The sequence below is a fragment of the Plodia interpunctella genome, chromosome 3 (genome assembly GCF_027563975.2).
Source record: "Plodia interpunctella isolate USDA-ARS_2022_Savannah chromosome 3, ilPloInte3.2, whole genome shotgun sequence".
Classification (NCBI taxonomy): Eukaryota; Metazoa; Arthropoda; class Insecta; order Lepidoptera; family Pyralidae; genus Plodia; species Plodia interpunctella.
The window spans coordinates 5,101,114-5,164,985 of NC_071296.1; the positions used below are offsets into that span (position 1 = coordinate 5,101,114).

The following is a 63,872-nucleotide window of genomic DNA, read 5'->3' on the forward strand; positions in this document are numbered from 1 at the left end:
GTTGAGGAGAAACAGTAGGAAACAGGACCCTGGGCTACAAAGCTCTATGACCAACCGGAATTGCGCTCACATGAGAGAGGGTAGTTATTCAGATCAAAAAAGTTTATGTATGTATTAGTATTAGTTTTTATAAACGTTCTCAATCGGTATTTATTTCATTTTTACAACAGGTTTCTTGTTATTAGCTCTTTTACTACTACGCTACAAATAGAGAAATAGGTATTCAAAAAATTGATAATAGTTCAATGACCCTCTACGCGTGCGTAGACTTCTCAAATATAAAAACTACCTTGTGAGAAAATATATTGGAACCCCCGTCTATGAATAATAATAGAATAAGTAGGTATCTACTATCATATACAAACTTAGTGTAGGTACTTACTTGGATTGGTTGTGTAATTAATTATTAATTATATTTAAATAAGTGCCTAGTAATTAGTACTACGTAATATTAATTAAAACGCGAATATTCAAGTCTAAGGATAGGTATCGATATCCATACAAGGGCATTTGATGTTGGAAATTCTAATATGTGGTAGTGCGGAATTAAACTAATAGCGCAATTTGGCCAGTTGCGGCTTTTATAGCGTGCTCACTTGCTCCAACTGTAATTAGTTAAGACTGTAATTAGCAATAACGGCGGCGGAATAGTGTCGTCACTTTTTTTAAAATATATATTTAGTTTCACTAAAAGTTATTTTACAACAATATTTTGAGAAGTTCTTTTTTAGATTAGAGATTATTGCTATAAAGGTCGGGATACTTAATTCCGATGGTTAGGAATAGTTATGAGCGAAGGCTACGCTTATGAGTCCTGTGCGAGTTGCGAAGGGGCTAACTTTTTTAGACGACCTTTATGGAAAAACAACTTCAATATCACCGAAAAAGCTTAATTTTACAGATTAAAAATAAAAAATGTCTGTTTTTGGGCAAATCTGTAAACTCTGACATGGAAAAATAACAAAAGGGCGTAAATTAGAAAATGTAATTTGACATTGAGTGCGATAATTAACACCATTTGTTTGATATCTTTTATTTCGTGAAAGATTTTTACATTGTACAACACGACCATGAATGATGACTGAACAATAATACTACATTGATTTTAAAAAGATCATAAGTTGTAAAAAAAGACAAGAAAAACTATTTACAAGATAACGACTTGAGAAAGTACAACACGTCAATGTACCTACATACAATTGACATACTTATATAAATGCAATATCTACATGATTTGGGTACATAAATTCGTTTACTTATTCAAACTAATTAAATCACTCTTTGGACCCTAGAAGTAAATATGTATAAATGATAGGAAATTTAACGTATGTTTTACATTTTGCCTACAATATAAACTTCGAATAAATCTAGGTTTTGGGTCATGGCTCAAATGACGCAAAACCTAGGAAACATGTATATTTAGGTACATTAATAAGTACTTATATTAAACACAATTTAATACTATAGGACTTTATAAAAACAAATACTTACAATACAATAATGACTTAAAGTTTTTAGAGTCTATTACATTTATTACTTATTAAAGTCTATTTAATAATTTATAGAGAGCACGAGTACCTGAAAAAGAAAAAAATCTGTTACTAGATTTGTTGATAACTATAGTTTGTATTTTGGATGGTGTTATGTGGTTTATACGATCTCGTTACCAAGGTGATACACGTTACCTACGATATACCAGCAATGAGAATACAATTAGTCCTTTTCTGCCCACTGCTGAGCATAGGCCTATGCTCGGATAATATACTTTATATCAATTTTTAAGGAACAAATAAATAAATTGAACGCGTTTTATTATAATACATATTATACTAGATGAATAAAAATGAGTGTAGAACCCAGATTCAACGACATTCGATTCAAAGGGTAGCATTTGGAAAATATAAAGACATTCCGACCTTATTTCAACTGTAAAAGTTCATTTGTTTTTCTCCATACGCAAGGGATCTGAAGTTTAAAGAAGCATCATTTTTTGTGAAGAATGTATCGAATCTACTTTTTATTCTATACTTGTTATGAAAATTATTTTTACATCTGTTTTTAAATCTTTTGTTAAATAATAGAATAATTTTTGGCGTTCAATAGTAAGGTAATAAATGAGATACGTGTGTATGTATCGTCATAACAGATAGGTTATATGATGCTGCAAATTATGATGGCGGACGTTATCATGACAAACGGCAAGGCACGAACTTTGTGACAACTAACTTCTTAATATTATTTTAGGTACTTCTCTCCTAATTTAGTTAGTTAAGTGTAACTAAGAAAGCGAAGTCAAGAAATACTCCACTTACTAAAGAATTATTAAGTAGTACAAAAATAAGTTTTATTTAGGGCAAAACAACTAGGGCAGGTCAAATTGAAACTTCAGGGCGCAACAAGTACTTAGATAAGTATATTTTAATTAGCTAATTTTGTATATGCCTAGCATATTATTATTGTTTCTTCTTTTAAAATTTCACGGCACTAAGTCGTCCGGTCCTTTGAGAGGCTTGCGTGGGGAAATGTTATTATTATTATTTTAAATACACTTTAGATATTGCCAGGTATGGGTTTAGTTTGGGTGTATACTGGGCATTACAAATTTTCAGATGACAAAACACAAATGAATATCTAGAAAAATACTGTGGCATGCTTATGTTACAATTTCATTTTATATTATAATTAAGTGCTTCGGATATAAAAGCTGCGGGCGCTTTCTTTTATGTAATGAAACGAAATGTGGATAACATTTTATACGGAATTATACCGCATTGTTTCCACGGCTTAATTTATTTTACATTGAAGTTAATTTATTTAACACTGTTAAAAATAAATTACAATAAAAACTTAACTATTACTAAGCTTAAAATTTATTAAACTAAACTAAGCTGAAATATGACCTTTATTTTTTAATATTTTAGAGCAAACAATACGATCGAAGAGGTGGTAATGAAGCTAAAAATAACTGTAAAGCACACGCATATATGGGTACGCATGTAAATTTGCATACCTATACGTATGCAAATTGAAAAGGAATCCGCTGAAACATGTAGGATTGAGTTTTCTTTTAACATCACATTGTAAATAATCTAAACTTATGTTTTCGCTAAAATCTTTGTCTTTGTGTACATAGAATAATTATAATCTTTGTTGGAGTCATTACCCATAATAGCAGTTAATGAGTCAGCTAAGCATTTTTTATATAAATTGGATACCTTTTGAAAAGGAACACTGTGCATAAACTAAAACTCAAGGATTTATTTCATCTTATGAGGATTTCAAGGTACATTTAGCTCTGGCAAGAACTATGTAAGGGCGACAAGAAAAAATAAACTATGTTATTTTTTTTGTCTTACCTTCGCTTCATATAATACTCTCTTCGACCACCCTTATAAGGGCGGGTAACTGTCGCTATAGCGGCCCGGTGACCTGCAACAGAGGATCACTATTAATCATCAGTTTCAAGCTAGATTAAGTATTGATGTGGTGTTTCAGAAATATTTGTCTCCAATGTACACGTTGGTGCTCGTTTGTTAATAACAATGATATGTCAGACCATTTATAATTAATTTGTAACTTTGAACAGACATGTTAAAGTAATTTATTTCGAAAATGTCAATTTTCAAGCTTTTATGGAGAATGTTAATTGAAAATAAACTGAAACATTTGGTTTTACCGTTGTGAATACCATTTTAGGAGTAGAATACAGGAGTAAACTGAGTAGGAATAATAAATATTTATGATTGATGGATCTATCAATTTTTTGTGTATTTATGTTGTTTCAATGTTACGAACAAAAGTGGAATACCTAAGTCTGAATAAGTAAATTTAATTTTCATGATTTATAATATATTTTTTATAACTACATTATTTTACTTATGATGGTATGATATTATACTTATTTGCATAAGGAATCGTCAATACGTGAAGTATAGTTGTATACGTCACGTATTGACGATTCCTTATGCAAATAATCATTCAATGCACGGGGACATCAATCACTTACTTTTTAAAAGGAGTTAAAATTTTTCCGGACTTTGTTAATGTTTTCAAATAGGTATTTATTGAGAGAGTAAAGCTAAATATTGATATCTTTGAAAAAATCTCTAACAGCCATACAAGTTGAATAGCTCACGCTTTGTATAGACCGAGTACATAGTGTCTGGATTGAGTGATTTATCGGTATGATTTATCGCAACGAAAATGGTGGCCTTGCTCGCACAGTACCACCTAAAACGACACATGTTGTCTTGACCGAAAATAACTGGGGTGGAAAAATATACAGCCGGAAAAATAATTCTATAAGTTTTTGGGTTTCAAATCCACATAGCTCAAATGGAACCTTAAGTATTTTAAACTTCTGCTGTCTATATTGCCATATTGGTATAAGTATTATAAGTATAATATGGAAGCATAGTACTTATTTTCCATTTTATATTTTAGTCAAAAAAAAAAAATGAACTTCACAACTTTTGTAATTAATTAATTTCCTTATCGATGTAGCGTCGCTGATGTTTAGATCAAATGTCGTAATTTACGTTTACTGCAGTTTGTCTGCGCAGGTTAAAATTAACATCAAAGTTAGTTGGCTGGTAACTTATTTTTCTACTTGCTTAACAGTCAACTTTGGGAACTTGGTAAACAGCCATAATTCAAAAACAAACAAGTTGTAAGTGACAAGTTTGGTGGTGAACATTGTCGTGTACACGGATGACGGAGACAATTAGGAAATAGTTCTTAATGCGGGGCCGCGCTGGCCTACTGCTGAATAAAGATAGATAAAGGCAAACGTTTGTAAGTATGTTTGTTTATTACTTTTTCATGCTCAACAAATAACATTTTATATTTTAAAATCGTGTGGAAATCTCTGAAAGCTCACTGTGCTTGGTTTGCTGCACGTTCTACTATTTTCATAGACGTATTCTTTTATCTATGGGCATATTGCTACCGATCTTCCATTGCAATCAGAGGGGCTATCAAGGTCCGTCTCTATAAATTTCATTGCGGTGCGTGGTTCCCGCCTATAAAATGGTAGTATTCAATATCCTCCCGTGGATGTCCATGTAAATCTTACCATTATTTTTGGAATTTTCATTTGAAATTGGCAATTGGCAACGAACAACCATTAACACCGCCGTAAAATTTCAAGTGTGTAGAACTATTTATTAGGTAAAGCGACTACATTCATTTCAGTACATTCGACAACAATAGTTAAGTGTGTGTATTCAAATTCATTGTAAATTAGCCTTTATTACCGCGGCATATAGGTCCATTCGCGCTAACTTGACATAAAGTCAACCATGTCAACTATACTTCTGCGGCTCACGGCATTTCGAGGAAACTGTTAGTGCAGAGCAACATTATAATGAAGAAATACACAATAATACTACCAGCATAGTCTTTCTGTGTTCAAAAGTTGTTTCAAACTGTAAATTATGTTAAACTCAAACTTAATCATTTATTGTATGTCATATGTACATACATAGGTTGTACATATGGTTTTAAAGGTACATTTAGCTTAGACCCTTGTAAGGGCGCAGCAAAAGAAAATACTGAGTATAAACTTAGATATAATTATTTTTGCTATAATTAAATCAAATTATGAAATTAGCATACATGTGTCATACGATTTAACTTTCTGAACTACATAAAAATACCTATATCATTCAGAAGCCGACATATTTGGTACTGAGAACTAGGACTGTACCGTACATTAAAAATATTTCGTAGCTGCTAACTGCGTAGCTCTATTAGCCCTTCCGTCTGGCATCGTATTCCATTAAATTTTAATTCCCTTATTATACAATGTTACACTACAGGTAATTTCAACTGTGTTTTAATGATATCAATTGATATTAAACAACTGATCATCACTACATAGTATAAAACATAGTCGCTTTCCTTTGTCTGTCCCTATGTATACTTAGATATTTAAAACTTCGCAACGGATTTTGAGGCGGGTTTTTTAATAGATATCGTTTTATCGATTTCTGAGGAAGGTTTAAGTGTATAATTTATTATGGTTTTTGAAATATTTCGTAGCGTATTCGTAGCTTCAACTTTTTCATAGCTGACATCATATTCCATTAAATTTTCATTCCCTCATTGTACGATGTCATTAGCACATGTCATTTCAATTGTGTTTCAATGATTTCAATTAAAATTAAACAATATAATCCCAAATGAAATCTAAAACTTTCAAACTCATTCTAAATTCAAAGAGGGTTGCATGTAGATTTATTTTATTCCTTTGAAGGAGGCCCTTGTCATAAAAATATTTATTTAAGCTACAGACAGCTAATACATAAACCATGAGCAATTTTGTATTTACTGAGATAATTTCGCTTAATATAAATTTGATCAATCCGAGAAAGTGTGTCCATAATAAATTACATTTTCGGCCTATTATCAGTGGTAAATGATTGAGAATTGCGTCTCGCATTAGATTAATCACATCCCGCCATATATCGGCTTTATCATATACAGTTTCACGTAATGAATACATACACATGTTACATAGTGATAAACTAGTTGGGTAAATAGTGCCGTTGTATAAACTGTTTATGTATCCGGATGAATTTTATTGAGATGTTTAAATATACATTTCACAGATGCGCCTATTTTTATTTCATTGAGCAATTTGATAAATAAATATATATGTTATATATAGAAATTTCCTGTTATTCTGTATTTAGAATTTGGAACTAATTAAGCTTGAAGTCAAGTTTTGGTCTATAGATAATAAATCAGTCAATCTGTTGTGTATGTGTTAAACTTAAAAAAAATTGAGAAAATCTGATAACACTAATAAACATTTTATAGATTAAAATATTTATTTCTTTAAGATATAAGTAATTTCTGTGAGATTAGCAATGCTAAAAACCTCATATTTTTCATAACGACTATTTTATGAAACAGAAAATAGCCTGTAACCGAACGCCAGTTCGGTTACAAAGAACTTGAAAGAGAGACATTAGTAGGTGTACGGTTACGGTTAATATTTTTAAACTGCCACGTGCATTGTGGGGAGACAATAGCGATCCGCAGCAGAGTGCCAGCATGCGACTTGCATTGTTGAGGAAAATGATATTCAGAAAGAGTTCACATTTTAAAGAATTTAATTTTGTTCACATTTATATTTATATTTTTAACTATATTATTTAGGTACGTTTTATCACAGATTGTTATGACATTTACGTAGTAGGTTCGTATTTGTATATAAACAATATCACTACTACTTCTATTTTTGTGTACTACTAGCGGCCTAAAAACTAAAACATAATAAATTATACACCTGAACCACATTATCTATTGACGAAAACCGCATGTAAATACGTGCAGTCGTTTTTGAGTTTATCTCGAACAGACAGACAGACGCGCCAGAGGACTTTGTTTTATAACATGTAAAGATTTAACAAACCAACAAAAATCATTGCGTCATTCAGATAAATTATTAAATTACCTATGTTGATACTCAAATAACGACATAAAATATTAGTGAGCGACATATCTTTACAGCCATCCTATGTGATCAAATGTAATAATAACTGTAGTTTTGTATTATTTTCTATATTTATACCTAGTTATTAAGGTAAGAAAATAAGTTCTATATAAAATTGTAAACATAATTATCATGAAATTAAATTTCAATTAAAATTTCTTTAAGTATGCAGTATAATTAATTAATTCCTAAAGTAAATTAATTGTTATCGCTTTATTTTATATATTCGCCAAAACTTTATCGCCTTCATTTTCCCTTTGAGTAATTTAAATTGGGGCAGCTCTGGAATTAAAGTATTGCCTTAATTCCAACAAATAAATGCTCAATACTTAATTGCTTAATACTTAAAGTCGCTTTATTCGACTCTAAGCGAAGATTAACAAAATAATTACATTTATCCAACGTTTCACATCAAAGGAAGATTATCTCCGAATTCAATTTTGTACCTGCCGACTGTATCAGTAACAATATTCTAGATTTTTAAAGGATCGACAAAATTTGTTCTGAATTATTTCTATTTATGATTCAGATGAAAATAGTTTAGTATCAATTGCAAGTTTAGTGCTGAGTTGCAGTTTACACAGACTATACAGGTGGACCCCAATATTGCGTATCACAGTTTTGCAGAAGTTTTTATATTATTTTATGATTTATGTTTTCCTAAAAAACGGATTATAGTCAATGTCTATAGAAAACAATCTTGGATTTCCAAAGGATTAAGAAATTGTAGTAAAAAGAAAAGAAGTCTTTTGTGGAAGTTTAGAACAAAGCCTACTCTTAATAATAAAATAAATTACAAAAGATACACGAAACAGTTTAAAAAAATTATTAAATTGACAAAATTAAGTCAAAATAATTATAAGATAATGACGTCTGAGAACAAATCAAAAACCACATGGCAAATTATAAATCAAGCTAGACTAAACATACCAAAAGAAACAATAAGTCGAATTAAAGTTGATAATCACTATATTACAAATCCAGAGGAAATAGCTAATTCATTTAATAATTATTTCATTGACAAAATCAAACCAGAAAAAAGAAGTCGAGCCAATACCATATCTGCTATTACCCATAGACAACATTCAATGTTTATGGCACCATGCTCACCAGAGGAAGTTTATAAAATTATAAAAGAACTTAAAAATACGGATAGTGTTGGGTATGATGGTGTTTCAACCAAAATACTCAAAGCTGTAAATGAACATATATGTCATCATGTTAGTCACTTAATAAACCTTAGTATAGAAGCTGGTGTTTTCCCTCAAGACTTAAAAACTACCATAATTAAACCTTTATTAAAAAAAAATAACAAAGAACTAATGCAATATTATCGACCTATAGCTTTAAATTCTATATTTTCAAAGGTTTATGAAAAACATTTTTCCAACCAATTAAACGTCTATTTTGAAGATAAAAAAATTTTGTGTAATGAACAAAAGGGGTTTCGTCGTAATAAAAATATAAATATGGCCATCTATGATTTTTTGAAAATTGTATTAACTGAAGTTAACATCAGAAAACCCATATGCTCTATATATTGTGATATGACACAAGCTTTTGACTATGTTCAACATGACATACTATTACACAAGTTAGAAGCGTACGGAATTAGGGGTAATGTGTTAAATTTAATAAAATCATATTTATCTAATCGTAAACAGTTAACAGAAATTTCAAAATTCAATCCTAAAACACAATCGGAACAACATTACTTATCAACTGAACGTTCTGTATTATATGGTGTTCCACAAGGTAGTGTGCTTGGGCCCCTTCTTTTCATAATATATATTAACGATCTTCCAAACACTACCAAACATAATATGACTTTATTTGCGGACGATAGCACGGTAACAATAAAATGTAATGATGTAAATATTTATCAATTAGATATTAATGCAACTTTAACATCCATAATTGAATGGCTTGATAATAATAATTTAAAGATAAATCTTGACAAAACCAATATAATGCATTTTAGTCAAAGACCGCTTGATACGGAAAATTATAAAATAGAATATCAAGGCCATGTGTTGAAAGAAGTTGATTCAACAAAATTTCTAGGGCTAACTATAGATTCTAAATTAAACTGGAAACCCCATATAGATGGTCTTAGTAAAAGACTTAGTAGTTCGGCGTTTGTACTATTTAAACTCTCAAATGAATTAAACATAAAAGCGCTTCTTACAGCTTATCATGGTTTAGTGGAATCAATACTTAGATATGGAATAATTTTTTGGGGCAATTCGACGGATAAGGATATAGCTTTTAAAATGCAAAAACGCTGTATTCGCGCAATGTTTAGACTCCAAAGCACTGATAGTTGTCAGCCGTTTTTTAAAGAACACAAAATTCTTACACTTCCGTCACTTTACATACTTGAGGTAGCAACATTTGTGAAAACCAATGCTCATTTATTCCCTCGTCTAGCTGATGTTGTATTGAGGAATCATCGAGATATCTATCGATTATGCATGCACCCATCAAAAACTGCTTTACTCGGTAATAGCATAGTATGTATGGCACCGAAAATTTACAACAAAATTCCAAATCAATATAAAAGCTTAAATTTAAATCTATTTAAAAAGCACCTCAAGTCTTTATTAACTGATAAATGTTATTATACTTTAAATGATTTCTTTAATGATAGACTCGGATAGAATTTAGGGCTAGTATAGTACATTATAGTTCATTATAGTTTGTTTTGGATTTGTAGTGGATAGCATGCTCCTCTTTATTTAATTATATTTGCATACCTGTATTCGGTAAAACGTGTAGGTCTAATTCATTTTGACCATTTGTACTCATGTTTTTGGCAAATAAATGTTTTCTTTCTTTCTTTCTTTCTTTCTTTCTTATAAAATACCTACTGAACTCGTTTCTAAATAGTTACAAAATATTACTACACATTTCATTTTATGACGGCCATCAAACATATTTGTGTTTATCAGGCAATAATCAGAATGTATTCCATTTCCATGTTTTATGTAACACGTGCGGGTGCGGGTCTATCGAATTGTCCAAGAAATTGTCAGAAATCTAGCCACGATTTAGCAAATATGTTCAGTTTTGTTCTGAGAAGAAAGATAGCTATTGCGTGCCCATTTTATTCTCTAGAAATGTTTTCTTTTCTTAACTCATAAAACATAGCTATATTTTATTATCAAAATAATTCCATCTCATACGTTGCGGTTTCAGACGAGGTTGTTTTGTAAAGTTCGCTTATTTAATGTGAACTTGCTTAATTTTTAAAGTTTTTTACAAATTAGAAATTTAACTGTACATGAATGAAATAAAATTTAAAGATCTTTACTTATCTGCCTATCTAAAGTTTTTTAGTCGATTCAGTGTTTTAAAACCCTGTCTAGTTTTCCCAAAACACTGGAATAAATCAGACAACTCTGTTCGAGAAACTATTGTGAAAATGTCAGGCAAGACACATGTCACACCGGTACTTGAATACACCACTTAGCTACCTATCTGTATTGTATTCCACAAACCACAACATGTTGTTCAGATGTATACATAAAAGATATGTAGGTATACATTATCTAGGTAAAAGCAACAAACATGCATTTCCATTATGTACGAGTACATAAATGTAACTTATTAAAAATAATCGAAATTTTTTTGAGGAAATGATTCAGTATAATCAGACTTGGAGAAGTTATGAGAGGAATTTTTATATAAAGGTATAAAATTGTTTATACTGTCGAATTTGCATGGACATGGGTTCGATTCCATACGAGTCCAGATTTGTTTTATCTCCCGCTGCATTTTGAACAATATGACAACAGTGAATAGAATGCATAACATACACATACTTTATAAAGAAGTCCGTCAGATTTACCATCAGTAAGATTTTGGGTTGGCATTGTTGTACCTGCGTGGTGGGCTCGAGCTTAGTGGCGAACTTGGCGGGTTCCTCAGCCGCGGAGAGCATTCGCCGCGCCAGCCGCGCGAACGTGCAGCGGAACTGGCGGCTCATGCTGCAGTACAGCACGAAGTTCACTGACGACGTGAACAGTGCCAGCACGTCCATTAGGTCGCCTGAGGGAAAGAACCTTATATTTTCTTTGGCTTATTGGATAAGGACGCTCTTGATAGAAAAACAAAAGTATCTGTCATCTGATGGTTAAAACCCTGTTTTTTGTGAACTTAAGGGATAAGAATGCTTTTGATAGAAAAACCAGAGTATCTGTCACTCACCTAAGGGAATAAATAATCTGATGTTTGGAGTCAAAAAATCAAAGGTTAAATCAAACTACTTAACGTTCGCCGCGTACGTAGACCTCGCGAATACAATTTTTTTTTACATATAAGGTATAATGTCAAATATCTCAAGACACCTTTAACAAAGTTACAGTCTTTTGGTTTCACACGGCAGCGCGCGCCGTGTTCAATAATAATATATAAGTACCTACGTACATAAAATAATTTGGCGTGCGTATTTTTAATTCCACGATATTTCAGAATTTATTCATCAAATGTATGTGTTGTAAGGGATAAAATTTACCTTCATGAAATTATCTTGGTGATGAAAAAAGGCTTAATATGCTTGTGTAGTAATAATTGTCAAATTTCACCTTTTAATTTACATTATCTTTGTACATATAAAATGCCTTATAGTTAATTATAAAAGATAGATGTATAGTGTAGTTTATGGATCTACTAAAAACCTATATTTTTGTAGTACATTATATGCATGTATAATCAACAGTAGGGCCAGCGCACGCACGTAAAGATTTTCGGTAGCGCTGTTTGTTTCGGATTATTTTATGTGTTCATTGATATTGCTGAAAACTAAATTATTTCGAAACAAATATATGCCTAGAGCAATCTCGGATAATGTTATATTACGTGAATATTTTAAAAATGCCTTAACCGATTTTGTTGCCCCACGAACTTAAAAATTCCATTGGCAGATCCTACATACCTTTTAAATTTCATCAAAATCGGACCAACGGTTCACAAGTAATCGCGTTACAAACCTACATACATACTAAAAATTTATTTTTGCCCCAAATATAATGCTAGACCTCGCTCGCTTCGCTCGCTTGGTCAATTAAATTACAACAGTGATGTGTTTGTTGTTGTTGGTTTTTAAATGCCAGCCTTTCAAAAAACAGTCATTACCCCGACTACAGTCAGACCCGCGCGCGGGTCCCTTTCTAAATCTATGATCATTACATGGAATAAAAATAAAATAACTCCTAACAAACATCTATTGTGAAAAAGTGTCATACGTCAAAAAAATCATTATTCCTTACATATGTACGTACGTACTTACGTAGAATATATGTATGGCTGGATTTAGCATCTTTTGTTTACTCATGGTGAAACGAAGAATTTTCTTGATAAGACGTCTCTGTCTGAAACTAATACAAGTTGTAACGACCGCTAATGGGTTCTTCAAGTAATCAATCAATTTATTTATACCCTTCGATAACCTACGTTATACGTACAAATGTGTCAGCATTAATTGTTAATTACATCTCTCACGAACTTTGCAAGTTTTCGTCAAGAGCGTCTGTTATTTATATAGCTAATGAAAAATTTAAAAGAAACTAAATAAATAAATTGTGTACCAGACTCTATTTAATATGTATTTACTATAGTTTAGTTTGTTAATTGCTGACAACACTGGTGTCAGATTTTATTCAAATCGACTAAAAACATGACTTTTACGACTGCCTCTAGTGGCAAGTAAAGCATACTAATTTCAAACAGATTTTTTTAATATTTTTTTAAATTTTGTATTGTGATGAACGTTGAACGTTATTCCTACGAAGAAAAATTTCAATTTTTTTAAATGAGAGAAAATTGGATGAAGAGGATGCCGTTAGAGTCGATCTCCATTTTGGCCATCAAGTTTGTATTTTTATTTCGTCATTCGTCTTCAACTAGGTATCTTCTTTTATGAAATATTGAATCAGGCTCACCTTGTTCCTTGACTCTTATTTTCTTTGTGCAAAGATTCCTCCAAGGTTTTGTGGAATTACAGGGCTCTTTTTATACTGCCATAAAACTAACACATACTGAGGATTTATTCTATAGATAATACGTGAGAAGTTACGACGCATGAGACTCCTGCCCGAGTGTAGCCTACACTCGGGCAGTTCAATTTTATTATACTTAGTCCTAGTATTTAGCACTAGCTAATCTGGAAATAAATATAGAACTGCGTTATTATATAGGACTATTTTACATATAGGACATGAGATTTTCGATTAGATCCATCGCGCACTTTTATTTTACAAATAAAAATAATGACAAAAGTGGATACTGTTGTTGGCTGGACGGGATAAATCTCAATTAACTTAATCACAAAAAAATGGACACAAAATAATTTCATTCCTACTTATCAAAGTACCTATTAAAAAGTTAACAGTCATGTTACTACTGATCTCAATTTTGTTATCCGTAATTCAAGGAAAAGTTTTTTATGAACTAGCTTCAATGTCACAAAAATCCAAACTAGTATTTTTTAAATAAACACAAAATATTAATTAAATTTTCATAGAAAGAAACCGATAATTCCAGTCATAGGTATCTAATTGGGACAGTGTGGTACTAGTTGTATCACGGTCATTAACTAGTGGTTTGGCTCAAGAGCTACCAACTAGTGGTCTAGTTTTCCGCACAGTTCAAGTAGCTGTGACGTCCTCTTTGTGCCGGTGTCCTCGAGCAATACAGTGTATGCTAGGTACAAGGTTATATCTTCGTTGCCCGAAATTGAATAAACAACTGTATTATATTATATTATTATTTCATTCATTCTTCATTCTATATATATATTTACATATTTACTGAGTGACTAACTGATTGACTGACAGACAGACAACGTACTGAGCGTAGGAAGCTGAAATTTTGCATGTTGGTTTACTGGGAAGTGTAGGTGAGCACTAAGAGAGGATTTTTGTAAATTCTACCCCGTAGTAGTGGAAATCGGGGCGGGACACATTGCGAAAAACGTAATGGGAAAACATGAAGGAAACGGTACGGGATCCGTACATGAAGAAAAGCGGGATTGGACAGGTTGCGGGACGAGACACCTAGCGGAAAACAGGAAATTGAACTAAAGATGAGAGAGAGAGAGATGAGTTACGAATTTTAATCATATATGTTTACCAGTCTTACAGAATACGCGATAAAATAATCATAAAGCCGCGGGCAAAAGCTAGTGCTTCTATAAGCATAAATGTATATGTATAAATTTCCATTTTCAATTACCCATAATACGTCGCAAGTGGTAGACACTTAGGTATACATGCATCATTCATGTATTCTGAATTAGTTTCGTAATTCACTCATAGGTAAAATAGTCAATTTGCTAAAGAGCTTTATGTTAAATTAACATTAGAAATTTATCTGCAATGGATCCTGCTGATTGGGCACGCCGTATGTATACAACTATTAAATAGATTTTCGATAGTTCTGAAATCTTCTAGTGCCTTTACCCTGTGTTTAAATCAACGTACGCTCTAAATGTCAGGGTATATTGTCAAGGGCACTTTATGTTCTAATTGCAAATACGGAGTGATATACACACTACTACAGAAGTCGGTTAATGGGTAAGTTCCTCACTAAATTAGTTCTCTGACTACAAAATGCCAGATAATTAGTAAAGCATTGTTAACAGGTTTGACAAGCAATGTGGAAGTGACTACTGAGGTAGATGAAGTATCATATTACTTACTGTTCCTACTAATAAATAACGTTTGAAGCGGTATTCAAGTGGTTAAGAAACCCTACTACGATCGATAGGTCGTTCAAATCCTATTCTTGCCACATGAGTTTACATATCAATCTGATTCATATTTATAATAGTTTTTAAAGACTATTTGCTTCCGGTAAAGAAAATGCCATCAAAAATATGCTGTAAAAACACCAAGTCGCGCAGCTCAGTTTTCCTACAGTAAAAAGTTTTTGTAAGATTTATGTAATACCAAGTCGGTTTACAAGTTAAGGGAACTTCTGTCTTGAGTTATTACGTAAGTTATTATCATATCAATATTAAAAATATTTTACGTTTAAAATAAACAGATCGACTTGGCCATCGAAAACACAATGTATCTTACAAGTAATACATATCATATTAGATTATTTAATCTATGGCGTCCCACGAGATTTAAACTCTTCTCCAAAACGAATGTGTGATTTTTTCAAGCGGCTCAACGGATGTTATAATGAATTCCGACATGAATGAATGTTGTTCAGTTTCATGGGTTGAACACATCCTTTCTCAGCCTTTCCATGATACAGGTAAAATGAATCTTATACTGTAAATGTAACTTTGTAATTTCCTATATTTATATGGGATTACAAAGTTATTCATACAGTTGGTGTATCTGGAAAACTGGACTGAAATTGCAAAATATTTAGACACTAAACATGAAGGTTCTATTCTAAATTTGAAGGTTCTATGTCTGCTAGAAGTGCCTTAGACTTTTGATGATCGGTCAGTGAGTGAGTGACAAAATCAAGAAACTTTAACAAGTTTCAATTCTTAAACTACGAATTGCTACTTTTTGTATTAAACCTTTTAGGTACTTTACTTGAAAAATTCTTTTTGCGTTTGACAGCTTAATTATTGAAAATGTTGAAAGGCAACGAGACATATCCTGGTTGAGGTTAATCCTCTACCTAAATAAGTAATATACCTCTGCCAGTACCTAACGACACAGCTATCACGCCAGGTGAGGGCGTCGCTCCTGCTGAATACGATTACAAGAAAAATACTTTTGAATATGTTATGAAAATATAAATTCTTAATTGTCAAGAGAGGTTGCACCAGTCAATCTTGACGTTAACATTAACCTGCATAGAGAACTTGGACGTCGAAGTTGACTGGTGCATTGATATGCTGATGTCCACGCACACCGCTGACGTTTAGACAAAATGGTGTACTTTGGGTTTATCTGCACATGTTAAAATTAACGTCAAAGTTGACGGTGCAACCCTGTAACTTGTTTATAGAGTGACAAAAACACTCAACCTGATAACAAAAAAACATCATTATTAGCAAAGCCGTGCATTTACATAACTAGGTACCTACTCAAATTATGAAAAGTGGTATAAGCAATTAGAGTGATATATTAAATCATATTTGCCTTTTTTTAAAAAAAAGTGAAACAAAAACACCACCGTCCAAAAGACTATAAGGCAGGGATTCTTTTGTCAGAAAAAAAAAAATATTTCGTGCGTTATTATATTGAAATCCAATTTGGACGAACTCTCCTCCAATATCGTAACGATGTAGAGTCACGTTTTACAAGAATGATACGTTCGTTACTTTTCATAACATATACTCTTATCTTTGTCTATACTATTATAATAAAGAGGTTAGTGTTTGTGAGTTTGTATGTTTGAGGCGGGTAATCTTCGAAAATACCCAAAAATACCCAACCGATTTCAAAAATTCTTTCACTATTATAAAAGTACATTATCCAAGATTGCTATATTTTATTTAAAAATTCCTTGCCTTCTACGCAGATAGGTATAATTAATTATTAACAGATAAATTAACAAAAATAAATGTTTTCATATAGAATTACAAAATGTGTATGTAAAAATGGAAATATAGCTGTGTTGGATTTCATTTTAATTAAATGATGGTCAAAATTCCTTTGAGCACGGGCACGGTGTAAAGTCACGAGTCGCGATCGCGATCCGTTCTAGTCGCACGCGTTGACTAAACACTTACCGAACATGTTGTAGCAGCTCTTGAAGAAGTCTGGAGCGAGGGCGCTGGCCAAGCCCAGCAGCCCCTGCGGCACCTCCGTAGACAGGAAGAGCCCCAACACGGCCAGCAGCATGCGAGTTGTGCGGTCCGTTCTACTCGCACGCCGCGCACACGACTCCTCCGCCAAACATTGCTTTTCTGGCTGTAAAAATATTCTATAATCAACAGAATGGCATTTTGTAATAACAATATATTGTGAATGAGATCAAAGTGTAAACAATACATAGTTAAATTGAATTGTTTGTGTTTTTACAATATTTGACCTGGTCAAGTTCATTGATATAATCCGATTATCGGGGCACAACAATTTAAAAAGGTATTTAATACCTACGTGGATGTAAGTTTGTACAAGTTAATTGATTCGCGAATTGTTCAAATTACTTAATTACGATGTTTATTTTACTTCTGCTAACAGTTAATACGTTCAAAATTTTAACAACCAACTAGGGGATGATACTTTTGAACCTAATTAATTAACATTTTAATTGATACTCTGTAAAAGTACGAGTATTGACAATTACTAACAATTACGAGTATTACACTCGTAATTGTTTCATCTGCTGATACGAGTATAACACTTTTTATGCATTGGATATTTCCACCTGAAAACAATTATCCTTGCGAAAGAAGTGCAAATCACATTTTCCTGAAATTTTGAATACCCTTTCAAAGACGCACCTTTATTTATATCAAAGATTTAGACATTACCTGTCCCAAAGAGACGATACATAATTTATGTAGCGCTGAAAGGATTTGTTTGTTCACTCGCTTCACTGTATCTGTGGCAGAAGGCCTTTCACCAAAACAAACTATTACGGACCAACCTCCGTCAAAGTATACGGATTATATAAATTGAACTCAATTGTTTGCATTGGGAAGAGAAAACAAATTCAACGCATTTGACGTTTTAACATTTCGTTTTAATCGGAATTTGAAACTAAACCGAAATTAATTACAGTGACGATTGTCGATTTGTTTTCCGGTCATTAAATATAATTTATTTCTAGGGAATTAATTGATATATATGATAAAAATATAAGTCGTGTGATGTGCTACATTATTTATAGTACCTATATTAATTTTAAAAAATGTAATCTTGGAAAGTTAATTAATTTTAAGTAAGCAAAGAATACATTTAAGTATACAACATTTTATAAAATAAATACAACAGCGCGCAAATTTAAAGTTCACCTTTGAAGCGCCATCTATCCAATTTTTTTTTTCAAATTAATGTATTTCCCAATTTAGCCCCGAAAATCACTCTTATTTAAAAATATATATATTTATGTACTCTGCACGTCTGTGTTTCACCTGATTTCGTTTCGGAGCAAATTAGCTCTGACAGACGGATGGACAGACGGACACACAAGTGATCCTATAAGGGATCCGTTTTTAATTTTTTTTTGGTACGCAACCCTAAAAACTAAATAAAATCATTTACAGCGGGGTTTAATACAAGTCTAATACTTACAGCTTTTATTTTATGTTTAATCAGACTTGATTAATTAAGCCAGCTAATTGTCATTTAAAAGAAAAGATTTTATATAAAAGTCGAATCTCTTTAGGCTATCAATCTACAGTGAAGTGGTCCTTCAGGATCTTAAATGCAATTTAAAAAGCAAGGTCCCGTATAGATAATTACAAAGAAGATTTGGGGATACTCAGATGCCATTAATATTTTCGGCCTAATGTCCCTTTTCGTGAAACGATCTGCCAACTTTTCCATTCGGATACCGATTTCAAATTAGATTAAATACTAGATCCCTTTCGTGAATAATTTATGGGTTGCTACAGACTAGAAACTCGGCTCAGATGAAACCATTTTGTACCCTTATTAATAGGCATGGTAATTTAATTGGGTCGCGATAATTAGCGGACTATGGGCATGACTGGATCAGAAATTTGTCCCGACAAGGGTTAAAGGCTGTAAGAAGATATTAAGTATATTGAGCATGACATATTAGTTCTTTCTTCTCGTAATGACTCGACATTGTGCGACCTCATCTCTTCTCATCAGCCCCAAAATTACAAACGTTTTAAATATTTCAGAGGCGACTACTTCAAGAAATAGCTTTCACTTTACATGTGGTACGATTTTATTAAATATATATAATATATAAATAAATGTGTATACAATATCACATTTGAAATGCTATAAGGTTTTAAAACATTTCAATTAATATCCCCTCAACTTTTGTGCCATAGCAGCGCTGATTCTGCAAATAATTTAGATACATGTATTTAAATCCTAAAAGTTACTTAGGTAAACTATAATGTTATTGATATTGATTCCTGCTAAATAAACGACTATTAAAAGAAATATATATAAAACTCCTAGCACGCAAAAGCGCTAATATCAGGTTTTTTTCTGATCGCTAACTAGTTCAGCATGACTTTCTCCATAGTTTAGAAGCAAGTAAAGTTCTGACCTTTTATATTAGCGAACTCAGTTACTTGCCTACAGATAAACCATCATTATAAAAAAGTTTTAATGATAGAGAATTTTATGGAAGGTCAAAGCGTTCAGAATCTGGACCTTCACACGCACTTTTTCAGTTATATTCTAAGTTTATAATATTTCTCAAAAATACAAACTGATGAGAAGAAACGCCTAGAGAGGCCCATATACCGTAGTGGCTCTGGTGAATATTTTAGGATATAAAGCTTTAATAATCATTAAAAGCCACCCCGCATACACATTTAACCTAACAAAATTTGTATTTATAACTTAAAAGAAAAAACAGTTTAACTGGAAATCAATCTATTTATGCCATATTTGAATGAACGAATTATTAATATTATTATACCTATAATTTCATAATTTCATAGAATTTCAAAAAATAGGCCCTCAGACCACACGCACATATTTTGATTACCTTTTATTATATACCTATATGAGATGAGGACAGCCAATTTTAAAGAAAAATTACATGTAATTGTGCTTATTCAATAAGCATAATCACATCCCTTTTGAATAGGGATAGGTTTATATAGATGCATTAATTTATAGATGTATTAATTTATCTAGGTTTTATCCGAGCGAAGCCGGGACGGGCTGCTAATTTATTATAAAATGTTAAAAGCGCCAAAATAGTGCCAACAACGACCCTTTCTTAAATTACTCGAGTTACAAAGTTGTAATGAATTATAAGATCGATTTACAGCGATATATAAATACCTACTATCTATATCTATCTATAAATATCTTGTATATAAAAGCTATAAAATTTGCCAGGAAGGTAGATTGTGATAAGGAGACATTCGCTAAGAAAGGATATTTTGAAATTCCATCCTTAAGGGGGTGAAATAGGGGTTGCCAGTTGTTATGAAACTTCGTCATTTTTGAAGTGAGACACATGACATTTTTTATTTAAATTTGTATTTGATATAAAATAATAATGCATTAATTCGATTTTGAAAATTACATCCGTATAGGGGTGAAATAGGGATTGCAAGTTTGTATGAAACTTCGTAATTTTTGAAGTGAGACACATGAATTTTTTTAGAGATGCAATTTTATAAATAAAGTTAATTTCGACCCCTACATTCAATTGGAAATTTATGCGAAATTTTATTATATTTGAAGAGAGTTCCATGAAATGTTCGGCACACGTTACGGGAAGCGAGAGTGGAATACGTAGCGGGAAATGGGATGGACAATTACAGGAAACGGGCTAGGACAAGTTTCGGAACGAGACGCGTAGCGGAAATAGTAGCGAAATAATAGAAACAGGGAATTGAACTTAAAGATGACAAGAAATACGAAATTGAATCATAGTAATAAATAAATTTTACCAGTCTTAGAATACGCGATAAAAATTAACTGAAATTTTACTTCGATTCCTTTTAAGAAATGAAATTCACGCGTGCGAAGCTACGGGCAAAAGCTAGTAAATACTATATAGCTAACTTTAAAACGCAAATTACTGAGGCGGGTGAAATCGTCGCCTATTAAATTAAAGTATGTTTAAACTTGAAACGGAAGCTTATGGCCAAAACAAACACCTACACGTTTCAGAAATTCACTCATTAATTTAAGATGCAAATTACTTCCTCATAGATGCGTAGGTTAGGTACCTACCGATAGCGTAAACAAACAGTTTAATAAATTGACTTTGTAGCTAGGTTTCAACCTACCATTAGGTAAAGTTTAGAGTACTATTTATAGGAATAAACTTCGTGGTTCATATTGTTTCGTAAGTAACTATTGTTTCATATTATTTCGTATATATTTATGAAATTGTGAAAAAAAATCATTAGTTTAGATCAACCCATGATCAACTAATGATTTTGTTTTTGTACGAACGGAACCCCAAATCAGGCGTTCTTTCTCATTTGTTGACACAATTTTCTTTTTGGTGAATAAACACCAAAAATTGATAATACTTTCCTGTTCAGATAAAGTAGGTAATAGTCATATTTTTATGGATAAAATGCGAGATAACATTTGTGTGTTTTATTTCTGTTATTTTTCTGTCTGCAACACAATGTAATAATGTAATAATAAATATATAATATAAAATAACACCATGCTCCATTACAAAAGTCTTTAAAATAACATCAGTAACATTTAACTGGGTTTCTGGAACCTACAAGAGATAAACAAACAGAAGCGAAAAAAATCGTGGGGATAAATATTACGCCGCTGGCATCGAGTATCCTTACCAATTATACCATAGCTTAGATTCTTTTCTAATTATGCTGCTTGAATTACATCATTAGTTATTCAAGAATTCTGAATAAAAAGAGCGTTTTTCTTGCGTATTAATCATTACAATCAAGTGACGACGCCATCACTTTATTTGATGTACCGGTTTCAAAGTAGATTTGAAGTCGAATAATATTTTAATAATAATAATTTATTTCTTTTTGTATTTATTTAGAAACATTATTCAAGTATAGTTGATTACGTATAATTATATTTTAACGCTGCAAATATACAAAACATAACGGACCGTTCAGGTCTTGTCATAAAAGCTACAATTAAGTTACCACTCACCTCGTTGGGGCCGACTGTTGAACGCTTCAGTAATTTTTGTCTTTTCCTCTCTGTCGTTGTTAACTTTGATATTAGACACGTACTCAATATCGATAAAGCTATACTTGGAACAAGTTTTAGTATCACACTATAAATCCACATTATTGCTGTAACTAACTCTACGTTTTTAGACATTTCCAACACATATACCGTTCGATTTTGTGGTAATGAAAGGTCTTCAGCAAATTGAGAATTGTTTTGTGGGGTCACTTCACTGGGCACTATATTCATTGCGAAATAAATAGGAAGACACAAGAATGGACACATAATATAGGCGCTCACTATTGCTAACGTAGTGTTTCTCTTGCTACACCAAGTTCTGTTTTTCTGTGGGAAAGCTATCGCGACGTATCGCCACACCGCTAGGGTCACCGCTAGCCAAATTGAGATCGTGTGAAAGGTTTGACTGAATATGGAATGGAAATAAACGAAAACGGCCCACGCGTACGTGTTCTTGTTAACTTGAGGTCCGATTTTGATATTCATGTGTAGAGCGTAGGGTATGTATTCTAACATGACTAGAAGGTCTGCGACGGCGAGTCCTGTCAGTATGGAGTTTGTGGAGCTGGTCATTTCTCGGCGGCTGAGGACGGCAATGTTGATGGAATTGGTGGCCGAGCCGACGATGCAGATGACCAGCGCAATGTAGCCGTGCAGACGGCTGTAGGCCTTGTTGAAGTTGGTGGCGCCGGGCACGCAGTACGCGTCGGTAGCGTTCGCCATGCTCGTCGTCCACGCTCCGTGAACCTTGTTTGGTCATCGGCGCTGAAGGACTTCTACCCTTGCACTCGATTCGGCCCACCGAATTTTGGACTGCATCATTCAAATCTGAAACAAAAAATAAATTGGTGATCCACAGATATTATTTAAATGGTTTTAATGGTCAAAGTCAATACCACTAATTGAAATCAACTGTTTGCACTGGTCGGAACTAATAGCTAAGCAGATTTCACACGTGCATAAATATAAACATTTTAACAAGTGATGTCCTCGTTTTTTGCGTACATTTTTCAAAGCAGTAAACATCTCGTTATAACTTCAAGGTTATCGGCTCGACTATTGTGCGTTCATGATTTTGATATAGTCGTATTGTGAATCAGTCGTTCTTTTGCGTCACACGTGTTTATTTTATTGTACAAATAAAAATAATCCTCATTCGGTTTGACCTTGATATGCTTTGATGAAACTAAGAGCGGACGTTGTCTGAAACACAAATGTGTTGGCTGTAACAAATAATGTGTAATGTTTATAATGACACAAAACTTATAAGACGTCTGTAACTCAGTTTGGTAGATATACATATACTGGCGGACATTAAAAAAAGACAAAAACAAAACTTGTTGTAACCCTCGTCAAACCAATTTGGGGTAGCGCAAACTGTATTAAGTGGACTGTAACTTCCGTTTCATAATGTCCATTTAAATAAAAAATATTGTTATCAGTCGCCATATTGGGAAAAGGTGAGCTGATACTTTCTTTCGGTAAGAAGGGTTGATACGGGAATCTGAAAAGAATCAAGATAAAGAAAATATTTTCTCTCATATTTCTTGGTTGAGATCGGCGGCTACAAAGGGAAAGGTTTCTCCGCTTCAAAAATATGTTCACAGGATTTTCAAAGTTTCTCTTTAAATCAATAAGCATATTATAATCAAGGGATCGGACTGGAGACTTCGTATCTCTTTATAATGTTATATTGAAATTCAGCGACCGATGATAATAAGACCGTATATATTTCTAATCCAAGTGACTCAAATAATAATACATATAGAGAAATACTATGAAGCTACTGTGTTTTTAAAATATGAAATCAGGAAGTTAATCGAAAAGTTTTAGGTGAATGATAATTTATTGAGAAATATTATTAAATGTAGTTAATTTTATTATTATTATTTAATTTGTGAAATGAAAAAGTTCCTATTTCTTTTATTTTTACTTGTGAGATATTATATAGGTAATTCTATTTCAAATTAATACAACAATTTTAGGCTACATCTCTGAAGATATTATCTAAGTAATTCTACTTACAGATGGTATTAAGATACTAAGCTACTATAGCTTCTGTATTTCCATCGTTTGCATAAATGTATAGCATTTTCATAAAAATTTCCAAAATAAGAAAATATACAAATTTCTGGCTGTTCATATTAATTTTCATACAAAACTCTGCATACTATTCATATTTCTCATATTACATAAATGGCATAACATTGTTGTTATTACGAATGTGTTTACAATATTTCTTTCGTAAGAAACCTGTATTTTCTCTTTAGAAAATATAGTTTTGACACATACTTGATAATATTGCGTGGATAATATTAAATTAAATTAAGGCTCGCTTTTCATATGACGCAGCACTATGTGAATTCGTAATGATAGTGAAAAATCAACAAGGTCAATATTTCTTTTACCATAACTACGGCAAAGTGAAACGGAATGATGATTTATGAATTCTTCTTAGAGTGATAATCCAGTCGTCGATGACTAGTCGTTTTTATTAGTTCTTGATTCGTAATTTTAAATAAGTACCTGTTGTGTTACTTATTACGTAAATACGAATCAGATGGAATGTCACTTTGATAAGATATAGGTTATTGTTTTATATTTTTCTCATCATTGTGTTTCTGTACTGTAATGGTTGATGACGGGATGTTTAATTAGTCTCATTAGCGATCATAAAACTATATCCGCAATTTATAGAGATACGGTATTTAGTTTATCAGATTGCGTAGCAGAGCGCTTTCTTATTACATTTTTTTCTTTCTCTAAATTCGATCTTATTAATGTTTTGTATATTAACATCACCATAAAATATTATAGGTTTATAGTATTTTCATTTTTCGTAATTTCCAAAAGATTAAAATTTATTGGCACCTGAATATCATTATTTTTGTGATTAAATCATCGTCGAACTTAACAGTCATAAAAACAAAATGTTATTTAAAAAAAGGAATCGTAGTATTATTTTGATACAGATACAGCACGTGCTTATGTAAACAAAAATAAGAGACTGACACAAAGCCCATGTTTAACTACGAAGCGATCTTATTGGTGGAATTGAGATCTTATAGTAGTGGCAGGGTAACTTATGAGAAGAATTTCTAGTTTATAACCCCTTTGACTTTCACAATCTGCGCAAGTGAAGACGCTGGCCCATTGTATGGTTTTCCTTTGCTAGACCAGCATTTAAATATGGTACATACAACGAACGACCGATAATTGAAAGGGTGGAGAGTGAACGTAGCCTACGTTTAGCCATGGACAGAGCCGTGGAAAATAGTATTAACTATAAATTTGTTATCCCAACTAGCTTTAGTCCTAGTTAAGTACTTCGTTAGTTCTCTAAAATTATAAATGAAACTTCTGAGCAATGTAAGCATATTAAGTCAAGACTTTACTAAGTTATACGAAACTTTGGTTTTAATTATTACATAGTAAAATAAAATAAATTGAAATATGTAAGTTTAGACCTAGACCTAGACCTTACTTTGGGGCTAGCTCAATCTGTGTGATTTATGTCCTAATATATTTATTTATTTATATTTTTAAAATAAAAAAATATAATAAATCGACATATAGCTTAGTTTATTTACACCATATGGAGTCTAGTATACGTATAGTAAGATTGTGGAGATTAATAAATAAATTTGCGTTAAAATATTATTAAAAAAACAAATGTATAAAGTAAAAAGAATTTGTTTTACGAGGAAGTCTCAATTAAGGCTGCTAAGATGATAAATACGCAATTTTCGTCAGTCTCCAGCCCATCTATCTATCTTCTCAATTTCTTCAGAATCCATAAAATTTATTGAGGCACAGGAAGTTCCGGAGACAATTTTCTTAACAAACGTTTTTCATTACGACTCAGATTTCATTAAAATAATTTTCGTTAACAGAGAACCATTTATTTTTAATCACAAAAATGTTTATACTTATATATCGGTGGTGATTGACAAGGCTGAATTTTAATTATGTCATTAATGAATAATTTATGGTTGAGTTTTAGTGACAATGTATTTACATATCTTTTTTTTTTTGTTTTAATAATTAACCTCGGAAATTCAAGGCAATAGGTAGATAGATCTATAATAAAATATAACAAAATGGAAGGCTTTGTTTGAACGACCTCTGTGAATTTGAAGAAAAATTCTTTCTGTGCGTGACTTAATTCACGAGTAACAAATTATATGGAATTATAACCATTGTTGAGGCGTGTAATTTTCGCCCTAGAATATCACATCTTTCCGGATGCAATGACAAGGCAAGGACGAGAGAGAAATAGAATATTGTAGGTTATGAGAAAAAATAAATGACAATACGAAATCCAGACCACAGAGTAATCCAACTAGAATATTACTTCAATAGAAGCCCTGGCTAGACTTTTATAAATCGTAATTGTAAAGTGATGACTCTGCCAGTAACTTAACGAAAACTTATCCTTTAGGCACATAATTAATGAGACGAGAACTGTAAGGACACAAAGGAATATCTTACAAGCATTTGAAAGTTTTCAAGGATTTTGTCTTAAATATTTAATCGCATAAAATATTGATGAAACTTTGCTATTCATCCTAAATTCTCTAGGTTTATTTTATAGGTAGGTATATTTTATAGGTAAGTACCTAGCAATATGTAAGTACATATTGCTTCAAAACCATTGCGACTGCTAAGAATGACTTTTTTATATTCCGCGAAAAGCAATTTTGGTATTAAAGTCCTCGAAATCCTTTAATGTGTGATTATGCTGGTATTATTTGGATAACACAGTTGTTTTATTTATATTGTTCTCATTTGCCATGCATTTACGGTAATTATGTAACAAATGCTTGCCGGTACCAGTTCAATCCATGACACCAATGTTCCCTGTTATTCTACAAACCTCCGTATGTAATTAAACCACAATTGTATGAAGAGCCCCGCAAAATTTCCGTTTGCGGTTACCCACTGCCTTTATTAACTAAATTTTCACTTTATTTTGTTGAACGTTTTAATAAGAACCGAGATGATTTAGCATTTTTGATGTTGCCTCAGTGTTGTAGCTTTCAGAACTATGATAGCTCAGATGATAACTAATTAAATTATCATCTGAGCATATAATCTCTTCCCTTGTGTCATTTCAAATTACTTGAAATGGCTTTTAATGTTGCCTCTGCCTTTATGAAATAAAACTCTTTAGTTCAATTTCCCGTTTCCAGCTAGGATTTTCGCTACGTGTCTCGTTCCGAAACTTATCCTGTCCAATTTCCTGCAAATTGTCCCATGTCGCTTCCCGCAACGTGCCCCATCCCATTTCCCGCTACGTGTCCCACTCCCGCTTCCCGTATCGCGTGCCGATCATTTAATCGATCTGTCTTCAAAAATTATACAATTTCACATAAATTTCCACCCATACAGCATTCTTCTAGAGATGCAATTTTAAAAATCTAATTAAGCCATTATTATTTTTTACCAACTACAAATTTAAATAAATAATTTAATGTCTCATTTCAAATAAGTTGCAACCCCTATTTCACCCTTATAGGGATGTAATTTTCAAAATTTAATTAATGCATTATTATTTTTTACCCATTACAAATTTAAATCAAAAATTTCATGCATCTCACTTCAAAAATGACAAAGTATCATACAAACTGGCAACTCCTATTTCACCCCCTTATGGATGGAATTTCGAAATATCCTTTCTTAGCGGTCGTCTCCTAGTCATAATATACCTTTCTGTCAAATTCCATCTTCATGGGCTCAGTAGTTTTCGATATTTCGTGATACGTGGATGAGCTAGTGTTTTTCGTTTTTATATAATATATATTAACAGTTAATCTACAAAATTAACAATAATCTTATCGATCGTTATCAATAAAAGCAAAAGATAAGAATTGACACAAAATCAATTTTCACTTTGATTGTCATAACTTGGAAGGAATACTGAATTTATTTTGATTAAAAATGTTCTAAAATCGATTTAGATCAAAAAGGTAAGTTGGGACTTATGGTCTCTATACTCTAGCAAGGAACGAGTGTTACAGATGGACAGAGTGGTAACAATAGCATTCTCAAATAAGATTGATGAAAGGTGGGGTTGATCCTATAATCTCAACTGGAAATTTAAAAGCTTTTTTTAAGCGAGCTTCGTGCTTCACAGCCAAAAATAAAAGAGAGGAGAGAATGTTAATTCAAATAACGATTGCTCCAAATGATTACGTAAATTCAATAAATAAAAATATGATTTATAATTTTGTATTTTCAGTCAGTCTATTCTACACAGAAAATTGACTTTGCTTATCTCCGAACTGGAAAGATTTTTTGTTGTATTTCTTTTTTAATTCGTTCCCGTTTATGTATGATATTTCATCAAATTACACAGCATGTTTATATAATACTTATACGTTTCTTCTTTATCCCGCCATTTGCTTTAATAAATCGAAAAATAAACTTAAATGTTTTGGGTGTTCTATATTGATTGAAAAATTAATATATGAAAAACAATAAAAGTCGTGTTTTTGTTAATATATGTGTAAATAAATACTTATGTAGGTATTTCATCTTAAACGTAAACTTTGTTTGATATTCTGTAATTCAATTCGGTAGATTAAATTGTTAGCGCTGTTACCTAGTAGTAGCAAGTAACTAGGTGATAGATACATCTACACCTTCACACCAGAGTCAAGAGTCAGGGTCGAGAACAAACGAGAAAACTAGGGATGACGACGACCGCGCTACGTGAACAGGAAAACGGATCCTAGCTGGGATCACACGTTAAACGGCTGAGAAAATGACGCCTAAGACAGCGTAAGAACATAATTGAAAATATAATAAACTATTATTAACGCTCAAATGATACAAATAAAGTAAAGCAAAGCCTGCAGAAAGTTTTGTCAATTAAGTGTTATTAAGTGCTGATATTTACTACTTAATTGATGCACGAAAACGCCCTTTGATCGCGTTTTAATAAAGACATAATTAAATTTGCAAAGGATCGATCACAGTTTAACCTCGAAAGTTTTTGTTGAAGTTTTAAAATAATAATGGTAGGAGAGTAGTTATTCAATGCAAGTACTGTACTGGGTACATTTATTTGATTAAAGATATAGGTCTCTATAAATTTGTCATAACAGTCAATTCGAAGGCGTGTGGATCATTCGGTCAAAGATTACATAATACTTGGCACTAGTTAATATGTGACGATTTATTTTATTTTAATATTACATGTAACATGACGTTGATTAACTAGAGTGCGAAAAACTGACAAAAAAAAATTGATAATTTAAATATAACCTCTTAAAATTTTTCAACAAGCAACCTAAGTATCTACCTTAGGAATTGAATGTCTTGTAGCGCAAGAATGTACACGAATACGAAGCACGAAGGCAGTTTCGCCCGAGGACATTATGACATGCGAGACATTTTCTTCAAAAGAATGTTAAACATTTATTACTGAGAAACCTTTCTCTGGAAAATGTAATTCTACGTATCATGTTAATTTTTATCTTGTGAAACAAACAAATAAGTGAGATAAGGAGAAATATATACTCTTAGCCAATAAGTTTTTTACTTGTTACTTGAGTTGAAGCGGCGGTGGTGTAATGGTTAAAACGCCCGCCTGAGGATCGAAAGGTCTCAGGTTCGTATCCTACTCATGCCATATGAGTTTATATACCAATCTGACTCATATATAGTAGATTTTATAGACCACCACTTGCTTCTGTTAAGGGAAAACATCGTGAGGAAACCTGCATACTGGTTGACACTTTAGTTCCCTATTGTGTATGCGACTACCTGCCGCTACTAGATTAAGGTAAGTAGTCGTGAAAGTCATGTAAGATGCCTTTAAGTGACTTGAATAAAATCTGACATCAGTTTTAGCAATAACACTCGATATGATGATGATGATGATGATGACGGGTTACTTGTTTTCATTTGTCTTAATACACTTTACATGATATATGTACTTTACAATAGAAACGAATACAAAATAAACTTTGTGTGTAGGATAAAGTAATGTGAAAATAAACCGTAATTTAATAATTAAATAATAGTATAAAAGTAAAAGGAGAGGTTGTGCCCAGCCGTGTTACACATAATCATGGAATTAGTAGGTATCCGTACGAAGTACTTATTAAATCCATGCACATAATACAGATTATAAAAAATATATCTCGTTAAAATCTCCTTTGTTTGATATACGTTTACATTGAGGCGAGTCAATGTACGTCTACGCATCATATAATTTCTTCATTGATCCGTCAACGGACATCTAAGTCAGACGAATGACAGTGCAGTGGGTCTGGGCCCTTAGGAAACAATAAATGATAAAAATATTAAGACAATCACAAAGTTTGTGAATTGTCCTAATATGTTCGAACCCAAAATATTTTCGAAGCTTGTGATATGTTTCATCAAATGCTTCGTTACTTTTTACAACCACGTCTCATTTTTTGATAACAATCGTTCTAGATTGCTATCGGAGATTACCGATGTTTGCATATCGCCGAGGGCGCGCTGCCATCGTCCGCCTGAATACACACGGCTGTGTTTACCCTCACTTACAAACAACCCCGTCATTAAATTCATATTCGCTAAATCGACATCTTTAGCCCAATATGGCTCACACATACGTTCAATAAGGAGGCGTTCCCACTCTTACGTGTCGTAAATTCATGATGCTTTTATTATCAACGCGATGGAATAGTTGTGGCATGTTGGCAATATATTGGTTTGGTTTGATAAGTATATGGCTCCTAATCCCAACGATAAATAGTTATTTCATAAGTATTTCTTTTTGTACAGAGTTGGAAAAACTGAGCGAGGGGTGCATTGTGTACTAAACCAAACCTGAGAAACATTTTTTTTTAATTTTATTATAATAATTGTTATTTAACTAATAAACTTTAATTTGGAAAATATCGGCAAGAAATTTTGTGTCGATATCATGTTATGTTCTTGTTCGATATAGAAATTGTAAAATGCCAAACAACTGTTATTGTGCACTCAATGCAAGGGCATTACAAGGTGGTGTTGTTTGAAAATTACCATTTATTTTACGTTTTAGGACAAACATAATGACTTGTTTTATTTTGGTCTCATGTGTTTTTTCGTCATTGTCGAATATATGTTGAATGTTATCTACTATCTGCAATATCGGCTGACATTAACAATATTATCATGATTCATATCGGACATCGCTCTACGGGTTAAATTTCGGATATATAGGAGAGATATTCTTCAAAGCATCTACGGTCTCTTGCAGCTATAAAAAAATAAACTTGGAAGTCAAGATATTCATTTATTTCATCGAATGTTTATGATCAAAAGTTTACGTCGGTTATTTTGCTATTCCACAGGGGAATCAAAACCTACGGTTCTTCCCGTTGACCTAGACTCCTGAAATATAGCAAGAACAACAAGCGTAATATCAAATTTAAATGATTAAATCTGAAAACCGATGTCGTTGTGCGAATCCAGTAAAAAAGTTATTTTATCGTGAAATTTAAATACATCGTGTAACAAAGCACATACCTAGGGGCAATAGAGTGCGATTTAATATTTGCTCGACTCATATAAATTTAAATGAATAATAAATACCATTGTCGAACAACCGAATTCAATTTTCTGCTTTTTGATTCGAACCGATTGGTGTCCTTTATTTTACGTTCAGAGTTCATTTCATGTTTTATTCAAAAATGTGTTCCAGACAGGGATTGGGATTCATGAAAACAGCCTTCATCGTACGACTACTATCTCTTGTATTGATTGTGTGAAATTGTGTATATCTTAGATAACTCTGTATAATACTAGTGGCTCCTCTGAATCACGTAGGTAATCCACGAATTAATAATGTGCTTGAAGCGTCCCGGGGCTTTGCATCCGTAGGAATATCTAATAATAAAAATAGTCTAAAAGCAGCATCTAACTTGTCCTGAAGTCTAGGAAAAATTGTAAAAGCCATCACAGTCAACAAGGCACTGTATTTACATATAGATATCAACAACTCTACTCAAGTCCTTATCCGTAAATCCTTACATATTATAAAACAAAGTCATCTGCTGAAAGCTCGACTCGGTCATGCAACATTCACTGTGACTGTACATAGTGATGCACGTGCACGCTAATGTTGCTAACCTACATCACTTACAGCCTACTCTATTAGGTCGTTACGCGGTTGGGACCGCAAGATATTCTTACTATAGTCTCAATCGCCCAAGTACTGAATTTGACATGGTTTATTGAGAACGTAGTGATGGAAGCGGACGGAACTATGTATGTTTGCTTTATTGGTGGCATGGGTCATAGCCCCTACAATATAACTATGCCCCAACCGTGGGGACGTTTGAAGGGCTGTTGTTGATGATGATGATTTATGTATTATGATTTTTTTAGGTTGGGACCATGGAAAAATTAGTGACCGCGGTTTCAGTGAACACAATCAAATCTAGTACTTGGGCAATTGCGGTACCAATTACCATATTTGATTTGCCATAGTAGATTTGATGGTGCCCAGAATCTCGCTTGGTCCCAATCGTCTAACGACCCATTCTCTTCGCATTGTACTTCGTCCCCGATTGCATACTAAACGTGCACTGATTTAAATTTTGATGCGAGATGCATAAATATATATAAGTGGCCATTTTATATTGCGTAGTTTAACATAATATTTAATTATAATATAAAGTGAAAAATGCTAATTAATGACGCAAAAATACATACTCGTTAATAAATTACATACTCGTATGGAAGGTACAGACTTGGAATTTAAATTAAAATAAATAAATTTGTTATGTTTAGAGGGTTGAAAAATGTACAAATTGTATTCACCTTGCTTTTCATCATCTTATTTTAATTTTGATCACAGAAAACTATGCCTATTGAGAGCATCGGTAAGTTTTATCCTAATATTTTATCTCTGACAATAATATTTTTTCGTGCTATTGTCTTCAGCAAGTATTTTCTTGTCCTTTCTTTTCGTCTAAAGAATTATAATGTTCACAATAATGACGGCTAGACACATAAAAGACCATAATCTGCGGAACAATTAGAAGGCTTTTAGGAGAGCATTTCCCTAAGGTCTTTTATATTACAGCCACAGCTAAGAGCAAATTTCTATGGATAGGTCCATTAAGGTCGACCCATGGAATCAATAGGTACCTCCTCGGGTCAATCTTACTGCTAAAGTCACGAACGTAATTATTTGTGAAAAGCATTATGCATTAGGTTCAGTATTAAATATTTTAACTCTTTAAGTAAACATAGATAAGTCAAAATACCCGTTTTAAGATTGTTAATTGCGAATAGCCTTCCTCGGAATACAACCTTTAAAAATTACTACTGGAGTTTAGAAAAAGTTACTGATTTTTTCAATAGCCTTCTCAAGTACGGATTTTTCGCCGAGGTATGTACTTATTTCATATTGATTTATTTGTATTATATAAATCCAAATATCTGGGTATTTGAATTATTATTGCCATTTTTTTTGTATTTGGATTATTATGGCTTTTTATAGTATTTTAAATGTTTACAAAGGGTCAATTACTTAATTTAAAAAAAAACAATTTACTTTTGAAATATAATGAATTAAATTAGGCTATGCCCAACCACTATATCAATAACCATAAAATATGAATTTAGAAATTATGAATAGTATTCGTGATATTAAATAATACTTAGTTGACATCGATAAGTCTTTAATATTATATAGCATTTTCATTGAGTGGTAGGCGGGTGTATATTACATTTCTAGGATCGCAATATGTTCTCGGTAATCCGAAATCTCTGTGGAATATTTGCAAATTCAACCTACATTTAATTACTCATTCAATAACACATGTGCTCGGTATATATGTTACGGCCAAATCCCGAAGCGTGGCTACGCCTAGCATTAACCGGCTAGACCTATATGTGAAGCCGATGTTTATAACGCTTATGATGCACAGGCTAGATCATCGAACATCGAAGAGCGGTTGGTCTAGCCGAACATAACATAAGCAGTGTCAAATGGCTACATTGCTTATGTTATGTTAGGTGCAACCGCTCTTCGAGGTTCGATGATCTAGCCTGTGCATCATTAGCATTATAACCGCATTGCATTACATTCATGTTTTGTATTTAATTAAAACTAGGTACATACTTATCATAAAGTGGCAAAAGCAAATTGACACGTAAGTACCTAACCATTGATGTTAACTCATTCGGGTCAAAGGTGTGCGTAGGACGTCACTCGAGTTGAAAATTAACCGAATTCAAATATAATTAGGTTATTTTCTAGAGTCTTTCCAATAAAAATATGTTCGTTCTCTGTGAACGCATAAGATAGCAAATATTTAAAATCAAATGAAATTCTTGTTCCTTACCAAATCCCATTTAAAATGGAATCTGCGTATAAAATACTCTCAAATAACAAAACACATCAAAAATAAAACAATAAGTACTTATTTCCTTATTATTAGAATTTGAACATACCATCTCACGCGAGCGAAGCCACGGGCCACAGATAGTTATGAAATAAAAATATATTTCTAATTTCATTTTCAAGAGATCTTAATTAATCAATTAAAATTTCAGGAAAATTTTCTGAAGGTTTCCTTCGGTTTGTAACATTAATTAGTGAGATTTAACATAAAGAAAATATTATTAGACTTCATGTTTCATTTAAATTAACTTAAAAACTCAAACATATCTTATAGCCGTAATTAATTATTAAGCTCTTTTGGTGTGTAAGGAAGTGGTTCAGAAAGAAAATTGTGCAAATTTGAGAAAGTATAAAATAGTAATAACCGGTATGAAGTTAATTTATTTTTAATTTTTAATTCACAACTGTAAAAACACTATTTTCCCCTTCATTTTCCTCGCATTGAATGTGCCAGGAATTGAAAAAATACTTAAATGTATAAGTGATCCCCTAGCTAGGATATCAGTTTACTCGAACAGAATAGAATCTAATCTACTGCGTACTTTGAATAAGTAAATACTCGTAAGTCTATAGGTTGTATATAGTTAACTAACCTTAGTAGTATTAAACCACGCAATGAACTATAGCAAAGCTTCCAATTTAAGTACCTATAGTACAAAGTGAAGTAGTTAAAAGTATTTAGAAACAACGAGCTACGTAGCTAGATAGATAGCTGCGTAGGCAATTTAATCTGCCATGAATGTGGTCGGTCTCCAATTTGTCACGTCCAATATGTCCTTGTGGCTTAAATACATTGTATATTTCTATTCAATCTGTGGAAAATTAATTACAAAAAATTACAAAATATTTTTGAGATTAAAAGAGTTTAGTTTTTTCTATTCATTGTTAGTAATGTCGGTCGATGAAACATATTTTCTGATTCACGAATAAAATTATGATTACACTCATTGTATATTTGTTACTTTTCAAATTATTGCACATTTTTCTATATTCCAATCCACTCAATAACACTTTCAAAAACAAAGCAGTAAAAACTAGTTACATTATTATAGTTATTGTTGGAAATGCAGTCTTCAACAGTCAACTAAGTAAATTTAATTTGCCCGTGTTGTGTCATGGTACTCTGAGAGTAATGACTACCAATATATTTTACCAATCAATCTCACTTAATCTTAAAAGGAAGACTCCACGACGAGACGCAGGAGTCGCTGGACGTAATGACTTTGTAATGAAATAAGATGGACACTTCCGTTCAATATGTCTGCCAACACCCAGTTACCGATTGCATGAGCTATATTATGCTTTTAGTAGCTGCGCTCCGTGAATTTTGGGGATGAAACATATCTAATGTGATATTCCATGTTAATTTGTACTCGTGTTACACATTGAATTGAAATCGTGATATAGATTTTGCATGAACGAGTAACTAACATCCTCACTCACTCGCACGCGTCGAAACTCACATTTGTAGGATAGTTGCTATAGGTATTTATTAGGACAAAATGAATTCTACCCTTATTACCATATGAATTTTCTAAACTAAAACTTTATGTTGGTAAATTGCAGGAATATGAAAAAGTCACTGAATTCACGTGTCGCTCAGGTTAAGAAACTATCTGTTTTTTGATGTGCAACAAATTATTATAGACTCTTGACTTAAATGAGCTTAATCATGACATTTCCCATAAAATTACATATTTTTATATTAAAATATTTCGGTCTGTAATTATATTATTCTTGTAAATTGTTTTGGCATCATATTTTGAAAGTGTCAGCAGTATATTCGTAACATGATGTAAATCAAAACGTTGGATTCTTCCCAACTTTCCATCTTAATATTTGTATTCAATCACTAATCAAATTAATAAAAGTTTCAAAAATTCTATTTTCTAAATAGGGTTTTTCCTCATATTTTTTGTTTGTATTGTGAATGCTTGGGCATTCAAATAGGTATTTGTAAGAATAATAGCAAATTGCAATTTTGATGGTGTTAAGAAGGGAGTTTGAAGGGATATTTCCCTTCCCTTTCCTGCCAGCCCTTGATTTGATTATTTATGAAAATCATGTCAAATAGGAAAGGAGAGGATCCATCGTAGTCAATAAATCAAAATACACGCTATATTTTTACAAATTGTATGGGTACTTCAATTTTGTTATAAAAATACCACTACATGCAACAAATATAAAAAATTAATTTGCCTATACTGCTGGCTGATTAATCTCTCAAGTTTCATAATTAGACGTTCTTATAAATACTTTCACTGTAAAAACTTGTATTTATGAAGAGGCTTAATGATTTACGAGTGGTAAAACAATTAACTAATGGCATTCATGTAAAAATATATTCAAACACGTTCTTCGTATTGAAGAATTGAAATTAAATTACAAAAAGAAAAAATGAACGTTGTTGAAATTAAAAAAAAAAAATTATTTCAACATTCGTTGAAATAAAAAAAAATATGGGAAATTAAAAGTGCCTATTATATATTATATGTGCCAAAAACATGCAAATGTTATCAATTCCGTCAGATACAATTACAAAAGAAATATTTGGTTAATAAAATTAGATTTGGATTCAACTTACTTGCATTTAAATTGAACGTCTATCGGAAAATGTCCATTATCATGAATTTTAATGACTGTCAAAGTACTATAGTTGCGGAATAAAACAAAGCCGGTGCGGGCCGGAAAACGCACGTTTTCGGAAAATGGCGGCTGGCGCAAACGTCTCTTTCGAGAGGCGACGCCGGCCGAACTGTTTGCCCTCTCGGTTCGTAGCCGCGACGCGCTTTGTGACTGACTTTATTCACATTTACACTCGCTTTGTACGATTTTAAAAACAAAAATCACAATACAGTTTAGTTTAGTTACAACTGTTAACAATGAATTTTTGTAATCCCACTCATGAGCAATATTACTATGTTGTTATTACTATCACTACATATTATAAAACAAAGTCGCTTCCTTCTTTCTGTCCCTATGTCTGCTTTCTTTAAAACTTCGTAACGGATTTTGATGTGGTTTTTTTTAATAAATAGTGTGATTCCTAAAGAATGTATAATTTATTATGAATCACACGAGCGCAGCCGGGACGGGCCGCTAGTTACTTATGTAGGATTTTTCCTTGAACTCATAAAAGTCATCTCTGTACTAGGTGTATTATTGTAAAATCCGGAATATAAACTATATTCGTAAAAATATATTTAGATACCTATAATTAGTATTCAGCAAGGCAAGGAGACTTAGGAGAGTTATTGTGGCGTATTTTGAGTTGTTTACAATATTGAAATAATACAACTTTACAATATTATATTATATTTAACTCAAAATACATAGATAGACATTTTTCGCACTAAAAATACTGAGCTCTCTAATATCGTGCCAAGAAGCAGATTTGTGTCGCATGTATTGCTTCATTTTCCCAGGCATTACTCAACTTGTCAAGATATCGGGTAAAAATAGATGTATACGGGTGAAGTGGATATCGGAACGAGTGTTCGAAGTGAAGTGAAGGCTCTTAATGAAATTAAGGTGTTTTATCAACTTCGGTCCGTAATTAAGAGACCCAACCTAATCGATATACATAAACAAAGTATAAAATACATGTCAATACAAAATTTACGTAAACGTATCAAATGTTTTCGGTAGATAATTTAGTCGTTCCACATTGTACAAATAAGTAAAAACTGAAACAGAAATATCAACATGAAACGTGCTGAATATCTATAGGAGTTATTAAAACTAAATTTTATTATTTAAATTAATATAAATTAGATATTATAAATTAGCAATTAATATTATTATTAAGCCCTAGAAATCAAATTATAAGTTATTTAGTAAGGTAATTTAATTTATATAAATTATATTGTTAAATTGTTCACATGTTATTATAATTAATAAAATTGATATAAATTTATAGACATGGTAGCCAATGGCCTGTGAATATAGGTATGGTACATATTTCCAGAATGTATTTTCATTGAAACTTAAAAACAGAAAAGGTTTCTTTTCAAAACTCTCGACGGGTCATGAAAAAATAACAAAATTTTCTTACGAAGTACTTAATTTAAATAATTTGTTTTGTCTTGACCTAACGAGTATTCAAATTTCATTTGAAATTTTGAGCCGAAATTTATATTTCTAAATTAATTGGTGGCTTGAAAATTCGTTCCCAAATTATGTGAGAAACTCGCAAACTGAATACCTAGTTGGAAAGGATAGATAAAGAAATCAGACTTAATTGTATATCTAACTATATATTTTAATAGTTTAGTTAGTTTGATCCAACGTAAACTGATAACGTGAATCTGTTGTCCGTTTAGTGCCTATTTATTCTCTGAAATGAGTCTTTAAGCTTTACTAGCCGATGCCCGCGACTTCGTTCGCGTGGCCAAACAAATTTTTTTTGTAAGGAGTCAAAATTATTAGAGATATTTAATTGTATAGAAAAACGTAACGATACCTATACATACAGAAGATGCTCATCAGACTGAAAAACTATATTTCCTATAGTTTAGCTGGAACATTATGACTTCAGGTATTTCAAATCTTTGATTTTTTACATCAACAGATAATGCTCATCAGTCTGAACAACTTTTGTTAAGGCGTCATTTCTATACTTCCTATAGTTTAGCTGTACCATCATTGTTCTCCATCAGATGTTCCAGTTTTCAAAATCATTTATACCCTATATGTTGTCCAGGCTTAATAGCTATATTAAAAAAAGTTTCGTTCAAATCCGTCCAGTAGTTCAGAAGATTAGCGTGTACAAACAGAAACGACAGATTTTTTTTTCAAATTTCTGTTACTATGACTCTATATATAATTTTATATTTATAAATTTATTCAATGTACATAAAAAAGTCTACTGTTTTATTAAACGTACTGATATTGATGATATTGATTCTTAGAACGCGTTAATCTCTTCAAACGCGTTAAAACATATGTTGTTTTTGGCATTTACATATGTTGCCATTGATGAAAAAAGATGCTGCCTAATTTTCAGAATATAATGTAAAGAAATAATATAAAATAATATGCCGAAATCTCCACGGGAGCGATACCCGTAGGCCAGTTAATCAAATAATTTCCATCACTCACAAAAACCACTGAGTTATACCAAGAATTGCTTCAAGTGTGGTGAGTGCATTTAGAAGTTTTGTAATGCATAAATCAACTCAACATTGAAGGTGGAATTAATCCCAAATTAAACAGAAACTATGTCGCAGATCTCGAGTAATCACGATTCAACGAACGGGGAAGCAACTGATATTACATTTTCATCTCAGAGCCGACAGATTTTCTGTATATGTATATGAAACTTAATAGGTCAATATGTTTTATAAGAAAAATCTATAAATAGTATTTTATTTTGTGTTTATGACGCTCAGTGTGTAGATGTGCAAATATTGATAATTTTTGGGTCTTTTGGAGAGATTTAGGAGCTGTGTACAGGTCCTTGACAGGGTAAAATGTTTATTTATCCCTTACAAAGAACCTGACCCATATTTTCCTTTCATATATATGGTCTTGTCAGTTAGGTATGAATACCTATTCAGTATTCACTATACATGACTCACAAAAGACTATATTAAGCAAAGTCATCAAGTCTCAGTCTAAACAAAACGATTGCGGTTCGATCCCTCCTAACCGAGCTTTTATTGGTAGATCAGTCCGTGTCTGTATTTGTAAATTGATGTAGGTACATATAAATTATAGCAGTTAAACATTTATTAAAAATCTATCAATTATATCGAATAATAATATATAAATTATTCACTAAATCCTCAAGAATATCTCACCCTATCTATTGGCGAAAGCCGCAGTAATCCATGATAAATATACATAAACTGTACTGCCAAAACAATTCAATAACTTTTGATGCACGATAACTACTTATCATTAGTAGAATAGACGCCCTTGCGTATGATTCAATAAACTGTACGGTGTACTGCAGTAAATAACATGATTTTCTCACTTTGAATAGGAACTAAATTCGCATCATGAAACGATGTAAATGGCTCGTAATAAGCGAATAGTAAAGGAATATTATTTAAACACCACCAAAATTTACATATAGTATTGCATAACAAAATATACATACCGGTATCCGTAGACACACAATAAGTATGGTATAATTTTTTGCTCTCTTTAATAAATTGACCGACGGTCATCGGATGGAAAGTCGAAAATGTTTTTTCGCAATATTTTCTTACCCGCACTAAGACCTGATTAAAGATCGTGTCTGCATTAAAGCAATCCGAAGTCTGAATTAAATTTTAAATGCTCATTAAACAAATTCAGACTATTGTGTAGAATCGGCTTTATAATTTTGATTCAAGTTTTTATGCTTTCCATTCTTCCTAATATTACCTACTCATTATATTTACACAAAAATGGTTATCAGGCTTTTTATTGAGCTTTTGAAAATGGTTTCTTTTATCGTGATTTCTATGTGAAGACATTTCAAAAGCTTTAATTTCCTTTATTAGGTCTCGTCACATCGTGCCGGTAGTCCAGAGAACAAACAGACAAACAAATGACATTGTTATATTAAGGTCTCATGTAGCGCGTTTAAATATTAATTCAGGAGATAGCCACAACTATTTTATATGTTTTATGACTGTTTTATGACCACGTACCAGAAGTATGCCTTAATATGTTTTTTGCCAAGTTTATATTTATTTAAACCATAATTATAAGCTATCATAAACCTTAAAACTAAACTTAAAATATTATTAACAAATCTTAACTAATTTACTTATAATTTGTAAAGTTAATTTCTGTGCTCATAATAGGTATTATAAAAAAATAAATTTATTACGTACACGATAAATTTAATTATTTTTCATTTCGTAAAAATGTATACACAGATTAACCTATTCCAAATCTAAAAGCGTTTAACTGTATAATCCTTTATGGAAACATAAGTAGGTACTCCTGATCCTTTGTTGTGCTTTTCTCGTAGGTAAACCTTTTACCACAATACATCTCATTTTACCGAGCGCTTTCCTAAATGCAAGGGGGTTAAAATATTTTGACAGGACAAATTCAAAAAGCAAATTCTTTCAAATATTTAAACAAATCGAATTTCACATTTCAGATAGATTTCTCGGAGAAAACGTTGGTTCGGAAATTTGTATTAGTCACACACAATTATTGAGAACCATTCATACTCACATTTTGTATGAATTTATGATTTAACAAAAGAGCACTCTTGTAAATAAGTCAGTATCTTTAAAAACAAGCGTTAGTTTTCCTCTTCGAACATTTCAATGTAGATTTCTTTTATAAGTAATATATTAATTTTTACAGAGAAGGTTAAACGATACTAATTTAATAAATGAGAAATTCGTATTTTGAATGTTTTATGAAAACAGTAATTATATTCTGGATTAACATAAATATTACATCCCATACCCATAATTAGCTTACTGATATTTTGTAATGCAAATTTAGGTTCTTCTATTCAAGTCTGTGTATTATTTGTCTATTACATTATCCATAGAAAATTTTAGCTGAAAATCAAAAATTCGAGCATTCTTAATGCTGGCTCTGAAAATATAAGGACCTATTTTTCTATTCTTTCCTAATTTTTTTTTCAGATTTGACCTTGAGGTACAAGGCCCTCACTGTATCCAAAAGCCAATAGACCGATGCTAAATATGTAATGTATGCCTTTAAATAGTCACTTTGATTCAGCCGTTCCGCGTTTAGGTAAATATTAATTTCTGATGCTTTGCTTTTATATAAGAACTAGGTGTTTTACACCAACTAGTATAAGTGAGTATACTGCGTCCACATTATTGGGTCCTTACTTGGCCAATACCCAAAGTCAGTTTACTCTCAGCATCCGAGTAGGTAGGTATTTAATATGTCCCCTCTCCCCGACATATCAATAAGTAGGTAAATAAGAAGTAAAGTATTTTCCAAATGGTATAGATTAGACAAAACTTTAATAATTTTACGACGCAAATTTATCTAGGTAAAGTTCCTTATACCTCTTTGTTTGATGCATAGTATCACATAACTACAGAATTTAAAATATTTCTGCAATCGAATCTACTGGAAAAGGTTGCGTTTTTTCATAGGTAGATCATATAATTGTATCCACGGGATACGTAAAGAAACCGCATAAAAGAACTACCTATTACAATATCTGTCATTACAATGCAGACGTTATTCCTTTTTAAATGTTCAATATGTATTTTTCTTGCGAGTTCCATTGTTGAGTTGACTACACCTCTGCAGAAAATGTTAAATAACTTCAGAAATGCTGCCAGTGTTGATTTTCCATTTCAGATTTTTCAATCTCAATACCATTCAGCCACGATCCGAATCCCGATGCATCAATATGATTGATTATTCATTCACGTAACAACGGTTAAACGAAATATTTTTACACACGCCCAACTCAAACATAATTGACGTAAAAGCAAACACGTCCACAGAAAGGGCGCGGTAAGCTTATTAATGAAATGCGTTTCATTCAGAAACGAAACTAATTTAGAACGACACTCCAGTGACCAGTAGGTAATAACACCGAGCGTTAAATGCAATGAATTAATTAAGCATAAAAGCCTAAAGACACGAACAGTAATTAATTTACCTATTTATAATGAATTGTATTGCGAGAACCTTTGTACGGCGTAATTTCTTTTAAAAATAATATTGAAGTTATAATCCTACGTATATAATGTAAGGCTCGAAAATATTGAATCACGTTCCAGAAAATGTATTTTTTATATGTATATTACCACAACCTTACGTCCGAGAAACCGAATGAGAAGTGTCGCAGTCCCACTATAAAAGCTACAAAGTGATAATATAGCAAAGCCAATAAAAAGTTTACGGATCTCAAATTTTTACGCCATAGCCTATATAAACATGGACCCATCTCAATCGCCTTACAATAAAAAGTTAATAATGTAGAGGGTAATTTTAGTTTTTCATACTATTTTTAGTCTATTAAAAGATGTTTTGTGAAAAGTACTTTTTAATTATGTAAATTGATCAATGTGAAATGAAAATGTGTGTATTTCCCTAAAGTTACCTTCGGTAAATACAAAAGCGAAGCTGTGGCGTGTGATTTAAGTATAGTTAAATAATAAGCATTAGTTTAATTTTCAGTAATATCTACATTTATCAAAATAGCTAAAATAATACGCAAAATATAGTTTAAATTCAAAATATCACAAAAATACACACAGACTTTTCAAATCCAGGGATTTACAGTAGATTTACGTTTTGGCGCATCAAGGTTATAAACAATTTGAAAGTTCAGTCAGTTCGTTATTAAATCAATCACTCGTTCGTATTTAAATTTGTTTTGACAATCGTTGAAATCTTCTGGCAAATCTTGTTGATTACTTTTCGCATTTTATATGTTTTATAATCCGCTAAGAGATAATTTAAAGAATCAGTCAGTCAAGTCGAACTCGAATGCGCAGCAACAAGATTGCAGAAGTTCCAAAAAATAAGCAATTCAAAAGTAAAAGAAACTCGCAGCTGATGAGCCAGTATTTATTTGTCTTTGGAGACGCTACTGGTACCGCTTCACCCATATAGCCAGCAGTAAGTAGCTGTGTGATAATAACATGAGTAATATCATGCTTCTTTCTATGTACCGCGTGCTGTGTAGAACTAAGGTTTGCTCTCAATTACTGTACAACGAAAGCATTGTACAGTAATTGAGAGTAAACCTAAACACACATTAAGCACTAAACTTGTATCGCTTGGATTCCATGGACACAATCATTTAAACGAGCACAACACACCTAGATCCACAGGCAAATATTTGTTATCACAGTTACAAATACTTGCTCGTGCTATGTATCGAATTAGAGAGTGACCATAATACAGGACGTATTTATCGGATCTCTTAAGAAGCTTTTATATGGACAACCGTATTGTCACACGGAAAGTAAGTTTTTAAGGCACGTGGACAATGGTCTCCGAAGTAAAGACGCTAGATAATATGATGATAAAGGTCGCGAATGATGATGAAGAGAGGTCCGGTCCACGTGGGTAATAGAAAATATGTTTTTATTCTTATATTTTACTTTCTTTTTAATCCCCGACGCAAAAAGAGAGGTGTTATAAGTTTAACGTGTCTGTCTGTGTATCTGTGTATCTAGCTGTGTGTCTGTGGCATCGTAGCTCTCAAACGGATTTACCGATTTTCGTTTAATTTTTTTTGTGTCATAGATATTTTTTTCCCCAGTGTTCTTAGCCGTATTTCATGAAAATCGGTTCAGCCGTTCAAAGTTGTAGCGAAATGAATATTGAAAGTAGGGTTTTTTATTTAATTTATCTAACAAATTAACTTGTTAGAACGTTATCTAAACATTAAATTGACAAGTAGATAAAAGTTTATGTGATACTATCGTAATACGATCTTGTTGTTACTGAGACAAAATAAAACGCTTTTATATGGATCCAGCAACGACGATGCAAACGACTGGCAAAGTCATTATATGTTATGTCCTATTATCGTAACTCTTTTACAATACTGGAATGTAATATTCTGTAACGATTTTGTCGTAGGTATTTATTTATAGAAATTTAAACCCAGAAATGGAAGGACTATAGGAAACAAAGTCCCAAAGCTGTGCTACAAATGTTGCTGTATATGGTTTCAAAACGGTTCAGTAAGAGAAAAGAAAAGAAAAATTTTCATCCTCCTTGGCTTAAGGTTTCATTTAAAAAGCCGACCGCAGTATAAAGAATGTAATCAGATGTAAACGACGTTTTTGTTGCGAATACGTGTTTCACAGAGGTTGATAAAACAAGATATCTCTTGTGAATCATTTATTTACTTACCTACCTCAATTTTACTTTTAGTAGCAGTCACATTTCGTGGAGACATGATATATGCAAACATAATACAAATGTAACAATAAACGAAACGTTTTTCTTGGTAGCCATGTGTGCGAGTGACTGATACTACTATCCTTGGAGACAAACTTTGTCTTGAAAGCAATCTTGTTCAAGGGTGTATTCTGTAGAACAATAATATGTGATAATATATTTCTAGGCTAATAATATATGTATTTTTAAACCGACTAAGTGCGAGTCGGTCTCAAGCACGAAGGGTTCCGTACCATTATCTACGGCCTACATATATATAAACGGTAAAAAAATCACGACTGCTGTATGGGAGCCGCCTCTAATATGTATTTTATTCAATTTTGTAGTATCTGTCTTTACAGTGGTAACAGAAATATATCTGTTGCCGCGTTATAAAGACAAATACAAATACGCAAAATCTTCTGACCCGATTGTTATGAAAGTTGTACACGGGTACGTGTACAGGTAAAGTGGTACTTTTTATCCCTAAATTCCCACGGGAGCGAAGGCCCGGGGTGGAGCTAGTCTGTCATAATTTCAACTGTCATTGCACTGCACCTACAGGTTAAGTCAACGTTAAGTTGACTTGTGCAACTCACCTTAACTATCACGGGTCATGGTGACAGACGGACAGACGGACGGACGGAGAGTGGATTCACCCTTTGTTTACGGAACACTAAAAAAGTTTATACAAATTACCTACCTCAATAAATAAAAAAATATTTATTGTATATGTAATTTCTCTCTTATCACATTTCAGGTTATGTATCCCATTTAGGTAAAAAAATATATACAAATAATAAATTCTAATCCAGCAGACACAAGCCACATTTAGTTGATACCTATTTATATTGCGAATACCCCTTTCAAGTGAGAAGTTGGTTGAAAACATACGGCGTCATGGTCTAACGTAATTTATTCCATCATGGCCTGTCTGACATGGGGTAATATTGCCTAAAAGTAATTAACTGTGCCAGTATTAATCATCTTAGGGCTTGTTGGGAATGCGTCATTTCAACTTTCCATCCGCTTATATTCGACTTCGCGAAGCCATTTACACATATAATAAACGTCTGATGTCTGAGTTATTCAATAAGTTAAATCCATATTATAAGTGGAATTTGGCAATGTTACTAAAGCAAGTCATTCAATTGCACATTCCAGAATATTTCATATGGGTCTCTGTCTGCATACAAATTTAAGCCATAATGTAATACCTATATAGCATACTGTATTATGGCATATTGATTTTTAAACATTACGTTCGCATAACGGTTTACGCATAAAATTTTTGAAGCATAATTAACCTAACCTAAAAGTTAATTATGCCACATTTATCAGTATGCCATAAAATCAATTATGTTATTTATTTATTTTCTTTTTGGAAAACTACCAGAAAAATTACATATGTAGAACAAAATAACAAAGCAAGAGCTATAGCCAATTACAAGTTTTTCAAGGACATATAGTTACATTAACACAAAGATTTAGCCACGTAACATATACTCGTACACTACTTACAACTACTACACGTGACATAGCAAATAAACTTCAGGAGTGCAGCCTGCGCCAGTACGGCCGTAGACTGGCTAATTAAACAAGTGTCAGGCTATGTCGCTCCCGCTTGGCCCTGGCAGAACGGAAGGGGCAAACCCAAGAAGGCTGGCTGCTAGCTTGATGTCATCAAGGATCATATATGTGAAAAGAAAGTAAAAGAGAGATATTCGCTAACTGGCGTGCCTGTATTTGGTATACAAGTTTGCCTATAATGATCTTGGCACAGCAAATGAATTTTATGTCATTCATAAAAATATTAGTTGGTTAAGTTGAGACTACATTAATACATGTATAACTTAATAAGTAAAAACGAATATAACAGTTTCAGTAACTAAAATAATATTTTTTCCAGATGTTTATAAAATAACAAATACACATCTGTGTGCCGCCGGCCGTTGTTTCTACTTTATTCATAAAGTAGAAACAACGTAATCATGTTTCACGCTCGCTTGGAACTACTGAATATACATACTTATTGCGAATATCCTTTAAGTAGCCATTGTTACGGAAATATATGTGCTTACGGCATATTTTTTCGAAAAGAAAAATATAATAACAGAGGGAACTACACAACACACGTGTAATTGTATTGAAAGAGAAACAGATGTCGGTTGAATAACACCTTTATTAGATGTCGCCCTTGTATCGTCCTAGGTAGGCGACAACACCGGCAAGACACGACGTGTTAGTATCCAATGTATGCCCATGTACCTGGACTATTACTCATACAGGCACCGCGTCGCATTGCGTTTTACAGCATTCAGGCGTTCACTAAGGACCGGCCGGGTTAGCCCTTGGGTATGGTAATTGAGTGGCGACCGGCGAGTTAGCCTGGGAGATGCCGTATTGTTGTTTGTGATCTGGGATGTCAACAAGGACTTTGTGCAAACCGAAGCTGTTATTTGGACGAGATTTTTTTTGGTAGCTTTTATATTAAACAGGCGAAATTTATGTTAAAAAAACAATTTTCCCCATACCTTATATCAACACAAAATCAGCGATTAATCTGTGAAAAAAAAACTATGACAGAGTGGCTGCGGCAAGGGCAGTCAAGGATAAGATATAAATTTGAACTAATTTCATAATCATAACCATGACTTTCGACACGCTCTGTGCTACAGGTACCGGTCATTAAAAGGTTACTATATTACTGTTTAAAAATGTGTCTGTAAAAAATATACTTCTTGTGTTTTACCAATTTTTCTACAGTGTGTAAAGTAAATAAGGGCTACTATTCACTGAACTCTTAAGAATAATGCTAGGAAAAAAGTTACTAACTAAACCTCTTTTGTGAATAGAATGAATAGAAATTATTTGTTGCAGAGTATTGTGGGTATACCAACCAACTGCGAAATGGAAAAGGGGGGTGGCGATTAAAAGTCTCATAAGCTGCTTATTTTCTTTCGTATTTCAAAGAGAGGACTTCACATAACAAATTCTTTCTTCAATGACAAAATACTTATTTACTAGATCGTGTCTCGTCTTTGAAGTTATATTTTTAAAGTATCCTTGAAATGTCTTTTTGATCTTATCAATTTACCTGCCTACATAAATTTAAATGTAAGATAAAAATAAAAAGCGAGAAGTGTATTAATTCCTTTACTGCAATGTAGCTGTAGTAAAGAAACTAATACGCCAAAATATAAAATAGTTCTATAGTGTGGTTCCATGAAACTTCTGAATATGAAATCAATTTTCCTTAACTATTTTTGATCACAGTTTCATTTTCCTATTTATCAGTAGCGTTTGCCCGCGGCCATTTCCGCATAATTTTGCCAAGGAAACTGTTATTTTTCCAGCATGCATAGAAGGATACCTTCTTCTCCAGTGCGTGAAGAGGTAACAAACAAACTTACTCTCACATTTATAATATTAGTATAGGTATTAATAGGAAGACCGCTATAATGCATAGCTGCTTGTCATCAAGCACTTTTTTAAAATACTTTGACAACATTTTGTTTCAATTGTTAAATTATATTTCTGAGGAGACTGTAACACACTTTCACTTTATCTGTATTTCGAGAGGAAGACAGTCTGTTCATTTCACTTGAAGAAGACGCTAAAGAACGTTAGGAAAACAAAAGCAAAATAAATTTAAATACCCCGAGTAATCCACTTGTGAGTGCACGCGAGTGAGTGCACAGCAAATAATGGCTGTTTCGCATTCCTCACAAATGCATGAAAGCTAAATATTGCAGTGAAAGAACCCGTATAGGGTATGAAGGGTTATATAGTACCCATTGGAACTTCAAGAATCGACTCAAATGCAAAAAGTGCTTGTTGGCTATTAGAAATTGGAATTAGTAAATGAATAAATTGTAAAATCAAATGTAAACACATGCCGACGCGAAGGAAGGAACAATGCGTAGTTTGTGTGAAAGCTTTTATTTACCGCAATGAAAGAACAGCAATGTATTCCAAATCCGCCAAAATTTTACGAACTGCTCAGCGAGTATACGACATTGGAAAAGGTTCATTGCCGCCATCTATGAATTTCTGTGTGAACTACGCACCTACAGGATATTTTGTCCTTAAAACCTTGCCTTGGCATCTAATGTTTCCAGTCAGATATGAAGATGTCGCTGAAATACCGAAATTATTTTAAATTCATTATATTGATTGAGAAAACAGTTTTATTTATTTACAAATTTATCCAGTTTTTCTCATCGAGTCAGAATGGCCACGACACACATTCAGGCATCTCTGTCGTTAGACCCAGGGGCAGTTGGAACAGCTGTCGTGTTGGCTCTGTTTTCACATATATTTTGCTAGACCAGCACGGAGTCTGCTTTTTTATATCCGTTAAAGATTACCTTACCAATAGTCTTCTTATAATATTAACAAGAAATCCGTAATTTAGATGAAATAAAAAAAACTTATATTAATTTCTTTCAAAAGCAAATTACCTTACAATGGATCTCATAAATATATTTTAGAAATTCGATTGAAAACCGGAAATTTGACGAAGTTACAAATAGATATTTTGTCAAATACATTAATACAGCTGTTAAGTATATTTGAACGATGGGTCGTTTGATGTCGTAACAGGGCTGTCACAGACAGGAGCTAGGAATCGCTTGATGACGAGAATCAGGCTCGTCTGTTATCTGCTAATTGGAACATGAGGTTGTGGCCGTCTTTGTTCTTCGAAACCAAATAATTAACCACATTTTGATGAAAATATTCTTGCTCCTTATTTGTGAATTAATATTTAATGATATAAAATATAATGCAGACTCCACATGCTATACGCGAACAGTTCGCCAAACTTTGCCAGATTCGGGTTATTTATTTGATATCGAACATCGATGTATCTAGCTATCTTGTCTAAATATTGACAACTAAGTATGCAACGGGTCCCTACATCTACCACGGTACGTACTGATTTTTCATACTATCCTTCCGACGATATTTGCATGCAAGGAGTAAATTATATATTTATTTATTCAGTTCATCGAACGAAAATTGCCAATACTTATCATTTAAACAATTTTCATTACACGAAAACAAAAAATTCCTCACTTGAATTTGAATTGATGGTCAAGTGTATTTCAATAGGTATAAAAATTCGCGGTTTTACAATTTTAAAGTGAGGGTTTCTCATCAGCCCTGTGATGAAAATTAAAGTTGAACAGAAAAGGCATTGTTTGATGAGTACTTCCAAGGGGCGATACAAACGAATGTTAATTGGAAATGGGAGGACCGATGATTTTAATCTAACCTTATTTGACTTGGCAACATTTTCTATTTTATTTATTTAGTGTTTCATCTTAAATTTGGAGCGAAATCTACCATTAAATACAGTACTTAATTACTTGCAAATAAGTGCTTACATAATTTGTTTAATCTTGATTTGTGTAATAATTTTGTAAGAATTAATTTATAAGACTGATAAAATTACAAACTCATTCAAATGTTAATATTTAAAAATACATTATGTATGTATGTATTAATAAAATTAGGCAAGTTTGGTCAAATGTATAGATATACATTTGAGGAATCTAACCGAAATTAATTTATTTATTATCTTCACGTAACTCTAAGTAAATCAGTTACATCATTTTAACGTAATTTGTGCTTTTGGATTCGAACGCCACTCGCATGTTAATTAGAAATAACAAGATACGTGCCTACTAAACTAACACCCAAAACATATTTCTATTTACTTAAAGATAATACTGATTATGCGTACTGCTAGAATGAGTGAATTACATTTTCAAGAATTGAGATTAATCACAAAGTCTTATTTTTCCATTATTGTCATTCATTAATGTCTAGGAAGAACAAATTTAGCAGTGCAGGAAGAGAATTAATATCCCTTGAGGTAATCTTTTTCGCTATATTTTTAACCTCTTACTATAAATCGGCATATAAGTACTCATAGGTACATTAAAGCTTTACTAAGATTTATTGTATGTATATACTGGACTTAGTTAACTTTAACCTGCGCACGCAGATCAAAGTCAACGTTAAATTTGAATGGAGCAATTCACCCTTCGTAAAAGGATATTCTGGAATGCATTTAAAATGGCCAGTAAGATGAAATAAAATTTTTCGCTTCATTTTTAAATTTTAGAAAAACAAGCAATAATTTAAATATGTATTCTTTGATTATTTATGAATAACAGAGTATCTATTTTCACATAGCGTGGTATACAATAGCTATGTCCTTTTAATCCGGCGCTAATCCGGCTAAACTAAATCGACTGAAATCCCACTACCTCGTTACGTAAGTCCTAACTTTATAATTTAGTTTAAACGCATGGTTTAACTCAATCACGACCTATTAATAAACTACGAGCAACGTTACTGTATTAATATGACCTCTGCTTGCGCCAACTTTAAAATACAATTTAAACTAACTTTTCTAACTAATAGCTATTTGAAATTTGGATACGTTTTATGAACTTATTGTGTATTTACTTGTGATTCGTCGACAGTAAACGATGCAGTTAGCACATGAATGTTTTCTTCCAACGAATGAAAGCCTCTCAATCAAATGTTATCCAAACTGAAAGAGAGTATAAAAAGATACGATAAATTAAAAAAAATCACTCCAATGAATATCTCCATTAAGTGCCTGAACAGATATAAAGTATAGAAAACTGTTTTATTAGGTACTATATCTCTTTATTATTTAACCGAGCCAAAAATGTATACTTAAGTGGTTGAAATGAAACTGAAAATTAACATGCAGAACAGTTTGCTAATAGTCCCAACGTGACTAATTTAGAATACATTTATAATAATCGCCAAATGGCGTGTTGATCATATTCAAATAGATATGTACGCGTTTTGATTACTTTTCATGTCGAGCTACATTTAATTTCAAGAATTTAATTGATTTATTTAATTTTGTTAAAGTTGTTACGAAAAATTGTCACATTTACCTATAACTCAAATTAAAACCTCATAAATATTTCGACGTCGATAATATTATTTTGAGTAGTCAATAGTATTAGTTTAAGTTATCTACATACAGTTGGATTATTCGGTAGAGGGGTAGAAATCGCACGTCTTGTTTACAATTCATTATTCAATGAAGTTATTATTTAAAAGTTGTTGCATGTACCTAATTTATCTTATTTCAACTTTTATAAAGTAAAGAAAATATCTCTAAAATTTACCTTTAATACTTTTTCTGAAAATGAGTCGACCCGCACCAAATTAAAACCAAATATTTTTTTTTTAAATAATGGAATTTCGAATCAACTTTCAAACTTCTACGAAAAAGTTATTACGACATGGACGTTCCGCTAATACCATCATTGTTGTCATATCAATATCTCTTTATTTAATTTTTAATTAATTTCTTATTAATTAACGTAACAAAATTGTCATCAATAATGATAGGTATGTGGAATATTTAAGAAGTTTCACTAAATTTGCAAGTAGGTACTGTGAAGGCGTAACGTTTTGTTTTAAGTATATTTTACCTGATTTGACTGAAGCTTCCCCCTTATTAATAAAAACGTTGTAACCCTGATTAGCCTCGGAATAATTATTCTTTGTATCGTTTCGTTCTTTCAATGTCAAATACTGAAAAGAGAAAGAGGGACACATACGAAGAAAAACTACTCCAAGCCTAATTAGAAAACTAAATTTTTATTAATACATATTTTGCAGAGAGGTAAGAATAACATCTACAAAAAAAAATCTTCATCTACATTAAAAAAAAACCTTCGAATTGGTAATAAGAGCCATTATTACGAAATAAGAAAATTTTAGAATTATTTTGGAGTGATTTCAGACGAAACAACAAAAAAGTTATTCCACTGTAAACATCGTGTAATCTAGCATCTGTCTAATACGTGATACTGTAGTCAGAGCCGGATTAAACGCCCTTTGGCAATGCAATCCTTTCCCCTATCAACCACTTTTTATTAAGATCATCAGCTCTTTTCAAAGGATATGATAGGATAGCATCAGCGACAATTCGGAGTTATCTAAAGATCTTTCAGCTAAAACTTTACATTTGGATGAGTCCAAAATAATTTGAAACACAGTATGAAAAATAATTCAATATTCTGAGCACGCCGCCCGGTGCCCCTTTAGATGAGGATGCGGGGTCCTCACTGGTTGTGAGCCAGGTAAATCCGGCCCTGAGAGTCGTCCGTTTATTTGTCCATCCAAAACAGCCGCAATAAAGTCAAAATTGGCCGTAAACTTTCCACCACGAAGCTACCCACATTTATTACAAAGTTAACTTCAATGTTTTTATGTAGGGCTTATTCAACTTCCATTTCGTTAAGAGTGTAATTTCCGAAATGGGTTTATAGTTTCTAGATTGAACCGACGTTTTAATATGCGAACTCATATGCAAATTGTTATCCTATAGCTATTATTATGAATGGGACAAAATGATAAATTTATAACAACGTGACATAGTAGAATACAACCTATTGTTTTTTTTAGTCTTTCATCCTATCCTACTAATATTATAAATGCGAAAGTTTGTGTGTATGTATGTTTGATACTCTTTCACGCAAAATCTATAGAAAGGTTTTCATAAAATTTGGTACAAGGGTAGCATATATACTAGAATAACACATACTTTACTTGTTATCCCGTATAAAAATTCACGGGCGCGAAGCCCCAGGGCGCAATTAGTAATTAATATATTGGTTGGTACTTTTCTTTTCTATCTGAATAACTTTCCAGTGACTTCTTCAGTCATAGTCATAACCCAGCATAAAAACCCAGCCGTTCGGCAATCTTAGTTGTCAGACCACTGGCTGGCATATTCTTCATTTTGAAGTTACTTATTCTGCTGTGAACTTACGCAAGACGTAGCCATACAAGCTTAGTGGAGTTTCTCTGGTATATTTCAAGGTTTTAGTATATCCGTCACTAATGGACTTCTGAACACAAAGTAAGACCCGAGCGACTCGTAGAAACTAACTAAACTGGAACAAGCCACGTAAGTACCGTCTTTATTTAAAGGTCAGATTATAAAATTTAAAAATATCACGCAATACCTTCTACATAGTACTATTATAAATACGAAAGTTAAATAAATTACAAATTAATTACAGAGGGTATGAATGACACCTCATACATAGATAACAGATAGGTAAAGTACTTTTTATCCCAAAACCCTGAGGCAACTAGAAAATAAATAAATTACGGTTTGAAATAATACCTAGGTCCTAAGTATATGCAAAGTCAAATTAAACAGCCTTAGTGTGGCTGTTAGATATAGCTCGAATTTAATTTAACTTAGTTCGCCTTTGAGCGACTTTGTTCTGTCCTGTGGATTCCAAATATAAACTGGATGATGGTCCCGTCTACCACACTACATTGTTCCTTCATTATACTTATTTATATATATTAGGGCCAAACTGCTAGTCAGACTTAGACTTTATCGGTCGCCAGTGGTTACATACTGTCTAAATCGAGGTGTAGTCGGTCACAGATACCTACCTAGGTGTACACGCACTGTGTAGTGTGTGTAGGCACTTCAGGGCTCAGCCGTGGGTGAGTAAATGTTTTGTTTTTTTTTATTAATTTATCCAGAAAACAGTTACAGGTTATCACTTAGGACAAAAAATCGCCAAACTGTAAACCAGTTTGTCGGCGAAAATAAATGCAAACTTTCGGCAAAGCTAATATTTTTTAAATTTTACTTTTATAATCTTCTAATTTTAATATCTTATTATTATGTATTCTAGGCAATAGGTATTCATTCGATGTACTTATACCAACAGCTAAGAAATTATACCAACTACAGGCAGCAATTCTGCTTAAAAGTAAAATGAAAAAGGTTTTTCCTCTGTTTTTAACCATAGAAATCAAATAGATACTGCCACTAGTCCATATCACGTTAAACGGAACATTGAACAAAGGTGACTTTTGGTCTAGAAAACTAGGGATAGTGGGCGAACTGAAGAGGCTACATTTAACCGCGGAGGGAGCCACGGGCAACATCTAGTATTTAAATCGATAAAAGCCCAAAGCAAATTGTTTTTGTATCAAGCAATGAGGTCTCAATCGGGCGCTGCCTACACGCAATATGTTAATGCGTTCACTCCATTAAACCGCACGTTCGCCCGATTTGTACGCCATTGGCACAAAACAACGCGTCTAGGTACCTGAATAACAAATTACAAATTCGAATTTTCTTTCCCTTTTAGTTAGACTTGACTAAACTTTATTATTTTATAATAATACAGACAGATAGACAGGCTTTCGCATTTATATGCGAAAGCCTGTCTATCTGTCTGTTAAGCTTTCACATCTATACCGCTGGACCGATTTTGATAAAATTTTGTATGTATGTAGTTAAAGAAACCCAGATCAAATATAGGCTACGTATTTTCAAAAGTAAACTCTCTAATGACTATTATGGGGGGTAAAGTCAGAGAAAAGCACGCCACTTTTGACACAAGCTCTTATTATTGTCAGAGAGATCTTATTGCATTCAATGTGTGACAAAAAAATTATCCGTCCGTATAATAAAAATATAAACCATCGAGAAGTTTCCTCGTCGGGAGCCGTATCTGGGTGCACTATCAGGCCATGCTTATCATAATAATGCGTTGTCATCCAAACTAACCGTGTCTACAAAATTGAGTTACTTACATATTTATAAGTTTTAAAAGTGGATACTACATTTCATAGTACCTTTTTTACGAAATTCAATACTCAATTTATTTTTTAGCAAATCTATTACGAATTTCAATTAATTGATATAATGAAAAACGTGAATCTTACACCAAAAACCATGTTTATTGTAAAGCCGGAGTTACGAATAGACCGGTGCTATTAATACAGCAAAGGACTAGATTCATAATACTTTATCGGAATTTTTGATGGATTATGCCATCAATGATTCTAATGTAATTTTTTATATTACTTTTGTCTCGTGAAAAAACCTTTCAAGTATATTTAAGGTATTATTTTTCACATCTCCCCCTTGGCAAAACATTCCATTTACTATGCCTACCCAAATCAATATAGACAACAAAAGATTGTTATACAGATTTTTTAAATTATATAATACTTAGCAGTACCTAAATTTTGAGGCATTGATTTTTTCACTAATAACGAAAATAAATCAGATTAAATTCAATCTATTATGTCCCTGCATAAATATAAATCATTAAAGATGATTGAATAATGTTATGGACTTGTGTTTTAATAAAATGCATAAAAGTATGATCAACATCTCTTAACAAAGTTATGAAGAAACTTTGAACTACGAGAATTTTAAAGTGGTTTGCGGAGGAAATTGGTATAAAGTGGAGGGAAAGCGCCCGCTTGCTATGTACTAGGAAGTTAAAAAATGCATTTCGCAGGAGTGTTCGGGCTCGAATAACAATGTTTGTATTTATTATTGTACTTTGCTGATTTTCTCCCTGTAAGCAAGAAAACCGAAAGGTATACAAAGTTTTGAAACTTCAACGTAGTAACCATAAACACCAACTAAGCTCGGATTTTTCGGAAGTGAAATGAAATTACCGTAGCGTAGCGGTATGGCTTCAATTTCTCGGAAAAATAAATCTAAAATAAACAAATTTTCTAAATTCTATGATACTCGTACATACAAAGCCATGGTGGCAATATTATTATTAAATATCACAACTAACAAGTAAATTTTATAATTAACTTTTGCATTTTAGTCATACAAAAAACATTTTTACATAATTTCATTTGTTTTTAATTTAAATATTCAAACAAATAACAAATAGTTAATTTTCCATATCATAGAAATTTGCATTTTGCAATGTTTAGATAATTATAAGTATATTATAAGTTAACCGTCTAATTTATTTCGAAAAGATGCAAATACTGTTTGATGTCGTTAATATTTTTGAACCGTCGTGTTAATTTAAATTTATGAGTCTATTAAATTAAACAATCGTCGCATTTATTGGATGTTTTACGATCTCAATAAAATTTCTATTTATTCGGTCTGATACTGTAAATGCGAATAACTATCATTGCGCTTTTCGACAGTAAAACGAAAAGTCGCCATTATATTCTACCACCGCAGGCCTAGCCAAACGGCAATCTACAAACGAAAACGCTCCCAAAAAAGTATGGAAAAAAAAAAGTCGAACGATATCCCACGTGACTTTGTCGTAACAAATTGTATGACTGATGGGCGAACTGATCTGCGAACGCTGTTACAGGGCGATGCGAGAAGCTAATACCATAGCCTACTAAAGCTATTGTGCAAGGGTAATCTTATTGTGATTTCTTTACTATGAATTCCTAATATCTTGACTTTTATAGACCTATATGCCTAACCACTTTGAGATACAATCTTTTTCGTCTTAGAAATATACCTACTATGGAAAAACCTGGTCGTAATTCTTGCCGATAGGATAAGGCCCTTGCGGTTTAACTTAATTCTTGGGACGACACTTTACTAGACTTATAGCGATAAAAAGGATTTTACTCAAAGTTGACTAAAGTAAATAAATATATGTCCACATTTGACGGGATTGTGTGGGATACTTAGCACGTATTAAGATCGATTTTAATATAATTGTAGATTTAGTAGCTGTATATTTAGTACGGCACACACCTTATTCTTGTTCTAGGTGATGAATTAGCATTTAGTTAGGACAGATTCTTTTTTATTTTCTTTTCGCTGTTACATATAATCACAACTAGATTCACGTTGAACAAATACACTATTGATTTGTATTCGCTGAAATAATATGCTCAACATATTTATGTTGAGCGTATTATTTCAGTAACAAATTTACAATAAAATATGACTACGACAACCCTAGTGATTTCACTAGGGTTGTCGTAGTCATATTTTATTGTCCTAGCTATCACCATTTCACCCAGATCTGTGATAATCCCTGACCGGAATTAGACCCAACCCTGAAATTTGTTAGTGCTGTTATAAATGAATCACGATCAATCAGTCCACGTTAGATTTAGTATTTAGATTCAGATTTATTAACTATTAATTGAGACACGGTAGGATATCGGGCATGAATTGCCATCAATTTGAATAAATTAATTTCTATTGCTTAAATCAGGATATCTATAAAGAAAATATTATTAATGACTTAGCTTTTTGAAATTACTGTGGCGGCGCGCCGTTGCACCATCAATAAATAGATGCAAAGAACTGTAAAACCTTACATCAGTTTTTGTAAAGCCACGTAAATCCAAGCTTCCAAAACTTTTAAGATAACGGTACATCCTCCTAATACCTTTTATTTTACGGAACCCCATATCAAACCATAGCAAATCAAAGACAACGTAATTTATGTTACATCGAAAAACTTTTATCTGATAATAACGAATTGGTCATGAAAATTCCCATTACGAGAATGTTAAATCAATCCAAAACCAGATATGAAGAGGCACAAATTTACAATAATTAACCAAAAACTTTGACTTTATATAAAACAGATTTGATGAAAAACGTCTACCTATGGCAACATATTGTTATGTCAATCGCACTGTTAGATTGTGGCATATAATTAAGTATATATTATTATGGTAAATAGTACATTATCACAAGTATAACTTATAGAGTTCTAAGTAACTACATCTTGTACTTTATTTTAGAGAAAATAATTGCTTGACTTTTTTCTTTTACACAGGTAAACAAAGTGCAATATTTCAGCTATTGGCACAAATACACGATCCTCTGAATAGCCAGTGCATTTCCACTTTAATCATATCTGTTTTAGCCGCAGTTAAAATTTGTCACATCGCACGTTTGTGATAGCTAATTTCAGGGTGTCGATTAAAGTCATTATGTGTCTCTATGGTTTTCCATTCTCATCTGAGAGTGCTTCCAGTTACATCCTGAAATTGTGGCTTTGAATAAGGGGGTTCGCTTAAATATGAAACCTTAAGATTAGAAAGATTCGTTTGCGATGGTTTGTTTGTATCAATGGATTTTCAATAGAATTGCGTACATTTAAAATACTTTTTTTTTATATTAGGACAAATCACACAGATTGAGCTAGCCCCAAAGTAAGTTCGAGACTTGTATTATGGGATGCTAACTCAACGATACTATATTTTATAACAAATACATATATATAGATAAACATCCAAAACCCGGGCCAATCAGAAAAAGATAATTTTCCATCATGACCCGACCGGGGATCGAACCCGGGACCTCTCGGTTCAGTGGCAAGAACCTTGCCACTGCGCCACCGAGGTCGTCAAATAATTAATTTAAAACGATTGAGGCACGATTATTTGTTAATATTCGCGTTAGCAGAATCGACACCCTCATAATCGAATCGCTCCAATAACACATACGGCTACACGGAAAAAAATTCTCGTACAGATAACCAGAATCCCTTAATGCTTACAATACATTCTCGCGTTATATATGACGACAGTACGCATTGTGAATATTACCGAACATTCTAGATAGAACAAATCTGTAACTTTAAAGTTGCGCATTATTAGTGGTAACAAGATATTTAGGGAGCTTAACTGTTTATTCTATTTCTGTGACTGACTGAAACCTGAGTGTTGTTCACTGTGACTGAGTATTGTTCACAGAAAAATAATTATTTGTAATGACTACAGTACTTTTTGTAACGGGGATTAGTTGTATTGTAGGTAGATAGGTAGAACAAGGTGTAAAAAAAGAAATGATAATATTTTAGGACGTGATCCTACTCAACAATACGAACAAATTTGACTATAAGATCAACTTCGAAATCTCTCAAAAAAATCCTTCGGGAATTAGAATTAAATAATATTAAATTTAATATTAATAATATAATTTTTAATAAATATTAAGAAATTAATAATATAATAAAAAATAAAGTATAAAATAAAGGCCGGACATTTTCGGAATGTAATGAGAACCACTTCCACATAAACCTATATTTGAACTAACATAAACATACATACAAAATGCCGCCACAGTGAGAATTCCAGTAAAATGTTCTGTGTACCTATATTATCTCAACTGAAAGTTTCATTCTATCCGCTTACCAAATTTCATCAATATTTAGAAACTATTTTTATTTATATTATATATTATTTTAGACACTATATTACTGCACTCATGTTTCGCACCAGCACTTATATATATAAACAAACGATGTAATTGATAATAATAAATCAAGTGATAACAGTGGGCTTGGACGCGTGAGCACCGATCATTCATCTTTGAACACAAATGGAAAGAAATGATTCCAATCGTAGATATTTTCTTCAATTTAACGTAAATAAGACTTTAATTACTGGTAACTAAATAATATATTCTTTACTAATGTTATTAATTTCTATAAATATTGCAGTAAATTTCGTAGGGGATATAAGAGTAATGGGAGTTAGTAGACAATAGCGATTACTATAATAAAATCAGTCATAATAAAATGGACGTATTTTCTCCAATCGAAATAACAAAAAAATTTTAATACTGTATAAATATGAACAAAAGATGAAAAGCGGAACAAGTTTTTAGATTTCAAGAATTTCCTTTAAATAAAATACTTTAACTGAAAAGTGGTATCAAACTCTTCTCTTTACAGAGACTGAATTCCGAATTCCAATATGTTCTTACAATATTTCGGCCGTTGCTTTTGTAACTAGAGAATTGTTCATAAAAGTCAAACATTAAACTTGAAGGCTGAAAACAGTTGAAGTTATTTATTACCTTACTGAATTTACCATTGCTTTTTCCCAGTTGTTTCAATCCAACCGACAATATTACCTAATACTTACATTACCTATACAAATAATTTCACTTCTAAATAATCAAAGCATTTACGTCTCACGTAAATAAGTCTTTATTTCTATAACCAAATATGCTAAAGAAAAATATTATTTGTAAATCTTTCTCTCATGAAAAATAAACAATGGGTAGGTATGACTTTTTTAAAATGCTGTTTATTTACGTAAACAGCTGCGCCCAGCTGCGCGGCGCTCATCATTCGTGGCCAGAAGTCGGATATTAAAAGTCGGCTCAATTTCGCAAGTGATACAGACTCATAAATCTCTAGGGCCATCAAAAGTTATTTTCTTTTCTTGTGGTTTACGGAACGAGAGAGAATAGATTTTGTGAATATAATTAATATAATAAATCTTGCCCTCCGCTCTTTGCACCTGGTTCCTTACACGCATGTTAAATATTGAAAGCACAGTAGTGCTTTCCAAAGAGAATTGTAATGTTGATTGAAGGATTGAAATCGAGATCCTTACAGTCCTCCTACGAGTACGTTCGAAGCGACAGCCTAGCGATCATTAAATATGACCATATGTATCGCCAAAAATATTGTTTCATTTTTCTGATGATCTTTAGTTTCAGTCCGTTTGTTTATATCTAGTAATTTTCTACCTTAACTACGATAGTAGTCTCTTTTGTGGTGGGTCTTCTTTTTTATCGAGCGCTTGTTATTGCATTGATGATTTTATTCAAGTAGTCTATGTTTAAGGCATTTGACATAATAAGCCAGTAAAAAGTTGGTTATTAGACTTTGCCTAAGGATCGAGCATCTCATCTTGTACTAGATCAAATTTGAATCTGATTTAACTCATCAGACTTGCACAAGTAAGTTAAAAAAGTTAAAAAGTTGAATTTGGTACGTGACAAACGAACGCAGCGAGCAAAGGAAGTTTTCAAATTTGAAATTAGCATGGTCTGTTCTTTTTTTGAAGCACAATGTTTATTGGCTGACAATTTTTCTTGCACGATTTTATTTAAGTGCCTATATTTCATAAAGTTATAAGTAAAAAAAATACTTACAATCTATTTAATTTTAAAAAAATCTGTTTTTAAATATCGCTTCTTAATAATAAGCGTTTATGTAGCCAATCTTCCAATATTATCTATTAAAACTAAAAAATGGGCGTTTTTTTCAACTGGACCACCAGGCGAACTTTTGCTACTAGAGGAAAAGTTTTACGCCAGTAAAAGTACTTACATACCTAATAATCCTCTAGATCTCGATTTCTTATGGCCCAGATTTCTGTGGTTCCTACAAACTTTACTCCGAACATCGCCTTACCGGTAACTGTTTGTTCGGAATCGGAAACAATCTTGAAATAATTTCCCCTGTTCTAACCTTATTCCCTTCACTAAATTCCATCCCGGCTATGGGGACCAAAAAGAGCAATGTCCTCAAACCTCGGAAGAAAGTGTGAGACTGAAAAATCAAGTTTACATTCCTCTCCTGACCAAATCAGTGGAACGAAAAAAGTTAAAAATAAACAGTCCTCTCCTGAAGTAATATTAAGTATAAGGATATGTGTCTCACTCATAGGTAAATGGTCTAGCTATATAGTCGCCACACAGAACTTTTTTGATTTTCGCCAGTTACCCAAATCCCGGCATTGAAATCTCTCATACAAAACAATGCCAACTTGGGCAATTAGCCGCCGCTAACTGCGCGTCATCTGATCTTAAAATTGTTTGTAGCAAAACTTTGGAGCCCTAAAGGAGTTGGTTTAATCGATGAAGCCCGGATTTACTGCATTATAGTCCAACAATGACTGCTTCTACTGAATTAGTTACAAATTATCCCTGTTATTCATAAAAAAAAAGTTAAAGCGTACTTTTTGTCATTATCGCTTGTTAATTTACATGCCTAATTAAAATAGATTTTAGAAAAAAAATTGCACTTTTGTATTGAAAACTGGCCTCTAGGATCGAGAGGTCAGCGAACTAAAACCACACTATTTTATGGCGTGTGGCACCCGCGGGAATAAGGATTTTATTGGTCGTAGAAAACTAAATTACCTACACCAAAAATATCACGTCCATTATGTTTTAACACAACTGCCCGAAAAATGTATTTATTGTACTGAGATAAAAAAGACTATTTATGTTTATGAACCTAAAATATTATAAAAAGAAGTCCCGTATCGCTTTTTTTTATATGAACGCGATAAACTAAAAAAATGCCGGACGGATTTTTAAACGGCTTTCACCAGATAGTGTGACTCCTGAAGAAGGTTGAGGCGTATAAATTATTATGGCTTTACCTGGGCGAAGGCGGAACATTGGAAACTAATACGGAGACCGATTTCTAAAATATAAAGTATATTCTCATTACTAAGTACTAAATATGATATTATCATATTACAGATAACTAAAACTTTTTACGGCTAAGTATAGCAAAAGAGCTGGGGCCTGATATACTTACACCCTACAGAAGCGCTGCTTACTTGCTGCAGAAATGCATTTATAATCTATGTATCAAATGTACGTACTCACATACATACAAAGCTCTGAAATAGACTTTTTATTTAGTGCCATTTTTGCTAGAAAAACGAGAAACATCCATAAAACTTCGACATTTTAGTTGAAATAACAAAAAATCTTCTCTTTACAATCAAA

General features: G+C 32.5%; 1 protein-coding gene across 4 annotated transcripts; it reads right to left on the reverse strand.

The window, feature by feature from the left end:
- Positions 1–1,017: 1,017 nt before the first annotated feature.
- On the reverse strand, positions 1,018–37,501 carry LOC128683674 (G-protein coupled receptor dmsr-1-like). Of its 4 annotated transcripts, XM_064437072.1 has the most exons (7): positions 37,266–37,407; positions 22,246–23,112; positions 17,208–17,388; positions 11,385–11,551; positions 4,545–4,554; positions 3,357–3,429; positions 1,411–1,578 (listed from the first exon to the last, which is right to left on the reverse strand). In XM_064437072.1, exons 2-7 carry the CDS (start codon positions 23,005–23,007, stop codon positions 1,560–1,562), a joined length of 1,212 nt encoding a protein of 403 aa, XP_064293142.1. In that variant the 5' UTR covers positions 23,008–23,112; positions 37,266–37,407; the 3' UTR covers positions 1,411–1,559. The 4 variants fall into 4 exon arrangements, 2 of the variants coding, with proteins under 2 accessions (XP_064293142.1, XP_053625514.1); XR_010370355.1 differs by lacking the exon at positions 4,545–4,554 and having other exon boundaries at positions 1,018–1,578; positions 37,266–37,501; XR_010370354.1 differs by lacking the exon at positions 4,545–4,554 and having other exon boundaries at positions 1,018–1,578; positions 11,352–11,551; positions 37,266–37,438.
- Positions 37,502–63,872: the final 26,371 nt, after the last annotated feature.

What these genes read in the sequence shown, in the direction of transcription:
- LOC128683674 (XM_064437072.1), bottom strand. Translation starts at nt 23,007, where the DNA reads ATGGCGAACGCTACCGACGCGTACTGCGTGCCCGGCGCCACCAACTTC. An exon ending in CAACAGTCGGCCCCAACGAG is followed by an intron (nt 17,389 to 22,245) that starts GTGAGTGGTAAC and finishes ATATTTTTACAG; the next exon opens with CCAGAAAAGCAATGTTTGGC. An exon ending in GAGCTGCTACAACATGTTCG is followed by an intron (nt 11,552 to 17,207) that starts GTAAGTGTTTAG and finishes TCTTTCCCTCAG; the next exon opens with GCGACCTAATGGACGTGCTG.